The 60,948-nt window shown below is 42.6% G+C and overlaps 1 protein-coding gene across 4 annotated transcripts; it reads right to left on the bottom strand.

Annotated features, from left to right (window-relative positions):
* Positions 1-490: 490 nt before the first annotated feature.
* Positions 491-40,188, bottom strand: LOC103720602 (uncharacterized). Of its 4 annotated transcripts, none has more exons than XM_039126034.3 (9): positions 39,613-40,188; positions 39,314-39,514; positions 39,078-39,231; positions 37,367-37,437; positions 20,121-20,169; positions 19,909-19,979; positions 19,682-19,773; positions 1,556-1,658; positions 491-1,125 (listed from the first exon to the last, which is right to left on the bottom strand). In XM_039126034.3, exons 1-9 carry the CDS (start codon positions 39,722-39,724, stop codon positions 1,028-1,030), a joined length of 951 nt encoding a protein of 316 aa, XP_038981962.3. In that variant the 5' UTR covers positions 39,725-40,188; the 3' UTR covers positions 491-1,027. The 4 variants fall into 4 exon arrangements, with proteins under 4 accessions (XP_038981962.3, XP_038981963.3, XP_008808610.4 ...); XM_039126035.3 differs by having other exon boundaries at positions 19,682-19,764; XM_008810388.6 differs by having other exon boundaries at positions 19,909-19,967.
* Between the last annotated feature and the right edge of the window lie 20,760 nt (positions 40,189-60,948).

The raw sequence follows: 60,948 nt of genomic DNA, 5'->3' as shown, positions 1-60,948 counted from the left end.
ACTGACAGTACTGAAACAGTCAAAATATAGGCTGAACCGATAATTGAATAGCCTTAAGAACGTAAGCAGGATATACATGCTGTCTTTTGCAATTACATTACTATTTGTTTTGAACCCTTTCCAGAGCCACCTCACACCAAATCAACCACAGACAGCATGAGGTGATTAATAACAATTATTCTTGCAAAATGCAGTAGTCCATCTATTTACTTGCTCTGAAAAAGTAGGTGACAATATTCCTCAAGCAACCAAATTATAAGATTGCAATCATTATCAGTAGTATTTTCTAGGACCACAACTTTTTCTGCCACCTGTATGCAACCCCTTTGACCCAATCAGCTTGCCAAACTTTTCCAGACTTTCTAAGATTATCCAAACTAGTGTAACTCGATAATCTAAAAGTAAAGGTCCACCAAGTGTGAAAAATAATCTAGCTAAACCAAGTAATAACAATCTAACAATGCCAAATAGCAACACAATTAGAATACACTTTCTAAAAACCAAACAGGTTTAAACCAGTTTTAACTAAAGTGGATAAACTCACAACTTAAAGATAACCGAACTTAAGTATTCATATGGTTGCTCTGAGTTTCAAAAGACAGGTTTACACCAAAATCGTAACAACATGACAGGAAAACCAAACAGGTTCAAGCAGTTTTAATTAAAAATGAATAACTCACAACTTAAAGAAAAACAAACTTCAGTCTTCATATGGATGCTTTGAGTTTCCAGAGACAGGTTTACACTGAAATCTTAACAACATGACAGGCAGTTTGCAAATATGCTCCATCTGCAAACAGAACTCATATCCCTGTTTTTGAAACACATCAACTTGATCTTCGCTAGAAACAAGAGTTTAATGAATGTGCAGTACATATTGGTTTTCGACTTCATTTTCTAGCTATAGACAGACCCTTGATATACATGTAGAGATGGAAATTCTTGTCCAATGCTTGAAATAAGAACTTGACACACATAACATGATTCATTTGAATTTGTCAAAGAAGGACAACCTTTAATCGATGAGCTAAACATGGATGCGATAAAAAATGCAGCCGTCAACAGTCTCCACAACTAACTGATTCATCCGTAATAGCAGCAACAAGTAAGATCTTCCCTTGCGCCCTGCAGCAAGAAAAGAAGCCTCAGACCCCAGACACATGCAATTGAATATTTAGGGAAAAAGAGGGGGAATGTGAATGTCACATTGCTATGCAACTGAGTATTTGGAGAAACAGTGACTCCATCTGAAATGCCATATTGGCCTTACGTTTAGCGGAATAAATCTAGTAGATTTACATTTATGTCCATTAAGCCACATTAATGGAGCATGCACAATACAAAATCCAAATTCGGTGAAGCCCCCAGCAAATGCCAGTGGATGCTCTCATAGTAGATATGTATGTGGTACATGAGCATGTTTATTAAATTTGTGCACCACATATAACATAAAAGAGACACAAACAAGGATTAACAGCAGTCTCATGTAAAGTTGGTACAAATAATTGATTCAGCTATGTCTAGTCAGAGCTGAAGAGCAACTGGTATAACATACCAAGCCCCATTGTCTCAAGATCATCTTGGTTAAATGCATCATTACTCTTTGCTCTGTCCTTACAAAGGTATGAATTCATCTTGACAACAGCTTCCTGGAGTTCCTGCAAAACAACATATATTAATTTGCAGTGGTTCAGAAGAAAATCAAGTAGGAACTAAAGTTTGTTACCCTCATTGTGGCAAACCCTGAGTAAATGGATAAAGCATACGAGATGGAGCGCTTCAAGAAAAGGGGAAAAACACACATTTTCTGTAGCGAACTATTTGATAAAACATCATACCAACTGCATGATATGATTAGGGGTGCAAATGGGTGACCCCGACCCGACCTGGTTTTTTGTTCGAGTCCTATTTTGGACCCAGACCCGACCCGGTTGAAGATCGGGTCGGGTCGGTTCGGGTTCAAGTCGGGTTCGGGTCGGATCCGAGTCGGGTTCGGGTCGGATCCAAGTCGGGTCCACTTTCTTTGTGCTTTTGGAAAAGAATTTGGGCAAATCTAATTTGGTCATATCATAATTATGAGGTGCTGGGTGACCCATGACTTGAAAGACTCGCAATTGACCTCCAGTTGGAACAGATGACCCATGACTTACTAACTAAGTCGGTCTACAAGCCAAATTTCATATCACACTATTTTTTATCTAAATGACTGATTGGGCGGAACTTGGTGTCTCCCAGCTCCCCTCTCACGAGGACAAAAAAAATCCCAGACCTTCTTCCAAAATCCAATTCCATTGCAGAAAACTGGCACATGACCCATATTCAGTTCAGTGTTCCCTCACTTTCTCCCTTCAAAAGTTAAAAGAAACAAAAACCAAAAAATAGAAGGAAAAAAAAGCCCGGTACCGAGACATTAGAAGTATCAACAGTGTAATAGATCGAGAGAGAATCCTGACGGAACAAGGTTCCTTTGGATTCTGTGAACCTATGCTTGTTGCTATCCTTCCACGCTTGAACCCTACTCCTCTTAGGGCTTTTCCTCCTTTCTCTCTCTCTCTCTCTCTTCAGGTCCATTCGGGTCGGGTCAGGTCCGTTCGGTAAACCCAGACTCGACCCAAAAAATGATTCGGGTCCAATTTTAGGACCCAACCCGGACCCGCGGGTCCTAAAATTCGGATCGGATCGGATCTATGCAGGTCGGGTCGATCCGACCCATTTGCAGCCTTAGATATAATAGTTGATATTTTGCTTTGGAACTAGAGAAAGGTATATTTCTTGAGGTGATTAGGAAAGCCAACAATTTGGATGCTTTCAAGTCCTATTTTAGTATATTTGTATCAAAAGAATCTGTCTAGTAATAGGTTATAGTAAAAAGGTTTCTAATGCATTAGGGATTGTCTTTTTTTCTTTTGGTATGTATTAGGATTGTCTTTCAGTGTCATTTAGGTATTTTGCCTAACAAGTACATACATGTTGGAACAGCTAATAAACTGAAAGGCCTTTACCAAATTGTTCTGGCAGGTAATTTATTCAAGCTACCCACCCATGAATGGCATGTATCTGGCTTGATCAAGCTTGGATTGTTATGCAGCTAAAAGAGCTAAACAATTGTTTCACAAAAGTGAAAAATGATTTACTTCCTTGTGTGGCATGCTTAAAATTCATCCAGCACATTCTTAGTTTTTGATAAGGAAAGATTAGTCCAACATAGTTTTACATGATTGTAGATCTTATGACATTAGATAATCAACTTCATAACCAAGAAATGCTGAACCAGCCCGTACCGAACCGGTAGGTCTCTGACCGGTCCAGTTCGGCGGTGGAAAACAGTTCCGGCCCCATAGGGGCCCGAACCGACCGATATTACATGTGTGCTGGTGCGAACTGGTCCGACCGGTTGTCACAGTGTGCGCAGGCGGGTGCACTGCCTACAGCGCGTGCACAAAGCGCTGTGCGCACTATGTTATATAAACCGGTTTGATACCGATCCGGTAAGCGACCGGTATGCCTACCATTATCGGTTCAAAATACCTTGTTCATAACTATATTATTGATATGCAGTCAAATATTGCTTTTTTGGAATTAAAGGGGATTAATAATCTTTCTCAAAAGATGATGAAAATTAAAAGGATATATTGTATCCACTAGTTTATAAACTTATTAAAGTGGCATTTACTCTATCAGTGGGTATCGACAAAACAGATATTTTGTATCTGTTACGGGGGAATTTAGCCACCATGCCCCACGTGACCGGCACGCGCGCCCAGGAAGACTACGGCAGTCCCTTGATCCAGCAATCCGACCCCGAGTCGGATATCTTCGGCTCCGCAGCCCGACCCCGAGTCGGCTGCCCCTTGATCCAGCAATCCGACCCCGAGTCGGATATCTTCGGCTCCGCAGCCCGACCCCGAGTCGGCTGCCCCTTGATCCAGCAATCCGACCCCGAGTCGGATATCTTCGGCTCCGCAGCCCGACCCCGAGTCGGCTGCCCCCTGATCCAGTCATCCGACCCCGAGTCGGCAATCTCTCGACAACGACAGGCTGTTCCCCTGAGGCACGCCGCGGCCCCCTGCTCCACTACTCCCTGCAACGGTCGCATCCGGCGCTGCTCCACGATCTCCTGTAACAGCCGTACAAAGCGGAGCCCCACTACGCCCTGTCATGGCCGTACCCAGCGCTGCCCCACGACGCCCTGTAACGGCCATGCCAGTGGCAACTCCATCGTGCCACACGATGACCAACCCCCCAGAAAGACCCCCCAGCCTGGTATATATGCGGCTGGGGGGGAGAAGGGGGAGGGTAAGCAAAGGTTTTCCAGAGTATTCTCTTACCTGCTGCTGCTATCTCTCCTTCTCCTTCAATCTCCTCTGACTTGATCGTCGGAGGGCCCCCACTACCCCAGTGGTGGTGCGAGGCTTGCTTGCAGGTTTCCCGGTGGAAGGTGGAGCGCAATCAACCCAACTCCAAGGGAACCCCGTTCACACCGCTGTGCCAATCGTTCTCGGTTTGGACCACCAGCAACAGTTGGCGCTAGAGGAAGGGTCGGATCTTAGAGCGATCGTAATAGCACGGCGAGGTGGTCGTGGAGCTTCCAATGCTTCCGGTCGCGGGGCCTCTCGCGCCTCTGGCCGGAAAGCCGCTGCATCTCCAACACGCTCTCAGCAACACTCCACCGCCCCACCGCCCATTCAGACGGTCGAAGTCGCCCAGTTCGACCAGCTAGCCCAGCAGGTTCGCACCCTCGCGGAGGCGGTGCAGAATCTGCAGGGTGCGATGTCCCGGGCGCCGCAGCGGGCTCAGGAGCCGCTGCTGCCTGAGCGTTCGCCTGCCCTCCTCAACCCGCGCTCCTTCCTCTCCCATGGGGAGGAGCGCCGGCGCGAGGAGGATTCTCGAGCACGCTCCATTCTGCCGGGACCTTCCCATCGGAGTTGCGCGGGGTACGAGAGGCGGGCCCGGGCGCATTCCCAGACCCCCCAGTCCTCATGAAACCCGCGCTCCAGTCGGTCTCCCTCTCGCCGCTCCTTGTCTCCCACCCACCGGTCGCGCTCCCTGGATCGGCGGGTGGACGATCTCCACCGACAACTCCAGGTCCTGAAGGGCCATTCCAAAGATCCCTTCGCCGACTTGGAGATCTCCTCCCAGCCGGCGCTTGCCTCGAGGATCCTGCGGACCCCGAATCCGCCGGGTTTCAAAATGCCGGCAATCGAGCCCTATGACGGGGCGGCGGACCCTCGGGATCACGTCGAGAGTTTCAGGACCCTCATGCTCCTCCACGGAGCATCAGATCCCCTTCTCTGCAAAGCTTTCCCGGCAACCCTCCGTGGCCCGGCGAGGGCGTGGTTCGCCGGACTGGAGGCTGACTCGATCCGGTCCTTCGACCAGTTCACTCGCCTCTTCATCACTCACTTCGCCGTCAGTAGCCGGCGGCGACTGGTCTCCGACTCCCTCTTTGATGTCCGGCAAAACGAGGGAGAGAGCCTGCGGGATTATCTTACCCGCTTCAACAAGGCTACGCTGGAGGTCCGGAACCTGAGTCAGGAGGTGGCCCTTTCAGCCCTGAAGCGTGGCTTCCGGAAGGGCAGACTCACCTTCTCCCTGGATAAACGCCTGCCATGGAGCTTTCCGGAGCTGTTGTCCCGGGCGAACCAGTATGCGGACGCCGAGGAGGCGGCCGCCCACCGGAGCAAGGCCTCGGCGTCCGCCCACCGGAGCAAGGAGGCCGCCGAGATCCCTCCAAAGCTTGGGAAGAAAAGGCGAAAAGAGGCACGCCAGAGGAGGAGCCCGACGCCCCAGCGTCGGCGCAGAAGCCCGTCGCCGGCGAGGAACCACGGCGCCCCACGCCCTCGTTCTCCGCCTCGACGTTTCAACCGGTACACCCCTCTCCTGACTCCCCGGGCCCAGATCCTTATGGAGATCAAGGAGCGGGAGGATCTCCCGGCTCCGAGACAGATGCGGAAGATCCCTGGGAAGAGGCCCTCTCGGGCGTACTGTGAGTACCACCGAGACCACGGCTACGACACGGAGGACTGCTTCCAGCTTCGGGACGAGATCGAGGCTCTCATCCGTCGGGGGCGTCTCGGTCGATATGTGAGCGACCGACGTCCCCCCGCAGACCCGCGTCCGGCCGACCCGGCTCCTCCGGAGCCTCGGGAGCAGAACCGACCCGTTGCGGGCGTGATCCATACTATCACTGGGGGCTGCTCTCGGCCTGTGAGGAACGCAGGGGGCTCGGCGGAAGCATCAGGGATGGGCGTCGTAAAGAGGCAGAGGGTCGGCAATGTAATCACCTTTTCTGATGAGGATGTAAAGGGGGTTCAGACTCCCCACGATGACGCCATGGTGATCTCCCTCACTATGGCAAACTATGATGTAAGGCGTGTTCTTGTTGATAGTGGAAGCTCAGCCGATATTTTGTTTTACGAGGCCTTCCAAAAGATGAGCTTGTCCAGACAATTGTTGCACAAAACATCCACCCCCCTCATCGGATTCACTGGTGACGCTGTCCCGGCCGAAGGAGTCGTCGAGCTGCCTGTGACTGCGGGCGTTGCACCCGCAGAAGCCACGGTGCGACTCGGGTTCTTGGTCGTCCGTGTTCCCTCGGCCTACAACGCTATCCTCGGACGACCCGGACTGAACGCCCTTCGTGCGGTGGTCTCTACGTACCACTTGCTCATGCGGTTCCCCACGGCGGCTGGGATCGGAGAGGTCCGAGGTGACCAACCGACCGCACGGCAATGTTTCCTAGCGACTCTCAAAGGGAAGAAGCCCGTGGAAGCCCTAAGCGTCGAGTCCCTTGACGCCAGAGACGAGGTGGCCTTGCGGCAGGGGGAGCCAGCCGAGGGTGTGGTTGAAGTTCCCCTCGAGGAAGGCCGCCCGGACCGGACGGTCCGGGTCGGCGCCAATCTCGACTCGGGAGCTCGGGCCCGGTTGGTGGAATTCCTCCGAGCCAATGCCGATGTATTTGCCTGGTCGGCGGCCGATGTACCTGGGATCGACCCGGAGGTCATTTCTCACGCCCTCAACGTCGACCCGACCCACCGACCAATAAAGCAGAAGAAGAGACACTGTGCCCCGGATCAGATCCAGATGGTCGACCAGGAGGTAGACAAGCTCTTGGAGGCAGGATTCATAAGGGAGATAAGCTACCCCGAGTGGCTGGCAAATGTTGTACTTGTCCGGAAGGCGAGCGGGAAGTGGAGGATGTGCATCGACTATACCGACCTGAACAAGGCGTGCCCTAAGGATAGCTTTCCGCTTCCGCGAATAGACCAACTGGTCGACGCGACTTTCGGATATCAGCTGCTGTCTTTCATGGACGCCTTCTCCGGTTACAACCAGATAATGATGGCCCCACAGGACGAGGAGAAAACTGCCTTTATAACAGACCGGGGGCTGTACTGCTACAAGGTAATGCCCTTCGGTCTGAAGAATGCTGGCGCCCCTTACCAGCGCCTCGTCAACAAAATCTTCAAAGAGCAAATCGGCCGGAACATGGAGGTGTACGTGGACGATATGCTGGTGAAGAGCCGCCATGCAGACCAGCACATCGCGGATTTGGAGGAGACTTTCACCACCTTGCGGAAGTTTCGCATGAAGCTGAACCCAGCGAAGTGCGCCTTCGGCGCTTCGGCCGGGAGGTTCCTCGGTTTCATTGTCAACCAGCGGGGTATCGAAGCCAACCCGGACAAAATCAAGGCCATCCAAGGTATGTCCCCTCCGACCAAAGTAAAGGAGGTTCAGGAGCTCGCTGGAAGGGTCGCCGCGCTTGGACGATTTGTGGCAAAATCGGCCGAACGCTGCCAACCATTCTTCAAGGTGTTAAAACGCCCGAAAGACTTCCTCTGGACGGCCGAATGTCAAGCAGCATTCGACCAGCTCAAGGAATACCTGGCGTCTCCTCCCCTACTGTCCAAGCCGCAAGAAGGGGAGATGCTCTACCTCTATCTGGCGGTCTCCCCAACCGCGGTCAGTGCGGTGCTGGTTCGGGAAGAGGCAAAGCTCCAGAAGCCTGTGTACTACATCAGCCGGGTCCTACGGGATGCCGAGACGCGGTACACGAAGGCTGAAAAGATCGCCTTCGCGCTGCTGACCGCGACCAGGAGGCTTCGCCCCTATTTCCAGGCTCATTCGGTCACCCTCTTAACCGATCAACCACTACGGCAGATCCTCAGCAACCCCGAGAATGCGGGACGACTGGTGAAGTGGGCAGTAGAACTCGGTGAGTTCGACATCCGCTACCAGCCTCAACCCGCCATCAAGGCCCAGGTGCTCGCGGACTTCCTCGCTGAGTGCACGGTGCAGGAGGCGGAACCTAAACCGCCGGACACGCCCAGCCTCGACCTCCCGATTTGGACGCTTCACATCGATGGGTCGTCGAACCCCGAGGGTGGAGGGGCCGGGCTGGTCCTTACCAGTCCTGATGGAGTGATAGCCGAGTATGCCTTGAGGTTTGGATTTCCAGTGACCAACAACGAGGCGGAGTACGAGGCCCTAGTCACGGGACTCAAACTCACCAGGGAGCTCGGCATTCGGCGTTTGAAGGTCTTCACCGACTCCTAGCTGGTGGTCGGGCAGGTTCGTGGGGAGTTCGAGGCCCGGAGCCCGACCATGCAGAACTACGTCCGGAAGGTGCAAGCACTCATTCCCAACCTCGGCAGTGTCGACATCCAGCAGGTCCCCAGAAGCGAAAATGCCAGGGCCGACAGGTTGTCCCGCTTGGTGGGCACAGAGGCGCACAACTTGTCGAGGGCAATCTACCTGGAGACCCTGGATGCCCCGAGCATCGGCGAGGCTGGAGCGGTGATGGCGATTGATCCGGAGCCGTCTTGGATGGACCCGCTCGTCGCCTACCTCGCCGAAGGGATCCTCCCTGAAGACGAAGATCAAGCTCGGCGACTTGTCAAGAAGTCCGCCCACTACGTACTCTATGAAGGGAGGCTGTACCGGACCTCGTTCACCGCCCCCCTCTTAAGGTGCCTCCGCCCCTCGGAGGCGGCCTACGTCCTCGGCGAAGTCCATGAGGGCGTCTGCGAATCGCACTTGGGGGCTAGGTCCTTAGCGCACAAGATCATGAGGCAAGGCTATTATTGGCCTACCTTGTTGGAGGACTCGAAGGATCACGTACGGAAATGCGACGCCTGCCAGCGCCACGCCAACGTCCAGAGAGTCCCTTCTGTCCCCTTGGCACCAATCACCGCGCCCTGGCCCTTCGCACAGTGGGGAATGAATATCCTCGGACCATTCCCCGTCGCTTCAGCTCAGCGGAAATTTTTGATTGTTGCAATCGACTACTTCACCAAGTGGGTGGAGGCAGAGCCGCTGGCCACTATCACGGAGGCGCAAGTCCGGAAGTTCGTGAAGAAAAACATCATTGTCCGATTTGGGATACCTCGGGTCCTCATCTCGGATAATGGTCGACAGTTCGACAACAAGCATTTCCGTGACTTCTGCGAGGAGTTCGGGATCGAGCATCGGTTCACATCTGTGTCGCATCCCCAAACCAACGGTGAGGCCGAGGTCGCAAATCGGACAATCCTCCAAGGAATTAAGGCGCGAATCGGTCGGACGGGGCAAGCTTGGGTCGAAGAACTCGAGAATGTCCTTTGGGCATATCGGACCACGCATCGGACCCCTACCGGGGAGACGCCTTTCAGCCTAACCTATGGCACGGAAGCGGTTGTTCCCGTGGAGCTCGGACTCCCCTCGCCCCGGGTGGCCGCGCACCGACCCGAGGCCAATTCGGAGCAACTTCGAGGAAACCTGGACCTCTTGGAAGAAGCAAGAGAAATGGCGCAGGTTCGGATGGCGATGTATCAGCGGAGGGTGGCCCGATATTATAACTCCAAGGTCCGACCGAAACTTTTCAGAATCGGAGATCTGGTGCTAAGGCGAGCCAAAGCATCTCAACCCGCGGAAGGTGGGAAGCTGGCGCCAAATTGGGAAGGCCCGTATAGGGTTCGCTGGGTAAACCGACCTGGCTCCTACCAGTTGGAGGCCCTAGATGGTCGAGAAATTCCGAGGAGCTGGAATTCCGCTAACCTGCGGGTGTATTACCAGTAGAACGACAAAGCCAGGAAGACAGTTCGAAAAATGTACAATTCTTTTCATTTCAATAATTTCTGGTTACAACGGTGTGTTCGTGTGATTACAAAGAATTCCCAGAGGGGAATTGGGGAGTAAAGAAAACAAGGAAGAGGTGGAGACTCCGTGGAGCTGAAGATCTGGGATCCCGAACCCTCCATCCGAAGCAGCTGCAATCCCACCGGGCGTGGGTGCTTCTCCCCGGAGGCGCCATCGACGCCTCACGCAAAAGACGAAGAGCCGGCGCGGACGAAGAAGAAGTGGACGAAGGAGGAGTTCCCGCTGCCTCCAGAGGAACGCCACCTCCAAGGGATATTCCGGTCCTCCCCAGGAGAAGGGGAGGGAAGGAACACAAGGGAGAAGAGCGCGAGGAGGCGCGAACCCGGATGAAGCGTCTGGCGCAGAGCTCAATCGGGAGGCGGGGCTGAAAGGAGGGGGGATGTGATCCTGGATGAAACGCCTAGAGCGGAGTTCCGCCGGGGAGAACCTCCCTGTTGATCCCAGATGAAACGGCTAGTTGGCGGAAGTCGCGAGGGGCGCGCCTCCCGTTCCTCCGGCGGGGGTTTCCCAGCCACACGCCGGAGAGGAGGTCCACGAACCATGGCAACCTAAATAGCTCCGGCTTGGCAGGCTCCACCGCGCCTGCACTTATATTTATAGCCAAACTGAGGCCCCCCGGTCGTTCCGATGCGGGTGGCTCCAATAAAGGCGGGCGCACCGAATCCGGAGCCGTTCCGGCTCTCGAGGCGTATCCTCCCACGATCTCCTAAGAGTCGTTCTCCTTAATTGCATTCTTCATGCAGGACACTCCGGGCAGCGTGTATCCCGCGGCCCACGTATCTCCGCTCGCGCCCAGGCCGCATCCGCCTCGAAGAGCGCGCGTATCGCGGCCGCTTAACTGACACTCCTTGCAAGCAGCAACTGGCGATCCGATTTCCCAGGTAACGCTTCAATTAGCATTTAATGCCCTTCCAGTGTTCCCCAGGCGACGCTTGGAGAGGAAGAGAAACACGATCGTAGCTGGCCACGGAGAAATCCCGTCGAGCGGCAAGCGACAGGCGCGTGGCCAACGAGCGAAATTTCCCGAGGCTCGGCCCTCGGATGCCAGGCTAACCCGATGATCATCCCGGGAGCAGACTAGCCTGAAGCCCCGACCGGTCGCCTTGGCTTGCGCCAGCCTTGGCCGACCAACGAGCGGAATCTCCCGAGGCTCGGCCCTCGGATGCCAGGCTAACCCGATGATCATCCCGGGAGCAGACTAGCCTGAAGCCCCGACCGGTCGCCTCGGCTTGCGCCAGCCTTGGCCGACCAACGAGCGGAATTTCCCGAGGCTCGGCCCTCGGATGCCAGGCTAACCCGATGATCATCCCGGGAGCAGACTAGCCTAAAGCCCCGACCGGTCGCCTCGGCTTGCGCCAGCCTTGGCCGACCAACGAGCGGAATCTCCCGAGGCTCGGCCCTCGGATGCCAGGCTAACCCGATGATCATCCCGGGAGCAGACTAGCCTGAAGCCCCGACCGGTCGCCTCGGCTTGCGCCAGCCTTGGCCGACCAACGAGCGGAATTTTCCGAGGCTCGGCCCTCGGATGCCAGGCTAACCCGATGATCATCCCGGGAGCAGACTAGCCTGAAGCCCCGATCGGTCGCCTCGGCTTGCGCCAGCCTTGGCCGACCAACGAGCGGAATTTCCCGAGGCTCGGCCCTCGGATGCCAGGCTAACCCGATGATCATCCCGGGAGCAGACTAGCCTGAAGCCCCGACCGGTCGCCTCGGCTTGCGCCAGCCTTGGCCGACCAACGAGCGGAATTCTCCGAGGCTCGGCCCTCGGATGCCAGGCTAACCCGATGATCATCCCGGGAGCAGACTAGCCTGAAGCCCCGACCGGTCGCCTCGGCTTGCGCCAGCCTTGGCTGACCAACGAGCGGAATTTCCCGAGGCTCGGCCCTCGGATGCCAGGCTAACCCGATGATCATCCCGGGAGCAGACTAGCCTGAAGCCCCGACCGGTCGCCTCGGCTTGCGCCAGCCTTGGCCGACCAACGAGCGGAATCTCCCGAGGCTCGGCCCTCGGATGCCAGGCTAACCCGATGATCATCCCGGGAGCAGACTAGCCTGAAGCCCCGACCGGTCGCCTCGGCTTGCGCCAGCCTTGGCCGACTAACGAGCGGAATTCCCCGAGGCTCGGCCCTCGGATGCCAGGCTAACCCGATGATCATCCCGGGAGCAGACTAGCCTGAAGCCCCGACCGGTCGCCTCGGCTTGCGCCAGCCTTGGCCGACCAACGAGCGGAATCTCCCGAGGCTCGGCCCTCGGATGCCAGGCTAACCCGATGATCATCCCGGGAGCAGACTAGCCTGAAGCCCCGACCGGTCGCCTCGGCTTGCGCCAGCCTTGGCCGACCAACGAGCGGAATCTCCCGAGGCTCGGCCCTCGGATGCCCGGCCTAGCGCCGGAAGAATTTCCTGAGGCCTAACCCTCGGATGCCTGGCCTAGCGCCGGAAGAATTTTCTGAGGCCTAACCCTCGGATGCCTGGCCTAGCGCCGGAAGAATTTCCTGAGGCCTAACCCTCGGATGCCTGGCCTAGCGCCGGAAGAATTTCCTGAGGCCTAACCCTCGGATGCCTGGCCTAGTGCCGGAAGAATTTCCTGAGGCCTAACCCTCGGATGCCTGGCGTAGTGCCGGAAGAATCTCCCGAGGCTCGGCCCTCGGATGCCCGGCCTAGCGCCGGAAGAATTTCCTGAGGCCTAACCCTCGGATGCCTGGCCTAGCGCCGGAAGAATTTCCTGAGGCCTAACCCTCGGATGCCTGGCCTAGTGCCGGAAGAATTTCCTGAGGCCTAACCCTCGGATGCCTGGCCTAGCGCCGGAAGAATTTCCTGAGGCCTAACCCTCGGATGCCTGGCCTAGCGCCGGAAGAATTTCCTGAGGCCTAACCCTCGGATGCCTGGCCTAGCGCCGGAAGAACTTCAAGAGTTAGGAGTCGGCGAGACGCTACCAAGAGTTAAAAAGAGGAAGAACGGCTCCGAGAGCGTCAAAGGAGGAGCGAGCGAACAGTCCGACGGCAACGACAGCAGCGCAAGGGAGAAACTCGAAGATGCCTGCGAAGAGAAAAGCGGACGGGGGAGGGCCCCCGGTTAAATAGGCGGAAAGGCGGGTGACGCCTCGGTGACGCCAGAGGACGCCTGGCTGCCGAAGGATCGCTCGCGCCCCAAAGGCGAATCGACGCCATTAAGGAAGGATGTCCGCCGAAATCCGCAGACTGCCAGATCAGCGACAACCGCTATACGCCATAAAGGAGGCGGGGAGCTCGAAGCGCGCGCGCCTTTCCGAGGGATGGCGGCAATCTCGAAGCATCACTCCCTTCACCCGTTCTCCTCCTGGTTCCAGGCTCGGAAGTGGGGGGCTACTGTTACGGGGGAATTTAGCCACCATGCCCCACGTGACCGGCACGCGCGCCCAGGAAGACTACGGTAGTCCCTTGATCCAGCAATCCGACCCCGAGTCGGATATCTTCGGCTCCGCAGCCCGACCCCGAGTCGGCTGCCCCTTGATCCAGCAATCCGACCCCGAGTCGGATATCTTCGGCTCCGCAGCCCGACCCCGAGTCGGCTGCCCCTTGATCCAGCAATCCGACCCCGAGTCGGATATCTTCGGCTCCGCAGCCCGACCCCGAGTCGGCTGCCCCCTGATCCAGTCATCCGACCCCGAGTCGGCAATCTCTCGACAACGACAGGCTGTTCCCCTGAGGCACGCCGCGGCCCCCTGCTCCACTACTCCCTGCAACGGTCGCATCCGGCGCTGCTCCACGATCCCCTGTAACAGCCGTACAAAGCGGAGCCCCACTACGCCCTGTCATGGCTGTACCCAGCGCTGCCCCACGACGCCCTGTAACGGCCATGCCAGTGGCAACTCCATCGTGCCACACGATGACCAACCCCCCAGAAAGACCCCCCAGCCTGGTATATATGCGGCCGGGGGGGAGAAGGGGGAGGGTAAGCAAAGGTTTTCCAGAGTATTCTCTTACCTGCTGCTGCTATCTCTCCTTCTCCTTCAATCTCCTCTGACTTGATCGTCGGAGGGCCCCCACTACCCCAGTAGTGGTGCGAGGCTTGCTTGCAGGTTTTCCGGTGGAAGGTGGAGCGCAATCAACCCAACTCCAAGGGAACCCCGTTCACACCGCTGTGCCAATCGTTCTCGGTTTGGACCACCAGCAACAGTATCCATATGTATATGTATAGTTGAAGGAGCTTTTTCTAAAATGAATATGGAAAAGAATCAATTGCATGATTGGATGTGCAATCCATGGATGAATTTGGTTACATACAATGAGGACATTTTCAACAGCCTTAACAGTGAAGCAATCATGCAGCAATTCTAGAATATGCAAACCTTTAAAGGTCAATTGTAACTTATTTGTACTCAGGGTCTGTTGTGCCGGAACTAGAACCCGGACCGATTGCCCGGCGACACAGAAAGGTACACACCCATACTGTTCCATGTCGGCCTTGTACCAATACAGTAAAGGAGGCAGGGGAGAGGGCGAACGGGAGAGAAAAAAGAGAGAAGGGGGAGAGAGGGAGGGAGAGAGGAGGATGATGGAGGTCGGCGGAGGGCCGACGACCAGGACGGAGGAGGCAGAGGAGGGCTCCGCGGCCGGATCGCCGACCCTTTTTTAATTAGGCAATTTTTAAGTAAAGTCGGCAAGCAATTTGTCGACTTCACTTAAAAGTCGCAAAATAAGAAAAGAGACCAGATCCCTGTTTCGAATGAAATAGGAGACCCGGCCGCAGAGCCCCCCCTCCACGTGACTCACTAGACTCCGCCGGCTGACCTCCACCTTCCTCTCTCTTCCTTCCTCTCCCTCTCCCTCTCCCTCTCTCCCTCACTCGCGCTCTATTTTCCTCTCTTTCCTTCTCCCCCTCCGACGACGGATTTCATTTCTGTTGCCGAAACGATCTCGGACCGTCTCCGGGACGGCTCAGTACGACTCAAACTGCCCGGTTCAAGATGGTTCCGCCGACCTTGTTTGCACTTTTGATACATTTTAAAATTTTCATATGTTTTGTTTATGCTAAAGCAAAATTGTGATTAAGGTTGATGTTCATGGATCTAGTAATAACGGTGTGCCCCACATAAAATTCATGGTTTCACCCCTATATATCTATAAATATACATATGTTTATATGTGCATATTATGTATATGTATATACACAAGCATATATATATGCATGTTTGGCAAATGTGTGGATCTATAGAGCTGACCACAAATAGTTGGGAAAAGGCATGATAATTATGATTATGGTATATACACACATATATGTATATATATATAGAGAGAGAGGGGAGAGCTAATATGTGGGCATCCACACAACAACCCTAATAAGGTTGGCTCTAACCAAACAACCGAGGGCTTGGCATCGATGATCCGATCTCTAAATTGTGCGCTATCATAAAATCATATGATTTAGAGATCCCAAGACTATGTGTTACGTGCTATTTAAACTATCCACTTTTAACCAGTGGATACATAGGCTAGGGATTCCAAATCATAAGATCTTTTGATAGTTGCAATTTATAGATAGTAGGTCACATCCAATAGCTCAAATTACCGGTTCCAGGCCCCTAGCCAGCTAGTAAAGCCCGACCCTATTAGAGCTATTGTGTGGGTATCCATATATTAGATCAGTTATACATACATATATACATACATATGGGTTGCCTTTACATCGAGCTCTCAGAAGCAACCTATTGATATTCCATTCTTGGACAAGGGCAATGTAATCTGGGACCTGATGACACCCCATTCACCACATGGGGTGTCTTCCGCTTTGGATCTAATCATCCTGGAGGGCACAACTAAGAATGTCGGATCTCCTTGGTTTTTGTACGGGAGCCCTCCTCCATAGTCGATGGGGCACCAGGTCTACCCAAGAATATTCGCTCTTATGGGCATGAAGCTACGAACTAAGGTTTGGGGACTGGCTGCCAGATGTAGCAGCAGTTGTCATTAGGCCATCCATTGTTGGCTCCTTTTCAATTTGGATACTCTATTATTTATTTTGCTCCTCTCAAGGGGAGAGGATATCTACTCCTCTCAACTCCAAAATCAATAATGATGCATCCATATCGAAGATGTATGCTATTGATCATGATCTATACCACTAAAAATGACTAGAAACCAAAGACCAAGGCTTCTGTTGTCTCTAACCTATGCATCCTGTGGACACAAATGAATGGTTAAAATAATATAAGCATTAAATATCGATTTTCAACATATACATGTTTTTAATCTATGTAGATCAAAATCAATAAGGTGGATTCTCAATTTAAGTACCTTATGATAGTTTTAGCATACTAGCATGATGGAAACCATCCATTGTTCTATCTACATGATGCATAGGTTAGATACCAGCAAAATAGACATTTTTAATTTTTAGGCACTTTTAGCAGCACAGAATATGATCAACAGTGTGGATAATCGATTTGGATGCTCTATTATTGACTTTGGAGTCGAGCAAAGTAGATACCCTTTACTATGAAGAGGAGCAAAGTCTTGTCTCATAAATATGCACGTGCATGTATGTATTTATCGATATGAATGTATCTATGAGTATTTATGCATTTGTGTACGTACACACACATACATGGATGCATAGTTATATACATACATCCATGTGTATATACACAATAGACTTTACTCCTCTTGAGAGGAGAATATATCGACTCCTCTCAACTCCAAAATCAATAATAGAGCATCCAAATCAAATATGCACACAGTTGATCATGATCTATGTCACTAAAAATAACTAGAAACAAAAAAAAAATTATGTGTAGTGTTTAGCTTAGAAACAAACTAAGTCAGCTAGGTCTCCCCATTGGAGATAGTATAAATGCAAGTTGACTTGCAATAAAACATTTGTGGGACTAAATAAAAGATCAAAATAAGAATGCCCCATGCTTTAATTTGAGCTTTTCTAGTTAGATCAACTGTTCTGCCAAATGCCAAAAGAAGTTTAAAAATGCACTTAAGATCATTAAAAAATACAGAAAACTATTTTTAAAATGTTAAATAATTTATGTTTATCTAACATTCCTCATAAAAGCTCAAATATTAAATCTTAGATGAACTTTGTAAAATCAGCTATCTAGGCAACTTCTATGATGCAATAAGCAAAGTGTCACTTGGACTTGAACCACGGTGTTGACTATTTTTACCTGAAGGAGCCATAATGGACTAGGCGTCGAACTATGTCCTTTAACTTAGATTTCAATAGGCCACACATAGTACGGATCAATCGGGCCTTTAGCTAATAAATGCTATTAATGATCTTGCGATAATACCTTGATTTTCATGAATATTGATAGGGTTAGCCCTAGCAAAGTCACAGCCCTCATGTAGATGAGTCCTCTAAGGGTACTTGTGACCTAGTATCTTACAAACTTCCTGCTTTGGACACATTAAAAGTATAACTCAGCTTAGAATACTATTATCACTAATATGAGCACTTATCATCATAGAGATGGAAATGAGAAACTCTATGATTAGTGCTCTAACATGACCACTCAATCAACTTTGTTCCGACCACCACTGAACCTCTTTCATAGGATCTATAGTTATAGAGGTTAGTCAACACCACAATTTTCCAGAAAAAGCATCACTCATTGTATGATGAAATGATGACATCTAGTTTTTGTATCAGACGGCAAGCTCTCTTGCTATAGCAGCTATCAACATTCTTACAGCATTATAATGATGATGACAACACCATTTATTTAAATGGTCCACCATGCAACAACCCATGGTCTTGAGTCGGTTGCGTTGATATTAAGTGATTTCAGTATTGCTACTCAATGAATAAGTACAATCATATGATATTATGCTTATTAAATGCATATTGCTTTAGTAAGAGAAGGGTTTCAATTTAAAACTACCAAAACTGCATGAATTGTGATCCTAAAGAGCTCACAAATATATCAAAATGGTGTTAAATAACATGTTCTGATGCATTTATATTTCAAGTTTTTCTGAATCTTTTCTAATTTGTCAACAAAGTCTCATAAGCTCAAACAGAAGCAATCAAAACTGCCAAATTTGTTGAAACCAAAATCCCACCCAACCAAAACCAAAGTGGAAATAAGTTTTAAAACCTTGCAACGTTTTATCGTAGAGTATGAGAGGAACATTGTAATGCATATAAAAGCTTAAGCAAAAGCAAGGACAAACATCATTTGCCACGATTGTTCTACTCATGGGTGCAATGGTACAGTAGCATATCATGCCATGACAGCCCGGTTATGTACCAGGGCCCTGGTAAAGAAAATGGGCACTTTTTGTTTGTATTGTTCCACGTTGATGCATACCTAACTAGCATATATTAGCATGAACCAACACAAATTTGTGCACATAAGTTATATTTTGGGCACTTCTTACCATGCTTGTACCTCTCTAGTAGCATATTCCGTCTATATGGTGTTACAGTAAATACATTATTGCTTAAGCAAAGGAGTTCAAGATTTAAATTTATAAGGACTAAACTTAGGTACATGCGATGCACATCGGCCAAAGAGAGATGGAGTCGTGAAGAGATTACAAAGGTGCATGGTCCTTCAAGAACAGGAGTCATAAATGAATTAGCAAAATGTTGTTTAGTTTGCATGCATATTGTGCCATGGATGGCATAAGGCTACACACCAAATCCACCAACCCTCTAATCCAAAAGAAAAAAATCCATGATATGCTAAAAGAAATCCCACCTAAACTCATGTATGACAAAACTCATAGGGGTCATTGGGTCCAATCCAAACCCCCCTTGGCATCTATCACATGAGGACTACATCCCAAGATTAAGGGGTCATGCCCATTTTTCACTATCAACAAATTTTGACAATTGACCTCATTGTTTTTCTAGCTATTTCAGCAGCTTTTCTCAAGCAGTCAAATGGGAATTCATATCATAATCAATTGGGGGGAGCAGTAAATGAAAATGGAATAGCAATTCTTTTTAAACAAGGTTTTATTTATCTTTAGAAATTATGCAATATATGATGAGTAATTAAAGAAAATGGATACATGAGTAACAGACATTGGCTAGCATGAGAGCAAGATTAACAGCGCATGAATTCCTAGTTATGGAGTTAAGTTCAGATTTGGAGACAAACCATACAGTTTCCATCATATCAGTTAATATTTGTGGTTTATTGATGTGCCACCTTGATCAAAAAAAAATCCAATCTAATATCTAAGCCAAGGAATTTCTTCAGTTGTTATGCTTCATGTTAAAAGTAAAAAAAAAATATGCAAATTACCTAAATCATTAGGAATATTAGATGGATATTTTCTTTCCAAAAATGTATATATTTTCATGCCAAGACAATTTTTACTCAAGAAATAAGCGGTGCGTATTTCTTTTATTTTTTCAGATAATTATGAGTAGGAAAGTGATTGATGTGAAGCTATCACAAAAGCATGCCAAGTATCATACGGAATAAGGAAATGTAGTTATTATGATTAGCCAGACTTCTGATCCTCAAACAAATAAAAGATGGTGTCATATTTTATGAGAAATGATATGAAATTCATTGAAAATGTAAGATAAAAATCCAAACCTCCCATGATGCTAGACTTTTCACGTAGGGAGGAAGGCTATCATAATCATCCCTGGAGGTCTTTATCATTGTTTTACTATCACCTGCAAGTCCTACAGGGGCATCCGAGTAATGGCAAGCGACAACATGGATAAATGATCGCTTAAATGAAGTAGAGGACTGATGGAGGATAAACTGAACTACAACATAACAAATTGTTAAAGAAAAAAAAGCATTTATTGAAGCACCTGAAGGACTGAAAACTTCCTTTGGAGTTTCAAATGGTGTTGCCTCTGCATGCTGTTCTCTGTCATTAGGACTAAACAAAATTATCAACAATCAAGCAAACGGTTATCCTCAAAAACAAAAAACAAAAAAAACAAACAAACAAGCAAACAATGAAAAGAAAAGCCAGAGAAGATTATGTATCGTATAAATATAAAAGCTCTTTCAACTTAACCTTATCAAATGTTGCGAAGATATCATTGGGCTTGCAGTGTAGTCATTACCTAAAAAGGAAAAAAAACCCTTTATCTATCAAATTATGCAATTTATAGTGAGACTAAATGTGGAATAGTGGTCATGAAAGAAAACATCTGCAGGAATAAAAGAATGCAACATACAATACAAAAATGTATTTAAAGAAATTTTAAATTGTTAATTATGTCGCCATTTCAATCTTGTAGAAAACTGTTCTGACAGAAGTTCAAGAATATAATAACCATGATGCACAAGATAAATATTCAAAATTATATTTTCTGAGAACATCGGCTTTGGAAATTCATGTTTATTATTGCCAGGATATTTTGAACTAAAGTAGACACTATCAAGATGTTTTCTTTCTTATAATAAATAAATTTGTTTTTAACCATGGTTAGCTGAGTTTTTAGCCAGCCCCACGCCAAAATCTTTCAATACTTTGTGCTTGTCTGCATACCTGCCACCTTAATCTTCCATGATAATCTTGAAATGGAAGGCTGTTTTTATTCGAATGAAATGAATAATACAATCATGTAGTTCATTAGAAAATAGTGATTTACTGTTCATAAAATGGTGATTTCATTCAGTATATATATATATATTCCCATGTTGAGGTGTTCAAGGTCTAAGATATCATTTCTATCAATCCGATTCACCAGAGTGTACCTATCGGAAGGTTCATAACCATATTCAGCCAAAGAACACCGAGTGTAGATCAGTCAAGGCCTCAAGGGAAAGATATTACCTTCTTTAGAGTACTAAGCCTTCAATTTGTATCCTACCACTAATGGCATGACATCCAAGAACCCTCCCACCCAAGGTCTGCGGTACCGTTAGTACCGGTGTACCGGTGAAGACTGGTTCTGGTACGGTACCGGTCAAAATCAGTACCGAACCGGTCGAGATAGAAAAAAACACGCGTCCGACGCGCACTACCACAGAGTGGCATTAAATGTGCGGCATTTAAAGCCCACATGGGCTCGCTGCCCCGCACGGCGAGCCCGCGCGGGGAATCGAGGCAGCATGGGGAACTGCGTGCGGGCGCGGTTCCCTGCAAGTGGGCTCCCAGTTTTCCACTCGCACGCAGGATTTTTTTTTCCCTTTCTTTATTTTTTTCTTCCCTTCTTCCCGAACCCTCCTTCCCCTCTCTCCTCTCTTCTCCTCTCTTTTCCGGTTGTTCCCCCCGTTCTCCCATAAGCAAGGAAGGAAGAGAGGTCCCGCCCGCGAGCAAGGAAGAGAGGTCCTCTTTTTCCCCGTACCTGCCTTCTCTTCTTCCCCGCTTCTTCTTCTTTTCTTTCTTCCTCTTCTTCCCCCCTTCTTCTTCTCTTCTTTCTTCCCCTTCTTCCTCCTCTTCTTCCCCACTTCTACTGGTGTCGGTCACACCGGTTTCAGTTCGGTACTAGTCTTCACAGCTGAACCGTACCAGTAGTTGTCGGCGCGGTTCGGTACAGCCTGAACCGACCGGTTCCGGTCGGTTCGGCAAACCATGCTTCCACCACTACAAGCATAATCATAAAACCAATCAGTAAGCTCCCTATGTTTTCAACAACCATTGCCCCATACTCCAATTTACTATTAACTAATGTGTCTCAAACTTGTCATACAACTAATGACAGTGTTACTGTTGACGTTAGCACAAGAACTAGACAGATGGTGAAAATAACAACATTTTAGACCGACCAAATAAATCCTATGATCCCTTTTCAATGCACTAGATTCTCCATATTTGAAGCAGAAAATGTGCCAAACAGTGCTTACCAAGTCTACTTCTGTCCTCTTTTTACCTGTTACCTTCCTATAACATTAGCTATCCCCATCCATCTCAACCACCAAGGTATACTAGCCTAGCAAGATCTACCACACCTTTTCAAATGAGATGTAGAAAATTGTAACTACACAAAGCAAGCAGAAGTGAAAGCAGTTAGCTCAAAGGTGAAATGAATATACCCAAGCAACAGGGAAAAGGCAAAACTAGGTAAGAGTGGTCCACTATGATTGCATACAAAATGACAAAATAATGGGCTCCTCCAACCAAGAAGCACGTTTGGAATCTAGAATCCAGATTGGAAGATAAGAAGCACGAAATCGTATGTTTGTTTTGAACTCTCGAATATTCTCACCAAGAAGCAAATTTGGAATCTAAAATCATGGTTGTAAGACAAGAAGGACAAAACCATATGCTGTTTTCTACTCTCAAATATCCTTTACCTGCTTTTAGTGTACCTTCTTCTCATTCTTTTATCAGTATTCCTTTTCTTAAGAATATCCAGAAGCATTAAAAATTATTATGCATTAAAAGAAGATATAAATTTTTAAAAAAAAAATCCAAAGGGGCCAATAGTAGGATGCACCAATTTTAGTTGGTAAGATCAATAGTTTACACCACATTATGAAAATACTAGTTGGATCAAGAATTGAACGTCTATATAAATAATAGTTTGTGTTGACCCTAAAGAGTTCATTTTGAGGATACAAAACAATTGAATAAAAAATCACTAATCTATTGCCTTGAGTTTGTTTGATTGATTTCAAAAAGCCTTCAGTAATTCTCTAATAAAGATCATCTATCTGGAGCTCTACATCAAAAAGCTTAACTTCAAAAAGGCCTTGGAGCAATCCTTGAAAGCTCACATACAAGCCCAGAGAATTTCGTTCTAAGCTACCTAAAAAGTTGACCCTAAGTTTGCAATGAGTTGACCCCGGCACACTATTACTGTCTAAACGTTTTCACGAGCCGACTCCGGCAGATCGTGAGTCGACCCTAGATCAATCTTAGAAGATGGACAGAAAGCTGTGGAATTCATCGCTTTAGTGAGTCGACACATGAAGAGCATGAGCCGACTCCAGTCTAACAAGAGTCAACCCCACAGACAAGTGAGTCAACCCCTGAAAGGCCACATAGAAAAGACAGAGAGCTGAAAATCTCGTCACATTGGCAAGTCGACCCACGGAAAAATGAGCCGGCTCTAGTCAAACAAAAGTAAACCCCAAAAACAAGAGAGTCAACCCCAAAACGGTCACAATGGAAAGACAGAGAACAGCAAAATTAAGTTCATTGAAGACTCAACCCCTATCATCAGACGAGTCGACCTCTGAACTGAGAGAGCCGACTCCATATTATTCACAGAAGAAACAGAGCGCAGCAAAAGGAACAGCAAGCTCAAGTCGACCCCCAAAGATTACGAGTCGACTCTTGGTGATCACGAGTCGATCCCTGAAAATGTTGAGTCAACTCCTCTGCTGCACCTGACAATAGTAACAACTAGTTTTTCTATAGGTCAGAACGGCTATTTTCATCTCACAACGGCTCTTTTAATCTGTCTAATGAGTAGGAGTGTGTTCTAACTACTTTTAAATGGTATAACTACATGGGAACATCAAGAGAAAAAAAAAGAGAAGAACGAAAAAGAAACAGAATACACAAAAAGAGAGCTTAAGTAGTGCAAGGAGAAATTCACAAGAGTAAAAAAACGAGAGAAAAAAAAGAGAGCTTCAAAGAAAAAATCATTCAAGAGCATTTACTATGAGCTGAACGATCACATCATCTACAATTAAGAGTTGGTGACGCGCATTCAGAATCAATCAAAGCCAACAAACAGAGTCAAGCTCTATTTATATCTTTCTATTTATTATTTAGGAGTTGTACTTTATTGTGCCTACACTTAATTCTTTCTATACTTTGTTGTAACAAGTTGCAGGAATTGAAACTTGGGGAAAGGTCCATCTAAACATTAAATTGAATTGTGTTGAGCCTAGGATAGGCTCATTGTAGGTTCTGGTTGATTGCTTGTGAAAATCAACTGGGTTGATTGTGAGCCTGAGTAAAATAATCGGTGTAGGTTTTGGTTGATTGCCTGCAAAATCAACTAGATTGATTGTGAGCCCGTGTAAAACAATTGGATTGTAATCTCTAAAAGATTATAGTAAAAATGCCCAATATATCTTGGGGAGTGAATGTAGGTGCAAGGTTGGCACCGAACCACTATAAATTCTATGTGTTTATATTGCTTAATCTACTTATATTAATTTTCTGCATATTTACTTAGTAATTTATTGCTGAAATTATTATTCTCCATTTAAAGTATTTATTCCGCTGCATTATTAGTTTATATTTTTGAAAAGCCCAATTCACCCCCCTGGGCTGCATAGCTGGGCAACGAGTAGTATCAGAGCCTGGTACCTAAGCCTTTTATTGACCTAACCGTCAAAGAGTCAAAGATCTATGACAGCCCCACTTGGAACTTCTCTTGCTGAGGGACAGTCTACAAAGAGACCTCCATTTTTTAATGGCACAAACTACACTAATTGGAAAGCATGTATGCGCATTTTTGTTCATGCGCTAGACTATGACATGTGGACTGTCATAGTTAATGCACCTCGCACCCATAAAAATTATTGATGGTGTGTCTCTTCCCAAACTTGAAGGGAAATAGGATGAATTGGATAAAAAGATGGCATAGCTACCATGAATATTCTTTACTGTTTATTAGTTGCTAATGAATTTATAAATATCAACTTGCTTTTCTACGAAAGAGATTTGGGATAAGCTGGAAGTAACTCGGGAAGGCACTAACCAAGTCGAAGAATCTAAAATTAATTTGCTTGTACAAAAATATGAGCTATTTAAAATTAAGTCAAGTGAGTCAATCTATGATATGTTTACTCACTTTACTAATATCATTAATAGTCTTAAAGGCCTTGAAAAATCTTATAATAATAGTGATTTAGTAAGAAAAATTCTCAGATCACTGCCAAGAGCTTGAGAGGCCAAAGTAAGCCATTCAAGAAGCAAAAGACCTCAACGCCCTTCCTCTAAAAAAATTGTTGGGTTCTCTGATGACTTATTAGCTATCAATGAAGCAGAACCTTGAAGAAGAGGAGTCAAAGAAAAGGAGAACCATCGCTCTCAAATCAACAACACAAGAAGAAGATGAGATCACAGAATCTGACAATACAGAAGGGGATGAGGAAATGGTTCTGATAGTGAGAAAATTCAGAAAATTTATGAGAAGAAAAAGGCAAGGAATAAGAAGAAGGCCTTTAACTTAGGGGATCCAAGCAAATAAAAAGAGAAAGAGCAGTCACTAGTATGTTATTAATCAAGAAACCAGGCCACTTTAGAGTGGACTACCCATTACTTAAGAAAGCTCTCAAGAAGCCAAGAAAGAAAGCAATAGTCGCTACATGAAGTGATAGTGACGAATCGAGTTCAGAGGAGGAGTCTCAAGAAACAGCCAATCTATGCCTCATGGCTCATGAGGATGAGGTGTGTCTAGCAGCCCGTAGATCAAATAGAAGATGGTACTTAGATAGTAGGTGCTCTAAACACATGATAGGAGATGAATTACAATTCATGTCCCTTAAAGAAAAGGAGGGATGGTTACCTTTGCCGACAACGGCAAAGAAAAAATTATTGGAATTGGTAATATTGGTATTACTCCCTCTACTTTTATTAAAAATGTATTATTGGTAGATGGTCTAAAACGTAATTTACTTAGTATTAGTCAATTGTGTGACAAAGGCTTTAAAGTGACTTTTGAATCCTCTATATGCATTGTTTCTAGTCCCAATGATGATGGCGTTAAGTTTACAGGGCATAGGCATAGAAATGTATACTGGGTCAATCTTGACCATTTATCCATAAACAATATGCAATGCTTGGTTGCCATAAATACCAAAATCAATGAGACTAGTTGGTTGTGGCATTATAGATTAGCTCATACAAGCACGGACCATATTTCAAAATTAGCTAGAAAAGATCTAGTTATAGGCATGCCAACTAGAAAAACAAACTAGAGTTTATTTTAAATCGAAAAACATGGTTTCAACTTGTAGGCCTTTGGAACTATTGCATATGGATTTATTTAGGCCAACTAGAACTTCAAGTCTAGGTGGCAAATATTATGGTTTTGTCATCATTGATGATTTCTCAAGATTTACATGGGTTTTATTTCTTGCACATAAAGATGAAGCTTTTCTTGCATTTTTGAAACTTCACAAAAATATTTCAAATGAAAAAGGTTTGCAAGTTCTTAAGATAAGAAGTGATCATGAAACTAAATTTGAAAATCATGATTTTGAAAAGGTTTGTCATGAAAATGGAATAGAACATAAATTTTCTGCACCTAGGACACCTCAACAAAATGAAATGGTGGAAAGAAAAAATAGAATCCTTAAAGAAATGGCTAGAATTATATTGGGTAAGAGTCATCTTCCAAAATACTTTTGGGCTGAGGCAGTCAACACAGCTTGTTACATTTCAAACAGGATTTCTATCAGACTATTGTTAAAGAAAACACCTTATGAGGTTTGAAAAAATAGAAAACCTAAAATTTGATATTTTCATATTTTCGGGTGTAAATGTTTCATACTTAATAATGAAAAAGACAAGCTAGGAAAATTTGATGTCAAATCTAATGAAGCTATCTTTCTTGGATACTTTTCTTCTAGAAAGGCAAATAGAGTATTTAATAAGAGAATTCTAGAAGTAGAAGAGTCTATAATGTTATATTTGGTGAGACTAATGATCTTCCACCAAGGAAGAAAAAAGCTTTTGATGATGACGCAGATTCTTTAGGCAAGAAAATACAAGACCTTACCTTGTAGGACATGTCTATACAAGATGCAATGGACCACGAAGAAAAAAGGAATGGTGATCAAGAAGAGAATTGATAAGTGCTAAATAATACCTAAATTAATCTCTTTCTCATAGCACTTATCATTATTTTGATACACATATTTTGTAAATTTAACCATAAAAAATGTGTTACCTTCACCATTGCATTTTAATAAATTATCAAAGGTAATTCAAGTTAGATTAATATTTTGTCATATTGGTCGAGTCCAATGTGTGCAGGTCGAGTCGAACTAATTGGGATGATCCCTGAACACACGCACCTCCTGCATATAAGGATCAAGCTTCCATCCTAGCGGTCCAACTTCTAGATCATCTCTTCCCTTTCAAGTCCACAGCCCTTGTTCCACATGCATGGATCTTATCTTAGCTCCCCTGCATCCAGACCAGCGCTCCATCCTGTTTCTCCGCATCCTCTTCCCGTACCTTCCCGAGCTTATCCTCCCAAGATCCAGCCAAATCTAGCCTTCATCGTCCATGGAGTGCTTCCCAGCGAATCCAACCTTCCTCTCGTTCCGGACCCCTTCCTTATCCGAATCCCCTGCATCTCGTCAGCTCCATCCTTCTGCGTTATTCTTCCAAGCTTCACGGCATCCCCTGCATCCAATAGATTCATCTTCATCTCCAACTAAAAATCCTTCATCCTAAACCACCAATCTTCATCCCAACTGCATCGTCCCCTGTTCCCAGCCGAATGAACCTCTTCCCAGCTAAACCAAATTCAAAACTTCAAACCGAACAACTCCCTCATCCCAAATGATCTCATCCTTCATCCGCATGAAGCCAGCCATCCACAACCCCTCCTCACATCTCGTTCCCAAATCCAACCTTCCTCCCGTTCGCGTGGAGCCATCTCTTCACCCGGATAAATCCCAGATTTCTCCCAGCCATGGAAACAGAACAGAGTTCATCCTCTCCCCATTCCGTGGATCGCGTCCTAGCATCCTTATCTCCTTCCGCGTCCGTGCATCTCAGCGTGATCCTTATCCAACTGCCAACCAAACCACAAGTAGCCCCAAATCCAGCGTTATCATCCTCTCTCGCGTCCGTTTCCTCCCGAACAACCTCATTCCGGATTTTCCCAGCCGTCTGTGAGTTCCTTCCAGCTTCACGCGTACATCCCGCATCATCCACATCATCCTGCGTCCAGCTCTCACCCACGGATCCAAGATTTTCTTCCAGATTTCCTCCCATTCGGATTAACTCCATCATCCACGGATGAATCCCCTGCATCAACGTCTCCTCCGCGTTGAAGCAGTGTCAGCCTCTTCCAGATCGTGTCCACCGTCCGCATGTGATCCTTCCCTTCTTCCGCTCGCTCCCGACCAGCATCTGCAACGCATCCGAAGATCAAGCAAGAATCTCTCAGCTTCATCTCGCTTCGATCCATCCTTATCTCGACATGAAATAGGGAAGAAGAGAGAAGGAAATGTGCAGCCTATAAAAGGCCCAGGCATGAGACAGAGAAGGCATTCTTTGGACCCGGCTGATCCCATCCATCCTTCGAAGGAGTTCCCACGGGAGGCAGAGAAGGGAGTAGAGAATCAGAGACGGGAGGAAGAAAAGAAGAAATGGAAGCTCTCGGCGCGGCCACTGTTCAACTCTTCATGGAAGGCTAAGCTCTTCTTTAGGGCTGGATGCAGCCCTAACAAAGGAACACGGGTTTTGTATATTTAATTTTCTGTTCTTGGAGTTGTATGAACTTATTGTTTTTAATGAATATCCCTCGCATCTCATATTTAATTTCTGTGATTTTAAATATGACGTTCATACAACTGTTCTTCATGATCACTAAGTTAATATAAGATCATCCATGCTTAGGGAAGATGCGGTGTCCTGCCATAATAGTTTAGGGTAGACATTTCATGCCAACCGAAGATGGATGTTCCTAAATTACTTTTGTGAAATTTTATTCGAATGCTTGTTAGGCTTGTAGCCAATTTGCATGTTAATCCAAGAATAAATCAAAATACAATTAATCTTTGTTCCTATGTTAGTGGTGAAGTCCTTGCCCTAGGCTCTCTCAACTGATATCATTTTAATTGCATTTCTTATTAAATTGCTTAGTTCAATGGTCCTCACAAACTCTCTTTTTCAAATATTATTTTTTTAAAGAAAACAACTGTACCCCAATCCCTGTGGATTGATACCCACAATTACTATCCTACAAGATACGTGCTATTGCATGGTCTTTAAAACTGACCATCAAGAATCAGCCACAACAACAATCTCAAGATAGATATGACTTACCTAGAGAATAGAGGTATGTTCTAATCATCCTAAAGAACTTATTATTGGTGATCCATCACATGGGGTGAGAACTAGATCTTCTATTAGAGATGCATCTAATCATTTAGCTTTTGTTTCTCAGATTGAACCTAAATCTATAGAAGAAGCTGAACAAGATCATAACTAGTTAATTGTCATGCAAGAAGAACTAAATCAATTTGATAAAAATAAAGTTTGGAAACTTGTGAGTAGACCCAAGGATTATCTAGTAATAGGAACTAAATGGGTATACGGAAACAAACTAAATAAATATGGAAATGCAATAAGAAATAAAGCTAGATTAGTTATTAAAGGATATAATCAAGAAGGCATTGATTTTGATGAAACTTTTGCACTTATAGCAAGATTAGAAACTATTAGAATATTATTTGCATTTGCTTGCTACATGAATTTTAAACTATTTCAAATGGATGTTAAAAGTGTCTTTCTAAATGGACTCATTACTGAGAAAGTTTATGTGGAACAACCTCCTGAATTTGAAAATCATAAAATTTCAAATCATGTCTTCAAATTAAATAAGGCACTGTATGGTTTAAAGCAAGCTCCTAAAGCTTGGTATCAAGATTCGTCGTATCGGTACCGGACCCCATACCGGTGCCATACTAGCATAGTGTCGGTACGGTATGCTCAGTACCGTTCGATATGGTACGATACGACATACCATGCTTGGTATGAAAGATTAAGCAAATTTCTATTAGACAATAATTTTTTAAGAAAAAATGTGGATAAAACTCTTTTTAAAAAAAGAAAAAAATAATGATACCTTAATTGTACAAATATATGTTGATAATACTATTTTTGGTGCTACTAACGATGTTTTGTGTCAAGAATTTGCTAAGCTCATGCAGGTAGAATTCGAGATAAGCATCATGCGTGAATTCACATCTTTCCTCGAACTCCAAATCCAACAAACAAGAGATGAGATCTTCATTAGCCTAAGTAAGTATACAAGAGAACCCTTGAAGAAATTTGGCATGAAGAAAGCAAAGCACATTGGTATCCCTATAAGCCCCTTTTGTAAATTAGACAAAGATGAGCATGGTAAAAGCATTGATTTAAAGCTTTATAGAGGCATGATAGGTTCTTTGTTATATCTTACGACTAGTAGACCTAATATTATGTTTAGTGTTTGCTTGGGTGAAAGATATCAATCTGATCCCTAAAGAATCACACTTAATTGTTGTTAAAAAAATATCAAGATATATAAATGGAACACAAAATCCAGGTTTATAGTACTCAAAACAATCCACAATCAACCTAGTAGGACATTCAGATGTAGATTTCACTGGTTGTAAAATTGATAGAAAAAGCACCAATAGAACTTGCCAATTTTTAGGAGTTATCTTATGGTTTAGCAAGGAACAAAATTCGGTAGCTTTATCTATAGCTGAGATTGAATACATAGCAACTAGAAATTATTATGCTCAAATCTTGTGGATTAAGCAACAACTTGAAGATTATGACATAAAACTTGACAAATGCCCATAAAATGTGATAATGCAAGTGCTATTAACTTAACAAAAAATTCTATTCAACACTCAAGAACTACGCACATCAAGATAAGACATCATTTTATAAGAGATCATGTACAAAACAATGAAGTAATGATTGATTTTGTTTGTTCTAAAAAACAATTAGCTGATAGTTTCACAAAATCTTTAAATGAAGACAAATTTTGTTTGATTAGAAGTGAACTTTGAATTTGCAATCCTTTCTATTTATTTCCTCCTAATTATCATTTTAAATTAATTCAATTTCAGTTGCATTCTATTGGAAATCATGATTCCTTTCCTTTGTGAGCCGACTCTGAATCTGAGTCGATTCTAAATCATAAGGAGTCGACCCATTGGAGTAAGGGGGAGCTTCAAGTCGACTCGAGAGTTACCTCAAAACTCTCCAAACTGTTGGGGAGCCGACTCATATCTAATGACGAGTCGACTCTAAAATGGTGGTCGACACCTGGAAGACCCGATCTTTTATAAATCTAGCCGACCTTTCCCTTTCCCCTGTTCATCGCTTCTAAACTTGCTTTATCCTCGATGATCTACTATTCGAATCTTCTCCTTCCAATTTCACCACTCTCTCTTCCTCACCTACGTTTATCGCCCCTAATCTCTCTCAATGGCCCCAAGAAAAATGCTCCCTCAAAGAAAAAAGCGATCCGAAACAGTACAAGAAGAAAGGAATGATAAAGAAATGTCTCCAATAGAGCAACAATCAAGGGATCACTCTTCTCTTCTCCACGTGCAAACATCCTCTACAAGAATTCCGAACACGGTACCTCTCTCCACTCGAAAAATTGCTTCCAGAAGAAACATTGATTTCCATATCTTGGAGAACGAGGGTTTTACAATAGGAGAGCTTATCAAAAGCCAAGGTTGGGAGTACTTCTGCAGACTCAGAGGACCCAACTATCCAAACCTTGTTTGAGAGTTCTATCAGAATCTCAAGTTCGGACTGGGAAGTATGTCTTCAGTTGTAAGAAATGTGGTTATCGAACTAGATGACTATGTACTCGGGCGTGTTCTTCAGATGCCCAATCAAGGTGCTATTATAGATAGAGTTATGGATCGGCTAACTGCCCTACTGTGCATTTTGAGGAACGAAGATGTAAATAAATATGTCAGAATTGAAGGAAGCCTACTCAATGTGGAAATAAGATTGCTACATCACATGATCATCATGATCTTTTATCCAAAGTTTGAGAGATTTGAGATCGTAATAAAGCGGGTGTTGTGCATTATGTTTCACATCATCAAGGAAATCCCTATAAATCTTCCAGCTTTGATAATCCAAAGGATGCATGAAGCAATTTTAAGAACTAAGGCTCCGCTACCTTACAGTTTAATGCTCATAGAAGTTTTCAGTATAAACCTAATGGGCGAAACAACTAGTAAGATAACATTTTTTGATACCTACAATGATCATTCTCTACATTGCATGGGCTACAAAAAAAAAGGTCGTTGGGTAAGAACCAAAGGAGGAGCTAGACTTGAAGAAGAAGACATAGGGGAGAATCTACCAATGAACCCTCCTCGGTTAGAGAAGAAGCTCAGAAGCAGCCTGCTAGAACAAGACTTTGATACTGCATGAGCAAACAAATATCAACATGTTTATATGCGGCTGCATAAACATTAGCTAAAGATCATCTCTGAACAATTTGTTGCATTCCTTCTAGCAGCTAGAATTCCTGAAGTACAAAATAACTCAAAGGATTCTCGTGTTGCATCTTTATCGGAACTAATTCGGTTGATGATAGAGCAAAATACAAAATTATCCCTGATTCAGAACTCTGTCACCAATCTGAATGAAAGAGTGGCTTCATTAGAAGAAAAGATTTATCTTGGCAGGATGGGTCAAGCTTCGAATGAAGACAATCTACAAATTTCTGAACTTGCAATGGAGGCTGAAGACTCAGAGGAAGGATTGAGTATGGTATCTAGCAATTGGGAGAGAAGAGATTCATGGCACCTCAATCGTTGTTTCCTCAAGGACAATGTCTCTTCTTCAGACCATCGGGAGATTGATTGGGCAGCCTTAAAAATCCTCCACACTATTCCTAGTGCCTCCACCTTTGCTAGACCCCTGCTCAACCTAATCAGCCATCTTACCCTTCCTCGTCATCTAGACCTTCTCATATCTTCACCAGTGTTGGACCTTCTAGCAAAATTAGGAGTCGCCGAGCTGGTATCTTCAAGCATGCCAACTCATTTTAATGCCTCTTATTCTTCTGATGAATACTAGACATTATTTCATAGTTATCTTTAATCAATGTGTAGCCCTTCTTGTTAAGTACTTTCTTATTATGTTTTTCTCTATAACTTGTCCCAACCATGTCTTGTATTTAAACCATGGTATGTTATACTGTCCCAAAATGGGCAATATCGAGCATACTGTACCATACCGATTCGGTTTCGGTACCTGGTATGGGTGGCGTCCGGACACTCGGTACGAAAACTTCGTATTGTACCGTACCGTACCAACACTATACTAGTGTGGCACCGGTACGGGGTCCGATACCGAGACTGCGAACCTTGATTTAAATTCTTTTTCTTAATAAAAATTTGTAGTTTAAGTTCAAGTGACGTGTTTATCTATGGCAATTTTCTTTAATGAGTGAATATCTACAGTTTAAGTTTAAGTGATATGTGTTTATCTAGTTATTTTTATGATATGCTTTAAAATTGCAATTCTATTTAATGAATGAATATTTCAGTTTGGATGTTTAAGTGTTTCTCCTTATTTATCTTATGAAATGTTTCTCTCTTAAGTACCCTCCTTATTGATAATGACAAAAACGAGGAGAGATGGTAAAATTTTAAAGTAAAAGTTTAAACAAAAAGAAGAGAGAAAAGGGACAGAAAAGTTCAAGCAAAAGGAGAATAGATGAGATACAGGAGTGAAGAAATAACATCAATGGAAAACAAGAACAAAGTTATAAGTGTAAAGACATAGCATATGAACTGTTATGAAAGTAAAAAATGCAAGCAAGTTAATATAAAATGGTAATATGAAATCCACTTTTAAAAGGTTTATATCTTTTAAAAAAAGGGGAGAATTACTTATAAAGACAACCTTGTGATAAAAGTAAATTCAATCAATAAAGTATAAAAAGTGAATGATATCAAGCAAATATAAACTCAGTTTAAAAAGATATCATCGTTCTCTGAATTTTGCAAATATAAACTCAAATGCTACCCTTGCTTATACTACTATCTGAATTTTGCAAATTTACACTCAGTTCTAAAAGATGTTATCACTAATTTATATTACTCTCTTTTGGAACTCAAAAGTTTTGTCATCATCAAAAAAGGAAAAAAAGTCGACCTTAAAGGGTTGATTTTGATGATACAAAATAATTAAGTAAAAAATGACTAATCTACTGTTTTGAGTTTGATTGATTGATTTCAGAAAGTCGTCAATAACTCTCTAATGAAGATCATCTATCTGAAGCTCTACATCAAAAAGCTTAACTCCAAAAAGGTCTTAAAGCAATCCTTGGAAGCTCACATGCAAGCATGGAGAATTTTATTCTGAGCTACCTCAAGAGTCGACCTTAAGTTTGCAATGGTCAACCCGGGCAAACTATTACTGTCAATATGCTTTCACGAGCCGACTCCAGCAGATCGCGAGTCAACCACAAATCAGTCTTAGAAGACGGAAAGAAAGCTGTGGAATTCATCGCTTTGGCGAATTGACACATGAAGAGCAAGAGTCGACTCCAATCTAACAGGAGTCGACCCCACAGACAAGAGAGTCAACTCCAGAAAAGCCACAAAGAAAGATAGAGAGATAAAAATCTCATCATATTGGCGAGTCGACTTATGGGAAACATGAGCCGACTCTAATCAAACAAAAAATCGATCCTAAAAACAAGTGAGTCGACCCCAGAACAGCCATAGGGAAAAGTAGAGAGCAATAAAATTAAGTCCGTTAAAGAGCCAACCCCTGAAAACAACGAGTCGACTCTTGTTACTAGATAAGTCAACCTCTAAACTGAGAGAGCCAACTCTACAGTATTCACAGACGAAACAGAGCACATCAAAAGCAACAACAAGCTCGAGTCAACCCCTAAAGAGTACGAGTCGACTTTTGGTGATCACGAATCGATTTCTGAAAATATCGAGTCGACTCCTCTGCGCCTGACAACAATAACAACTAGTTTTTCTGTAAGTCAGAACGATTATTTTCATCTGACAACGGCTCTTTTAATTTGTCTAACGAGTAGGAGTGTGTTCCAACCACTTCCAAATGGTATAAATACATAGGAACATCAAGAGAAAAAAAAGAACCATAGCAGAAAGAGAATAAACAAAAAGAGAGCTCAAGCAGTGCAAAGAGAAATCCACAAGAGCAAGAAAAGAATGCAAAAAAAGAGAGCTTCAAAGAAAAAATCATTCAAAAGCATGTATTGAGAGCTGAACGATTACATCATCTACAATTGAGAGTTGGTGAAGCACATTCTAGATGAATCAAAGCCAACCAACAGAGTCAAGCTCCATTTATTTCTTTATGTTTATTATTTAGAAGTTGTACTTTATTGTGCCTGCACTTAATTCTTTCTATACTCTATTGTAACAAGTTTTAGGGACTGAAACTTGAAAAAAGGTCCATTCAAACCTTGAATTAGATTGTGTTGAGCCTGGGATAGACTCATTATAGGTTTTGGTTGATGGCCTGTGAAAATCAACTGGGTTGATTATGAGCCCAAGTAAAACAATCGGTGTAGATTTTGGTTGATTTCCTACGAAAATCAACTAGGTTGATTGTGAGTCTATGTAAAATAATCGGGCTATAATTCCTAAAAGATTATAGTAAAAATTTTCAAGAAGGATATCTTAGGAAATGGACGTAGGTGCAAGGTTGGCACGAACCACTACAAATTTTGTGTGTTTGTGTTGCTTGATCTACTTACATTAATTTTCTGCATATTTGCTTACTAATTTGTTGCTGAAATTATTATTCTCCATTCAAGCATTTATTTCACTGCATTATTACTTTAAATTTTTGAAAAGCCCAATTCACCCCCCCCCCCCCCCCTCTTGGGCCTCCCTATATATTGTGTTTATGCATTGATCTAATAATTGATTTTTAAGAAATGTATTTAGAGGCATAGGATACAATGCATCTGACCCCTTTGACATGGTAAACCATATTATGTTTGATCAATTAATTGGTTGCACCACAACTTCCTTTTGTTACAAAAAATACATTGAAATTAGACAAGGCAAAGCCAAAAGAAAATGGACCTAAAGTGCAGCTGAATAAATTTAAAAAATAAAATTATGTTTCTAGAAGATTTATTACACCCTGATTTTTTGTCTTGTCATATGGAAAGAAACTAGAAATGGAAGTTCTAGAGTGATCTTGAATACTGGCAACAAGATTTGATATTTAAATTAATTTACTAGTAATCTTAATCAACCAAGTGCAGCATCACTAGTTACAAATCACAAGACCAAAAAAAAGGGAGTAATCATAAACTTTCATTGGTTTTGTGGCACAATCTCTTTATATTTCTGTACTTATCCATGTGTCTGTATCTATCTGTAAATTTATCTACACCATTGCATTTCATACACACATCGGCACATATATCATGTATGCAGATGTACAGACATATATCTATATTAAGAAGAGTCGGCCTCTGGGTTTGTCAATTTTACTTCCTACAATGCTCATGTTATGATAAGCACGCCCTAATGATATGCTTCTGCAGCTCCCAATCCTTATCCATTTCCCTCTTACACACACCTAACTCTCAGGTTCATGTCCACTATATGCACAACCACAAACAAGACTTACTGTCTATAGGTCTTTATGCCCTCAGATCTAATTAAAACCAACAATGGTAACACAAATCAAAGCTGCAGATAACCAACTCTTAGACAAGTCCCCCAGTCCTTCTTATTTTATGTTAAGCGAGCATGAATCTCCTACAAACTCTCCCCCCACCTGGACCATGCCAAGTCCAACCTGAACCCACTAGGTCGCCAATGTTTCATACTAGTAACAACCCCCCTCCCCGCTCTTTGTGTATATCTCCTCAGAAGAGATTCTTACAAGAGCTCATTCCATCAAGGGTTTTTCCCTAAAAGAAAGATGGCAATGCAATTCTAATTGCATGAATTTATAGATGTGGTCTTGGCAGCAGCTCCTTATGAGTTTTGTACCCAAGAGGACAGCTTGGTGTTGCATATATAAATCAAATATAATATGAGTGTGTCTGTGAAGCATAAGCATACAAGTCAATGAACCACATTGTTCGTCGAGTTCTACATAGTTTAAAATGCATATGGACCAAAATTTAAGTGATTCAACTAGTTCACAATCTTAAACATAAGCATGCATTTTGTTCTATTATTTGGTAATTAATTTGTCATTTGATACATAATTAATTTAAGTGTCTTGTAGCATTGTTGAAATGTAAGGCATAACTAAATTGGTTATGCCTTCTGAATGTTAGAACTATTCCTTGTCTCTATGTATGTATATATGGATGTGAATACATATGTATGTATAGAGGGAGCAAAACATACATAATACACATGCATGAGAGAACATGCATTCATGATTGTATGCAACAGTCCAAATCATATATAAAGAGTGAAGTTTATCTTGACTATATATATATAAATGCATGCACGCACGCACATGCACATGCACACAACTTTCATGGATCATCTCGATCTATTGTACTTATCACCTTCTTTAGAAATTCTTAGATGTTTGTTGTGCATGCCAAAGTTGCTTCATGCTAATAAAAAGATCTAGTCATAGTAGAGGAAAGAAAAAAAGCAAACCTTCAGAGGCTAAAGTGGCAAGACAAGCATCTGAAAGGCCAAGATTCTGTAATGAGATGGAGTCCTCAAATCTTAGAGAGTGTTAAGAAAAATAAAGGTGCCAAATTATTCCGAAAATTCTGGAATATTTTACTTGTACATGATGCAGCAATATACCAACAAGGTTCTGATAGCACGGGAGCTTTTGTTTATTCATTAACTACATGATAATTAAATCCATTTTTTAGTAGACGCAACTATTCAGCAATTGCAATATATGGACACGAAACATCTAAGACTGCTGCTTGCGACCAGTTTTCAAGAAGTAAAATGCTAAGAGTTGCACAACAAATCATGCAAGATTTAATTGTATGTGTCCATTTATGCATCTCATGACATATAACTCATCAAGCTCATGAGAACAGGAAAAATAGAGCTAGCAGACATGCGGTGCACTCAAAGTGACAGTTACAGAATTTTCTTGATTGACCGTGAGATTGGACAGAAAATGCCGAGCATACTTAGATCTTGTGAGACATGGATATCATTAAGGGGATAAGCAGGCAGAGATTCATACTCATGCAGAACGTACATCTTCTACCAGCTAAATGACATGGTCTGGAGCAGGAGCATCAGGTGCAGGCATGTGTCTAAATGCTGGATGCTTCAAATCTTTAAAAATTCTTCTTGTAGATCCACAGAGAAATGTCCTATTCATATCATTTCTAAGAGCAGTTGGGATATACTGAAGGGTCTGACTGACATGATCTGCTGGTTGTTGTTCTACAACTGAAAAAGGAGAGAGATCCTCAGAAAGGAGCAAATGGGCATGACATTAGGGCCTATTTTCAACCTAATAGCCTGAAATAGAAATGGTAGGGACTAGGACAATATCAGACCTAAGATCGAGTGGTCTTAAAGTCTAAGGAGGTTTGACTAGCTAGGAAAAACATATATAATTTCACAATACATGTTATTGTCTAATGGGAATACCCTTACTTGTTTGTTGCAATTTTTTTGTGAATCATCCTAAAAGACATAACGCATTAACTTGGAAAATGGAGAAAATATTAAATTATTACAACTTTTAACTGAATGGCCATTGATCGGGATAAAAAATGGTAATCTCAACTGTCAAGAGACGATTTGATGAGAAAGTACAAGACACTGTATTTCCCCAATAAATAAAGATTTTTATGGTTTCAGCAGCGAAGTAGAGGACCAAAGATTTTGAGTAAACGCAACACGTATTTCCCCCAATACTAAGATGATACTTCAACTGTTTTCATGTATCCAAACAAAGGCTTGTCTTCAGCATCAGTGATCAACACCGGCTTGCCAATTCCTAATGACCATAAGACTACATAAAATTCCGAGTGCCACTTACAGGCACTAATCTAGTCCCCATTCGTAGCTCCAGATGGTCATCAGTGAATGGTGCAGCACACAGGGGTCATGTCGGGGACAAGCAGTCCCCTTGTACCATCCTGCCAATCACTGTGCAGTGGGAGTGGACCCGTGAATGGAGTGGTGCAGTGAAGCATTTTTCTGAAATTCCATGTCAATAAAAATTATATCAGCAACATAAATTCAAACACGCTTAACGCAAGAAGCAAAACAGACTTCTTTCTGCAAACAACCCTAAAATTAAACTCTGGATTCGGTCTACAAACTAATAGGCAACAATCAAGGCAGACTAGTTAATGGATTAGATAAAAAAAGGAAAGGATACAAAGAATCTTCCTCGAGCCTCTTCCTGTTTGATCGTGCTACAGAAACCGAGCCACAAGCAACAGGAAACTTATCCACCCCATTGTTAACTGGGCTCATAAACTTTGAATCTATGCCGGAGTCCGCATCCCAACCTTCGTCATCCGACTCCATTTCTATATATAATTTTAAAAAATCAGAACGCGACATCAATAGCGAGAAATTTGATGAGAAGGAGGAAATAGTTATGATGAATACCGGGAACGTAACCGAAGAGACGCATGCGGTCCTGAAGATCGGAGATGTACTTTTGGTTGGTCTTGTAGACCTCGTTGCAGTGGCCGAGGAGCTCCTCGAAGGAGACAGTGCCGAAGGCCATGGACTCGAGCAGGTTGAGATCGGTGCTGGTGGAGGAGATACGGCGATCGACGCATTGTAAGAAGGCGGAGGCCGCCGAATCTGTCCAGGGAGTAGGAGGAGGAGGAGGTCCGAGTCGATTAGGGATGGGAATGGGGATTAGAGAGAGAGAGAGAGAGGCGTTTTGTGTTACTGTTTACCGAGAGGGATGGGGCGCCTTTGGATGGAATCGGAGAGGGCTTGAGAGGAGGACTGGACGTGGTGGCAGAAGGAAGCGAGAGATTGGCAGAAAGCGGTGATGGCAACCTCCATTTCTCTCGCTTCCAGAGAACGATGAGTTCTGCTGTGTTTCGAGAAATGTTTGCTGTGGCTTTGGAAGGAAGCGAGCGGGAAAATTACCACATGCTTTAAAATTTTGAAAGGCTCAACTACTGGTGCTCGCCCCGGAAGAGCAGCGGATGCTGCCGTTTCCTAACTTTACATAAATATATACTTTCATATGACCATCAAAAATATATTCACAATCAACTTTTTTAATATTCTTATATGATCCTGAAAAAAATCATTTTTTAAAAAATTTGATCCGTTGATAGACTTTTTGTTCTTCAAAATTTACTAATTTTCACATTTAAAAGGCTTGTTTTTCCGTTCGTTCCAAAATAACAAGGAGGTTGTTGAGAAGTTGCGGGAGATCATGGTTTTGAGAGAAGAAAGCCAATATGGTGTTCAAATATGTTCAATTCAGTAGAAGGTAGTCAACAATCTCATCAGGGCTAAAGCATAATTGGCATGATGAGTTGCTCCAAACTCTATTTTTTGCCAGGTTATCAACCGTTAGAATCTTGTTGTTGTAGCTGAGCCATCCAAAGGGATTGGCAACCCCCAAAGGGACTTTTCAAGAGAAGATCTGACTCCTCCATGAATAAGGAAGTCGTAACAACCCAGGACCTCACCCAAAATGGCTAGCCGGAAGGTATTATTTGGATTCCTTAATCCTGTATAAGTACCCAAGATCTACCAAGCAAATAAACGATGTGGGACTACACACACGCCCGCATGGGTCCTCACATACTCCCCCTATTTAAGCCCTAACGTCCTCATCAGGCTAAGAGTTTAAATCTATTCAAATCTAATCACAAATACCACGATCGGCCCGTAGTTAGCCCCAATGGATCCGTACTGCAGTATCCCCTAGTCCACATAGGTTATGGGTCGGGTTTGCTCTGATACCATTTGTAACAACCCAGGACCTCATCCAAAATAGCTAGCCAGAAGGTATTATTTGGGTTCCTTAATCCTGTATAAGTACCGAAGATCTACCCAGCGAATAACCGATGTGGGACTAAATACACGTCGGCACGGGTCCTCACAGAAGTGTTAGGCCCAATGGATTGATTTTGATGAGTACAAAACTTTTGAGTGTGATGCTAATGATTTTGTATTTTTGGAGTGGTTAATTTGTTGGGTAGGGAGTTCAATGAGTTTGAGAGGTTAGAGAAGCATAAAGATATTTTTTGAAAAATTTTGGAAGTTTATGTAGTAGATGAGTCGACCCTTCAAGATTACGAGTCGACCCCAGCATAAACGAGTTGACCCATGAATGGCCATAAAAAGAAAAAACAGTCAAAAATAGCTCTTTCATGAGACAACCCTGAATATTATGAGTCGACCCTTGGGATCATGAGTTGACCTCTAAAGAATTCGAGTCGACCCCCTGCGCCTTGACAATAGTAGCGGCTTGTCCTTTTGCAAAACTAGAAAGACCATATTCACTCCCAATGGTATTTTAGCCTTTCTAACCGCTAGAAATCTCTTCCAACTGGTTTTTGAAGATATAAATACATAGGAACAACCAAGGAAGACAAAAAGAAAATGAGGGATCAAAGAGAGTGAGTGGATGAGGCAAAAAAAAAGAAATATAAGTCAACACTACTTCTAAAGCTTCAACTAGAGCATCGATTTAAGGAGTGACCATCCAAAGCCTCCTCTTCAAAGAAAGCTTTCAAAGATCTATAGAGAGAAAGCTGAAAGAGTAGATGCCCTACAAGCCAATCGCAATATGTATTGCGAAGGGTTTTTCTTTTGATTTGTCCAAATCATGTACATGACATTTAAATATGAATAAAGGCGTTATGTTTTATCATATGCTGTTGATTATATTTATGATAAACTCCTTAGATTAGGGCAATGGTTTTAAGACTATGATGAGATCATACTAGTGAGACTTAAAATCCTAAAATCCTAATCTTAAATATTCCCAGTCATTGGTACATTGAGTCGGTGATCAATGATTACCGGAAAGACTGGTATGTCTTATGTATGCTCGATGCAGAGGATGATTGATCTCACAATCATTTGTGTGGAGACACTAATACAAAGATATGGGTGCTCATTAGAAGAATGAGTTCACTGAATTGACCTACAAAGAGAAATCTTATGAAGTCTTACTTACATGTCAAAAGATGATTCTCTTAGTGGGAGTTGTGCAACTGATCCTTTGACCTGAGATCACCATGGTATCTTGTGCACATGAACCTATGTTTTGGTTTACACTCATTCATGACAATAAGTTCTGTACGAGGTCTTCTGGATATGGTGGATTGTGTACGAAGATTATGAGTAGGTCAACAAGGAATTAATCACTTCTAGTAAGAGAAGATAGCATCCCATTTATTCTAATCATATGATAATTCAAGAAGCCTTTGATCAAAGCAGAATGAAAATTAGAAAGAGTTTCTAATATTTCATTATTTGAATTATCATTAAAAGATTGAGAAAAATATGAATATGAAATTGAGTTTGACATATATTCATACTCATATACATATTTGGGATGCAGTTTGATTAAAGGATTGAATTGCATGGTAACTTGCCACTGAAGGGTATTTTTGGTATTTCCACCAAATTCCATATTTTCTAGGTAGACATGACACGTTGCTAGACGTCAATCTTGTTTTATAGGTTTGATCGAATTAAAGAGTTTAATTCGATCACCAATTAGAAAGAATTCTAATTGTTAAGTTCGGGTTCGCGCAGTTTGGACTTAAATCAATTAGAAGAGTTCTAATCAAGTTGGGTCAACTCGCACTCACACCTATTGCTGGCTAAGTATGGAACCCAATGGGTCACACCCAAGAAAACTTATCAAGGGTCTAATTAGATTAGATCATGTTTGCAAGATAAACATCCTAGCAGGTGTTGCAAACCTTAGCTCCTGATTCGAACTGGATTCGAATCTGATTCGAACTGGATTCGAATCTGATTCGAACTGGATTCGAATCTGATTCGAACTGGATTCGAATCTGATTCTTAATTGATCTAATTTGATTAGATCATATTCTAATATGGGTTAGCCAAGAGTTGGCACCTAATTGGCTTGATTTGAGTCTAATTGGATTAGATTTGATAAAACATTTAATTTTGACCGTTGGATCAACATTTGGATGAAGAGAAGGATCAAATGGATGGCGCCATAGATTAGAGCCATTGGATCTTCATCATGGGATGATGGGAGATCATGATCTCGTGATGGACTTGTGATATTGACTTAGTCAACATCAGATGGCGTGAGAAAGAAGGGAATACGGTGAATGTAGAATGGCGCCTCATGAAGAAGCGCCACTTGGATTGGATAAAGATGACACGTCATCTTATCCTAACTACTTTCCCTTCAACCGCATCATTCTCTCTCTCCTTCTTTCTTATGGCGCCACCAATAAGGGCCTTTGGATCTTCATCTAGCCTTGATCAATGGTTGAGAATGCTCCCTATTTTTCATGCGTGAGAAGAAATGAAGAGAGGCATGAGTACGGTGGATTTCATGAAGAGATGCTTAGGGAATGGATAAGGATGAAGCGCCATATCATAAGCACTTCATCTTATCCTAACTACTTCTGATATGCCCTCTCATCAAATGACACACCCCTTGATCTCACGCCCCTCTTCATGCATGAATGGATGGCTACAATGCATCCGTACGCCATTTATAAATAGGGAATGCATGCTCCCGGTGTTTTTTAAATCATCGGAAATCAATCCAACTCTCTCTCTCTCATATTCCTTCTTTTTTACATTAGTTTCTTTCTTTCTAACATTGCTTCTAGTGTGTCCTAAGCCAAGACAAGGTGGTCTTCCATAGGACAAAAGGATTAGAAGTGATTTTAGAAGGCTAAAGAAAAATAGAAAGGAAGGAAAGCAAGCCATTAGAGTTCTTTAGAAGAATTTTGCATTAAGGATCAAAAGTCTTTGGAGCTAAAGTCTTGATCAAGTTTTCGTGTGGATCACCATTGGAGGGCGGACACTTGGACGCCTCGTGGAGATTGTACACTTTGGATTAGCGTTTGAGGTATTCTACTAATTCTGCATTTATTTTATATTATTTGATTGTAATCATTAAGGTGATCTAGGCTTAAAAGGGTTTCATGCATAGGGACTTTATTAAGAAAATTTTTAAAATCCCTAGCTTCCGCTGTCCATTATGACATGCTAGAACCTTACAGTGGTATCAGAGCTATCCTTAATTGGTTCAATCAAATAATAATGCATGATGTATGATTATTAATTTACTATGAGATAGTAATGTCATATGCTTCATGAAATGCTGAAATATATGATTCAAATATGATATGATATGTAATAAAATGTCATGATATGAAATTTTCCATATGAGGATATGTTGAAGCATGTTAATTAGTTGCTTATGATTTATACATGCTATGAGATAGCTATGATGCATAATAGCTTATTTTAGATATGTTAAATATATGTTACAATTAAAGAATGTGCTAGAGACTAGTAAGCCCTCAATAAAAATTATATTAAGTCATAGTGTTGAAAAACTTTGAGCTAACCCATTCTAGAACAATTAATCTAATTGGTGTCTAAGGAAAGCACTAAAGGTGGTTACTTAATTAGGACCTTACTCTTTGAGTAAGGGGAGCCTCCCACCTGCTTACCTGGCCAATTGTTTGATTGTCTATTATGGATAAGCTTAATATTGATATAACACTATTGATAGCCTTCCTTCATGCCTCGATATTATTATGTCAAGATCCATGCTAGTTTGTTGTGCTAACACAAAACTTGCAATGGGGACTGATGTTATACTGTCTTGGTGCATTAAGATGCTTATGGCATATTTTAATATATTGCCTTGTTGTGCAACCATAAGGACAATATTATTCGAATATGACTATATGGAAATGAAGGGTTTGACTTAACTAAAATATTATTGTTTGTTGTGCTAACACAAGGCAATAAGTATTTTAAGAGGACAAGATAAAGTTGAGAATTGCATGAGATGCAATTGGAAAGAGTTTCCTACCTTTGAACTCATAAGAGTTTGTTGTGTAAACACAAGGCTTTTTATGATGAATTAGGATCTCAACCCTACTAAGAAAAATTATATTTTCACGTTTATCATAGGAGAGGGCTATGATATTCGATAAAAATAGTAGGAGACAAATTAGATTAAAGTCCTTATCTAGTTGCAAACATGTCATCATGATTGGTCTGCTTATATTAGTTATGTTCTTGCATATGTAGAATTATTAAATGGCTTCTTCACTTTCACTAAGAGGCATCTTAGATGCCAATAAGTTGACCGGACCAAACTATGTGGACTGGTTGAGGAATTTAAAGATAGTACTCACTCAGGAGAAAATTTCCTATATACTTGAAACCTCTGATCTTGGAGATCTAGGAGATGATGCTACAGAAGAGGAGGTTGCCACACATAAGATGTGGAAAAATGACAGTTTGACTGTCAAATGTATCATACTTGCCTCTATGAGCAATGAATTACAGAGGCAACATGAAGGCATGGACACTCAATCCATACTTCTCAATTTAAAAGAGCTGTATGGAGAACAAAGCAGGACTGCTAGGTATGAGATATCTAAGCAGTTGTTCCGTGCTAGAATGAATGAACTCCAGTGCAAAACCATGTTCTTATGGTTATAGACTTAATCACTAGATTAAGTCAATTAGGTTTTGCTATGGATAGTGAGCTTAGTCAGGATTTGATCCTGCAATCACTGCCTGATTCATTCTCTCAGTTTGTTGTGAACTTTCACATGAACAAGCTGAACACCTCCCTGCCCGAGCTGTTAAATATGCTCAAAACAGCTGAAGGCCATATTAAGAAGGATAAAGGTCCACTCCTTCTTATAAATAGCACTTCTAAAAGGAAATCGGGAAATAAGGGTTCTAAGAAACGATTGAACCCCAAGAGTAGCATCAAAAAGAAAAAAGGAAAGAAAAACTCCGGATCAAGTACCTGTTTTTATTGCGGCAAAGCTGGCCACTGGAAAAGAAATTGCAAGAGTTTTCTTGCAAGTATGAAGACCGATGCAAGAGTTGCATCAAAAGGTATGTTTATGTTACATGCCAACTTGTCATTAAGTTCTTCAAATTCAAATTCATGGGTATTGGATACCAGCTGTGGTTTTCACATTTGCAAATCTTTGCATGGACTACAGAAAATTAAAATTTTGAAGAAAGGTGACTTCGAGCTGTATGGCGCTGGAGGAGAATCCATCCAGGCTGAAGCTGTTGGAACCTACAACTTGGAGTTACCTTCGGGAGAGCTCCTAAAATTAGAAGATTGTTATTATATGCCCAAAATTATTAGAAATGTAATTTTCATTCCTCTGTTGTTAAAGAAAGGATTTGAAATTAATGGAAAGGGCAATGGTTGCTCTATTTATTTTTCTAATAAGCATCTTTGCAATGGCATTATGAAAAATGGTCTTTTTGTTTTATTACTTAATGACAATGTCTTTCATATTAATAAAAGCAATAAAAGAAAGAGAGAGGAAGTAAATAACACCCTTCTTTGGCATTGCCGACTTGGTCACATAAGTGAATCAAGAATCAACAAGTTATACAAAGAAGAGTTCTTTGATCCTTATGATTATGAATCATTAGGAACTTGTGAATCTTGTCTTATGGGTAAAATGACTAAGTCTCTATTCACTGGACATGGAGAAAGGGCAAGTGAGTTATTAGGACTTATACACACAGATGTATGTGGTCCTATGACAACTCCAGCTAGAGGTGGATACTCTTACTTCATCACATTCACTGATGATTTATCAAGGTTCGGATATGTGTATCTTATGAAACATAAATCCGAAGCTTTTGATAAGTTTAAAGAGTATCAAAGTATGGTTGAAAAACAAACCGAAAAGTGTATTAAAATCCTTCGATCTGATCGAGTAGGTGAATACCTTTCTAGTGAGTTTTTAAATCATCTTAAAGAAAAGGGCATTCTCTCTGAATGGACACCTCCGTATACGCCACAATTAAATGGTGTAGCTGAACGGAGGAATCGTACTCTATTAGATATGGTAAGGTCCATGATGTGCTTTACTGATCTTCCTATTTTCTTCTGGGGTTTTGCCTTAGAGACTGCTGCACTAATATTAAACAGGGTACCTTCTAAGTCTGTACCTAGCACTCCATATGAGATATGGAGAGGAAAGAAGCCTAATCTTAAGTATCTTAAGATATGGGGTTGTCAAGCTTATGTCAAAAGAAATTTTGGACACAAGCTAAGTGCTAGATTAGATAAATGTATTTTTGTAGGTTATCCTAAAGATAGTATAGGATACATCTTCTATCATCCTACCGAACAAAAAGTTTTTGTAGGTAGGCATGCCATTTTCTTAGAAAAAGAGTTTATCTTAGAAAAGGGCAAGGATAGGAAAATTGAACTTGAAGAAGTTCAAAACCTACAAATAGAAACACAATAAATTCTTCAACCAGATGTACCCATTGATGAGGTACAACCACAACACACATCTCCTCTCCGAAGGTCAGATAGAGTGCGAAGAGCACCTGAGAGGTATGAGTTCATCATTGAGAATGATGAAGCCCACATTGTTCAGAATAATGATCCTCTGACCTATTCGGAAGCTATCATAAGTAATGACTCTGACAAATGGCTAGAAGCCATGAAATCCGAAATAGATTCTATGTATACCAACCAAGTATGGACTTTGGTTGATGCACTAGAGGGTGTAAACCCTATAGGTTGCAAATGGGTCTATAAGAAAAAGATTGGAGCAGATGGCCAAGTAGAAACCTACAAGGCTAGATTAGTGGCAAAAGGTTTCAGGCAAAAGCTAGGAATTGACTATGATGAAACTTTTTCGCCAGTAGCTATGCTCAAATCTATTCGAATTTTGCTTGCAATAGCTGCATACTATGATTATAAAATCTGGCAGATGGATGTCAAAATCGCCTTCCTTAATGGTTATCTTGAGGAAGAGGTTTACATGACACAGCCAGAAGGATTTGTCTCAAGTAAGAGAGTAAATCAAGTATGCAAGCTTAAGAGATCCATTTATGGATTAAAGCAAGCATCGAGGAGTTGGAACATCCGTTTTGATACAACAGTCAAAGAGTTTGGTTTTATCAAAAATGTGGATGAACCATGTGTGTACAAGAAGACTAGTGGGAGTGCCATTGTCTTCTTAATATTGTATGTAGATGACATACTGATCATTGGAAATGATATTCCAATGTTACAATCGGTCAAGACTTGGCTGTCAAAAAGCTTTTCCATGAAAGATTTGGGAGAAGCATCCTATATACTTGGTATAAAGATCTATAGGGATAGATCTAAAAGGATGCTAGGCTTGTCCCAGTCTAGGTACATAGATAATGTGCTGAAAAGATTCAGCATGGAAGAAAGTAAAAGAGGTTATTTGCCTATGAGTCATGGCATACGTCTCTCTAAGAAGATGTCTCCTAAGACATCTGAAGAGAGGAATAGAATGAATTCTATTCCCTATGCTTCGGCAGTAGGATCGATTATGTATGCTATGCTATGTACTAGGCCTGATGTTGCTTATGCCTTAGGCATAACAATCCAGGCTGATCCAGGAGAGGATCATTGGATAGCTGTGAAAAATATTCTTAAGTACTTGAGAAGGACTAAAGATATTTTTCTAGTTTATGGAGGATCTGAGTTGAAATTAGAAGGATTTTCTGATTCTAGTTTTCAATCAGACCCAGATGATAGCAAGTCCACTTCAGGGTATGTCTTTACCCTAAATGGTGGTGCAGTGAGCTGGAAGAGTTCCAAACAGCAAACTGTAGCTAACTCAACTACTGAGGCAGAATACATTGCTGTAAGTGAAGCCGCTAAGGAAGCTGTCTGGATGAAGAAGTTCATCTCTGAGTTAGGAGTAGTTTTCGAGATTGCTGGACCAGTCCCAGTTTATTGTGATAACACTGGAGCTGTTGCTCAAGCGAAGGAACCAAGGTCTCATCACAAATCCAAGCACATTCTAAGACGCTTCCATCTTGTTCGAGAGATTGTCGAGAGACAAGACATAGTCATTGAACAAGTAGACACCAAGAACAACCTAGCAGACCCGTTCACTAAAGCTCTACCACAACAGCAGTTCGATCGCCACCTCGATTGTATGGAGATAAAATATAAGAGCGATTGGCTTTAGTGCAAGTGGGAGATTGAAAGAGTAGATGCCCTACAAGCCAATCGCAACATGTATTGCGAAGGGTTTTTCTTTTGATTTGTCCAAATCATGTACATGACATTTAAATATGAATAAAGGCGTTATGTTTTATCATATGCTGTTGATTATATTTATGATAAACTCCTTAGATTAGGGCAATGGTTTTAAGACTATGATGAGATCATACTAGTGAGACTTAAAATCCTAAAATCCTAATCTTAAATATTCCCAGTCATTGGTACATTGAGTCGGTGATCAATGATTACCGGAAAGACTGGCATGTCTTATGTATGCTCGATGCAGAGGATGATTGATCTCACAATCATTTGTGTGGAGACACTAATACAAAGATATGGGTGCTCATTAGAAGAATGAGTTCACTGAATTGACCTACAAAGAGAAATCTTATGAAGTCTTACTTACATGTCAAAAGATGATTCTCTTAGTGGGAGTTGTGCAACTGATCCTTTGACCTGAGATCACCATGGTATCTTGTGCACATGAACCTATGTTTTGGTTTACACTCATTCATGACAATAAGTTATGTACGAGGTCTTCTGGATATGGTGGATTGTGTACGAAGATTATGAGTAGGTCAACAAGAAATTAATCACTTCTAGTAAGAGAAGATAGCATCCTATTTATTCTAATCATATGATAATTCAAGAAGCCTTTGATCAAAGCAGAATGAAAATTAGAAAGAGTTTCTAATGTTTCATTATTTGAATTATCATTAAAAGATTGAGAAAAATATGAATATGAAATTGAGTTTGACATATATTCATACTCATATACATATTTGGGATGCAGTTTGATTAAAGGATTGAATTGCATGGTAACTTGCCACTGAAGGGTATTTTTGGTATTTTCACCAAATTCCATATTTTTCGGGTAGACATGACACGTTGCTAGACGTCAATCTTGTCTTATAGGTTTGATCGAATTAAAGAGTTTAATTCGATCACCAATTAGAAAGGATTCTAATTGTTAAGTTCGGGTTCGCGCAGTTTGGACTTAAATCGATTAGAAGAGTTCTAATCAAGTTGGGTCAACTCGCACTCACACCTATTGCTGGCTAAGTATGGAACCCAATGGGTCACACCCAAGAAAACTTATCAAGGGTCTAATTAGATTAGATCATGTTTGCAAGATAAACATCCTAGCAGGTGTTGCAAACCTTAGCTCCTGATTCGAACTGGATTCGAATCTGATTCGAATTGGATTCGAATCTGATTCTTAATTGATCTAATTTGATTAGATCATATTCTAATATGGGTTAGCCAAGAGTTGGCACCTAATTAGCTTGATTTGTGTCTAATTGGATTAGATTTGATAAAACATTTAATTTTGACCGTTGGATCAACATTTGGATGAAGAGAAGGATCAAATGGATGGCGCCATGGATTAGAGCCATTGGATCTTCATCATGGGATGATGGGAGATCATGATCTCGTGATGGACTTGTGATATTGACTTAGTCAACATCAGATGGCGTGAGAAAGAAGGGAATACGGTGAATGTAGAATGGCGCCTCATGAAGAAGCGCCACTTGGATTGGATAAAGATGACACGTCATCTTATCCTAACTATTTTCCCTTCAACCGCATCATTCTCTCTCTCCTTCTTTCTTATGGCGCCACCAATAAGGGCCTTTGGATCTTCATCTAGCCTTGATCAATGGTTGAGAATGCTCCCTATTTTTCATGCGTGAGAAGAAATGAAGAGAGGCATGAGTACGGTGGATTTCATGAAGAGATGCTCAGGGAATGGATAAGGATGAAGCGCCATATCATAAGCACTGCATCTTATCCTAACTACTTCTGATATGCCCTCTCATCAAATGACACACCCCTTGATCTCACGCCCCTCTTCATGCATGAATGGATGGCTACAATGCATCCGTACGCCATCTATAAATAGGGAATTCTCCCGGTGTTTTTTAAATCATCGGAAATCAATCCAACTCTCTCTCTCTCATATCCCTTCTTTCTTACATTAGTTTCTTTCTTTCTAACATTGCTTCTAGTGTGTCCTAAGCCAAGACAAGGTGGTCTTCCTTAGGACAAAAGGATTAGAAGTGATTTTAGAAGGCTAAAGAAAAATAGAAAGGAAGGAAAGCAAGCCATTAGAGTTCTTTAGAAGAATTCTGCATTAAGGATCAAAAGTCTTTGGAGCTAAAGTCTTGATCAAATTTTCGTGTGGATCACCATTGGAGGGCGGACACTTGGACGCCTCGTGAAGATTGTACACTTTGGATTAGCGTTTGAGGTATTCTACTAATTCTGCATTTATTTTATATTATTTGATTGTAATCATTAAGGTGATCTAGGCTTAAAAGGGTTTCATGCATAGAAACTTTATTAAGAAAATTTTTAAAATCCCTAGCTTCCGCTACCCATTATGACATGCTAGAACCCTACAAAAGCTTCAACTGCCAATCATTGAATTCTATCACAAGATCAAGGGCGAGCAAGACAAGGAAAAGCGAACAAGTTGAATTTTGTTCACCAAGATTCCAACTTTCAGAGCATTCAAACTTGAGCTTCAAGGTTTTTCTCAAATTTTTCTAATAAAGAGTTCTAGTTAACCACACTTGAGAGTGTGCAATACAATCGAATCCATGAGTAATTAATAGGCAATTGGGTGACTGGTGTAATACCCAGAAAAAAAAAGAGGGGTGGACGGGCCTGCACGAAAAGACCGGGCCCATCCACCATTTACGATCGTGCCCTAGGCACGATCGTGGGAGAAGAAACACACACAAAAAAAAGGGCAGCGGCGGCGTTGGAGGGAGTCGCCGGAGGAGACCGAGCGCCGGAGGAGACAGAGCGTCGGAGCCGGCCGACCGTGGAGGAAGCTTTAAAGCTCTTTCTCCCTTCAACGGAAATCTCCACAAATCGGGTGAAGAAGACCTCTCCCTCACGGAATTTCCTCTGCCAATTCCTCGCCGGAAAGGTCGCCGGAGCACCCCGTCGGGCTGAGGTAAGCATAGCTCCTTTCCTTGCGCTTCATTTACTTGGATTAGGGCTATGTGGGTGGGGATTTGGCCGGTGAGATCGTCAGAGAAGGATCCGAAACAGGGGTACCCTGTTTCGGCTTCTCTTTTTCGGATCTTGCCACCACCGCCGGCCGCCGGGTTGGCCGAGATCTGTGGCATCTGGGTTGAATCGGGGCTGTGTGAAGGTTGGGAGGGCTTTCTGGTTTTGGTTGGTGATGAGGGAGGGTGGATCCGAGGTCTTCTTCCTCGGGATCCCATCCTCTCCTTCTTTTCCCCTCGCCGGTTGGCCACCGGCGGTGACGACGGCGGTTGGGTGCCGTCGGGTGGGGGCCGAGCCACCATCACGGTGGTTGTGAGGAGCCGTGCGGGTCTTCCATGGATGATGAAGGAGGGGGAAGGGAGGAATGGCGGCCAACATTGCCGGAGTGGTGGCCGATGATAGTTCGGCCAGTGGTGTTGTCGGGTTGGGGAAGGAGGGGGCACAGCCACCATGGCTGTTGCCCTTGGATCAAAAGGATTTGAGGGAGGAAGATGTATTCCCAACCATAAAGAGAGAGAGGATTCATCCCTTCTTTTGGTCTCTTCACCGGGACCGGCCACCGTCGCCAGCATGGCGGCGGCCATGGCTGGCGACGACATAGGCCGGTGGTACAAGGATGGGAGTCGGGCCACCCCGACTGCCCTAGATTTGGAAGGATTGAGATGTTTGGGGACCTGGTGATGGACTCCATAGTAGATATGAATTATGGTTTAGAATATTTAAATATTAAATAATTTAGTTTGTGATTGGTAACTGATATTGTAGGGGAGGAGTCAGCGGAGCCAGGAGGTTTTGATCAGGAGATTCAACACCCCAGCTCGTAGGTTGTGATTCGGATCCTTATTTGAGTCAGTCCACAAATTTCAGTAAGAATCCCTACATCTAAGCACTTTTATTTATGCATATATTGGATTTATCGTTGGATATATTTTATCAGTATGTTGCTATTTGTTTTTGAGCCTGTACGACACTATGAGGTGTGCATTTTGTTTATTATGAAAGTATTGGAATAATTAAATTGGGAAGGAATAACATATTTTGAGAAATTATGAAAATATGTAACGTGATTGAAATGTGATTAAACATGTAAAACTAGACATGTAAAATGGGTTGGACTAACCTTGTCATGAGATAGCCTCTACGAGCTTATGCGTAGGACAGCTACCACGAGCTTATGCGTGGGATAGCTTCTACGAGCTTATGCGTAGGATAGCCTCCACGGGCTTACGCGTGGGATAGCCTCTACGAGCTTATGCGTAGGATAGCCTCCACGGGCTTACGCGTGGGATAGCTGCCACGAGCTTATGCGTGGAATTTGTGTAGTCTTGGACTGGGTCATGAACTTGGTTAGTCCAAAGCCAGAAGTGAAAAACTTTGAAACTTGGGAATCAGAGTAATATGTGAATGGATCACATAATGTGAAAAATGATTTATGTATATGTACTGATATATACACTTGTTGTTTATTGAGCTTTTTGAATGATGAAATAGCATTTATTTGATGCTTGATTTATTTTATTATTATTACTGTGTGTGGCTGTTGGGATTCTTACTGGGCTGGAAAAGCTCATACTACACTTACATTTTTTTTCAGAGGCACGAAATTTGTAGAATCTGTCGGGTGGGACAAGAAGTGAGCTCGATCTGGAGTCAGACTGCTAGATAGATAGAAGTAGCTTCTCTTTTGCTTATGGACATTTGACATTATGTAATCATTCAGTACATTTTAGTTGGTTTGGTTTAAATACATTAATTATGGATTTATTGGAATTTTTGTTTATCTTAGGCCTTGCTTGATCTTTAGGGCACTGCTCTAGGGCTCATGCGGCTGGTCACGTGCCGGACCCGGATGATGGGTTCGGGGCGTGACAGAGTGGTATCAGAGCTTAAGGTTAAGGTATCCTAGGGTTTATGTTCAGGTGAGTATCAGTGGAGAATTATGATAGAAAAACTATTAGAGATTTGGTTTATAATCACTTGAGATTGTAACAAGAATGATATTATAATCTAAGATTTAAGACCACTAGGGACTGTGGCCTTAGTGGCATTAAAGTTTGAGGTTTAAGATTATTGGAAAATGTGACCAGTTGGAATCTGACCATATGTTTAAGATCACTAGGGATCGTGACAGAAATATATCACAGCTTAAGGTTATGATCACTTAGGACATGACAATTAAATTCCGTGCTTAAGCTGTAAGATCACTGGGCATTGTGATAAAATGTATGCATCGGTTTGGTTTTCGATGCATGTGGAAGGAAAGTATAAATTGTCTTTGATCATGATAAGAGAGGTTTGACCTAAGATAAGTGTAGGAAGGTCAACAATGGCATATCGGTTACACGATGTTTAGATATTATTTAAATAACCTGAAAATTCAAACTTGATATGGGTTTTGATTTGATTGTACTTTTGATTTTGCTACTAATTATTAGAGTGAGATTTGTACGTAGATCTTCCATAGTATTGGAGTGAGCTAAGAAGATTTCATAATATTGAAAATAATATTTTTCGAGGTTAAATCTGTATGTGGATTATATTTGGAATTGACATGTTTGAATATTGTAAATTTGCGTATTTCTATTAGTGGATTAAATTCTTAAGGCTATATAGTATGCAAATTGGTGGAGTATTCTAATTATTTGAATTTGTATATTTGGATTGGGCTACTGAATTTTTCTTATAATTGTTGGAGACTATTGGATGTGTTAACTTGAACTCAAGTCTAGGTTTATGATCTAACCAGAAATCTTTGTCATTGTAAAATACAATATTGAGTAGAGATTTCGATTTTGAGATGCTTATGTGAGTTATTATGTGTAGCATCGATCACAGACATCAAGGATTTTGGTGAAGAAGGATTTAGAGGTGGATAGAGTTAATTCCTACTCATTGTGATATTGGCTCAACGGTTGTAACCCATTGAGTTAGAAGTAAATTCTGTTGGAAGGAAAATCAATGTAGATTTTCTAATTAAATTGCTAAGGGAATACAAGAATTACCCCTTTTAAACTAAACCTAGATATTTTGGATTTTTAAGAAGGTTGTGGAGATCACGTAGTGACCTTAAACTTGACTAAAGGATTGGGGGTTAGTTATGGTAAGTATATTCTATATAAATCGAGGACAAAAAGATCTAGAGATTTTGCTCTAGTTCTACTTAAAAATTTAAAATTTGAATTTTCTTAGTCTTGATGCAAAGTGATACTTTGGTTAGAAATCATTTTGTGACTTTAGAGAATTTGATGAGTTAGATCAGAGTGCGCAGCGGAAGTGTAGTGGTTTGAGTTATTTTGAAACCGATTAAAAAAAAATAATACCTTGATTTGAAAGGTATTATTATGGAAGACTTGAGTTAGTTTTCTAGTAGAGGGGAATGTCGTTGATTCTTTGCCTACTGGAAGTAGTTATGGCTCTCCTATTTTTGATAATTCTAAAAAGAATTTTGGGGCATCTCAAATTTAGCGTTAACGGATTGATAGCTCTGTGATTAAGCTTGGGCCTGGAATGATTTAACATAGTTCTTCGACTCCTAGCTCTGACATTGTTAATATACCTATTTGAACAGGTTTGTGGTTTTCCTAGGATAAAGGTTGATCATTTAATCACAGGCAAAGTTAAGAAAAGAAAAATGATTATAGAATATTAAGAGCATTTGATACTAAAGATTTCTTCTACTTCTGTCAAGCCAATTATGATCTCTATGTAGAATCAAAAGAAATTAATTTCTTTGGGATATAATTATGGCATTTTAATCCAAGGTTGGGAGTTTGGAATTTTTTTGAAGGAGATCAAACGAACTTCTACGTGTGGTAAATAGAAAGGATCAAGTTTTGAGATGCTGTGATTGTGTATGTCCAAATTTTGTGAGTAGGTACTCCGAGAGGGAGACTACTTGAGATCTCGGGGATGATATAACGGATGCATATTTTTAAAGTTTGAGGCTTCAAGTAAGTTAATTTCGAGGATGAATTTTTTTTTTTAAGGGGGAGAGTATGTAATACCCAGAAAAAAAAGGAGGGGTGGACGGGCCGGCCCGAAAAGACCGGGCCCATCCACCATATACGATCGTGCCCTAGGCACTATCGTGGGAGAAGAAACACACACAAAAAAAAGGGGCAGCGGCGGCGTTGGAGGGAGTCCCCGGAGGAGACCGAGCGTCGGAGGAGACCGAGCGTTGGAGCCGAGAACCGGCCGACCGTGGAGGAAGCTTTAAAGCTCTTCCTCCCTTCAACAGAAATCTCCACAAATCGGGTGAAGAAGACCTCTCCCTCACGGAATTTCCTCCACCAATTCCTCGTCGGAAAGGTCGCCGGAGCACCCCGTTGAGCTGAGGTAAGCGTAGCTCCTTTCCTTGCGCTTCATTTACTAGGATTAGGGCTATGTGGGTGGGGATTTGGCCGGTGAGATCGTCGGAGAAGGATCCGAAACAGGGGTACCCTGTTTCGGCTTCTCTTTTTCGGATCTTGCCGCCGCCGCCGGCCGCCGGATTGGCCGAGATCCGTGGCATCTGGGTTGAATCAGGGCTGTGTGAAGGTTGGGAGGGCTTTCTGGTTTTGGTTGATGATGAGGGAGGGTGGATCCGAGGTCTTCTTCCTCGGGATCCCATCCTCTCCTCCTTTTCCCCTCATCGGTTGGCCACCGGCGGTGACGACGGCGGTTGGGTGCCGTCGGGTGGGGGCCGAGCCACCATCACGGTGGCTGTGAGGAGCCGTGCGGGTCTTCCATGGATGATGGAGGGGGAAGGGAGGAATGAGGCCCTGCCTTTTCTTGGAGAAGAAGAGGAAAAGACCTCTTCTTCTCTTCTCTCTTGGCCGGCCAACATTGCCGGAGTGGTGGCCGATGATGGTTCGGCCAGTGGTGTTGTCAGGTTGGGGAAGGAGGGGGCACAGCCACCATGGCTGTTGCCCTTGGATCAAAAGGATTTGAGGGAGGGAGATGTATTCCCAACCATGAAGAGAGAGAGGATTCATCCCTTCTTTTGGTCTCTTCACCGGGACCGGCCACCGTCGCCGGCATGGCGGCGGCCATGGCTGGCGACGACATAGGCCGGTGGTACAAGGGTGGGAGTCGGGCCACCCCGACTGCCCTAGATTTGAAGGGATTGAGATGTTTGGGGACCTGGTGATGGACCCCATAGTAGATATGAATTATGGTTTAGAATATTTAAATACTAAATAATTTAGTTTGTGATTGGTAACTGATGTTGTAGGGGAGGAGTCAGCGGAGCCAGAAGGTTTTGATCAGGGGACTCAACACCCCAGCTCGTAGGTTGTGATTCGGATCCTTATTTGAGTCAGTCCACAAATTTCAGTAAGAATCCCTACATCTAAGCACTTTTATTTATGCATATATTGGATTTATCGTTGGATATATTTTATCAGTATGTTGCTATTTGTTTTTGAGCCTGTACGACACTATGAGGTGTGCATTTTGTTTATTATGAAAGTATTGAAATAATTAAATTGGGAAGGAATAACATATTTTGAGAAATTATGAAAATATGTAACGTGATTGAAATGTGATTAAACATGTAAAACTAGACATGTAAAATGGGTTGGACTAACCTTGTCATGAGATAGCCTCTACGAGCTTATGCGTGGGACAGCTGCCACGAGCTTATGCGTGGGATAGCTTCTACGAGCTTATGCGTAGGATAGCCTCCACGGGCTTACGCGTGGGATAGCCTCTACGAGCTTATGCGTAGGATAGCCTCCACGGGCTTATGCGTGGGATAGCTGCCATGAGCTTATGCGTGGGATTTGTGCAGTCTTGGGCTGGATCATGAACTTGGTTAGTCCAAAGCCATAAGTGAAAAATTTTGAAACTTGGGAATCAGAGTAATATGTGAATGGATTACATAATGTGAAAAATGATTTATGTATATGTACTGATATATACACTTATTGTTTGTTGAGCTTTTTGAATGATGAAATAGCATTTATTTGATGCTTGATTTATTTTATTATTATTACTGTGTGTGGCTGTTGGAATTCTTACTGGGCTGGAAAAGCTCATACTACACTTACATTTTTTTTAGAGGCACGGGATTTGTAGAATCTGTCGGGTGGGACAAGAAGTGAGCTCGATCTGGAGTCAGACTGCTAGATAGATAGAAGCAGCTTCTCTTTTGCTTATGGATATTTGAAATTATGTAATCATTCAGTACATTTTAGTTGGTTTGGTTTAAATACATTAATTATTGATTTATTGGAATTTTTGTTTGTCTTCGGCCTTGCATGATCTTTAGGGCACTGCTCTAGGGCTCATGCGGCTGGTCACGTGCCGGACCCGGGTGATGGGTTCGGGGCGTGACAACTGGACACCCCAGCATCCTCATATATCCTTTGGTCGTTGCCCCCCCCATCAGTTCTCCTTGTAGCAGTTCATCGGATTCTTAGATATATTCGAGGTACCTTTTTTCGAGCCGTCGTTTTTTCCGTCATCGTCCTCTTTAGAGTTGCATGCAACTACTAATGCTGATTGGTCAGAGATCCTTCAGATAGGTGCTTAACTACAAACTTTTGTCTTTTTTTAGAGAGACTCTCAGCTTCTAGGGCCATTGCAAGACTGATCAAATAGGTTTTGTGAAAATTAATTTTAAGGCCCGAGAGGAGTTCGAATGAGTATAAAATGAATTTCAGCATGTTGATTTGGTCCCTTGAGGCCTTGCATATGATAAGAGTGTCATTTGCATAGTGTAAACATTGAACTTGCTCGGTGATATCCAATGGCCTGATGCTTGAGATGATATTTTCGGTTGAAGCCTTGTTGAGGATTTTGTTGAGCATGTCGGCGACCAGGATGAACAATGAGGATATGGGATTACCTTATTTTAAACCTCTTTTGTTCTGAAACCATCTGCCTAACTCTCTATTAATGATGAGCGACGAACTGGCCGATTGCAGTAGCGAAAGCATCCAACGTTTTCATCTAGGACCAAAGTCTCTATTTGTCTAGTAGTTGAATGAGGAAGTTCCAAGATACACTATCAAAAGCCCTTTTGAAATCAATTTTGCATAGGATCATTTTGGACATCGTTTTTTTATAGTATAAGATGACTTTTGCTGCAGTAATGTAGCTCTCATGAATCATTATGTTCTTGATGAAGGCTAATTGTGAGTCAGAGATGACAAACTCAATAACTTAGTTCAATCTCAAAGATATGACTTTGGAGAGAAGTTTTACTAGGCCATTTTCGAGACTGATGGGATTACCATACCTATAGTAGAAAGAAATTGGAAAGTCGTCGGGTCAGGGTGCCTTATCCTACTGTTGAATAGTGATCCTTTTGCTAGAATTCAGAAGAAGTTACAAGTAAAGAAGTTTTACCGTTCATATACCTTGGGGAGAGCAATAGTTGGAGAATTTCTACTGATTCATGTACCCAACATTATTTGTCTTTTAATGTTTTAGAGATTAAGATGCATTGAATGTAAGAAGCGTAAAGGGCATGTATTGTGTATTTAAACTCATATGTTGAATGAGAATGACAAGGAGAAAAGTAAAAAAAAAAAAAACTTTACAGTCCAGACATCTCTCCTTTTGAAAAATTTTTCTTTACAAATTTTAGCCTCCCAAAACCAACATGTGGTATCAGAGCCCTATTGATCTTAAGGGGTCTCTACTTACAACAACAAATTTCAAAAGAGTTTCAATTTTTTACAGCAGCTGGAGTATGGCTTCAGCAACTGGTCTTCCTACACAACCTGTATTTTTAGGAGAATGACGTGTGATCTATGGGAGTCCATCAAAAATGGATTTGATGAAAAGTCTTTGGGAGAGAATGCAACAGTGGGTGAAATGAAAGCTCACAAGGATAAATCAAAGAAAAATTACGAAGCTCTTTTGTTTCTCTATTCAGCAGTGTCAGAAAATATATTCCCCAAAATTGTTGGAGCCAAAACAGCCAAGCAAGCCTAGGATATATTACAGGAGGAGTTTCAAGGTTCAAAGAAAGTCAGATCTCTGAAGCTACAAAATTTGAGAAGAGATTTTGAAAAATTGAAGATGAAGGATGGCGAAATGATAAAAGATTATTCTACAAGAGTTTCAGAAATTGTGAATCAGATGAAGATCTATGGAGAATCAATTCCAGAAGATCGTCAGGTGTAGAAGATTTTGAATACTTTACAGGGCAGGTTCAACGTTGTTGTCCCTGCAATTGAAGAATCAAAAGACTTGTCCAAACTTATGGCGATAGAGCTATGGAGATCGTTGCAGGTGCATGAGTAGCGGATGGATAAGAGAGCCAAAGGTGATTCGAAAGGAGCCTTTCAGGCACGACAGAAGGACAAAGGATCTTCATCAGCGTACAAGAGAGGCAAAAAGAAATTTAGCAACAGAAGACATGATGATGAGAGAAGCAATGGAACCAAGGGCAATTCTACTACAGAACAGAAGGGGAAGTTTTCACCTTGTGGAACATGCCAAAAGACAATTAACTTGGTGAAGGATCGTTGGGAAAAAAAATGCAATGTAGATCTTGCAAGAGATTTGGCCATATTGAGAAATTCTATAGGGCCAAACAGAGGCAGTAGCAAACTGAACAAAATCAACAAGTTAATTTTACAGATAACCAGCTGCAAGGATACCATTTGTTCATGATTCATCATTCATCTACCATAGACCACAGAAACTTGTGGATATCGATAGTGGTTGTACCAGACACATGACCAACAACCCCAAACTATTTTGTGATCTTGACAAGTCAGTCAAAGTTTCAGTATGGATGGAGAATGAAGTAGTTGTTCCACCAGAAGGCAAAGGCACAATTTCAGTAGAGACAAAGAAAGGTACGAAATACATCAAAGATGTTCCGTTAAAATATGCTGACTATGGGACAAATGATAAGTAGGGGATATTCTTTGCATTTTCAAGAGAATTGTTGCATGATTTATAATCCTTATGGAGTGGAAATTGTTAAAATTGGCATGCAAAATAATAGTTTTCCTTTGTATTGGCATATCACTTCTGTCGATGCATTCGAGAGCACAATAGATGAAACTAATTT

Source organism: Phoenix dactylifera, chromosome 1 (genome assembly GCF_051530095.1).
Source record: "Phoenix dactylifera cultivar Ajwa chromosome 1, Ajwa_hap1_PhDact_Kaust_v1.1, whole genome shotgun sequence".
NCBI lineage: Eukaryota > Viridiplantae > Streptophyta > Magnoliopsida > Arecales > Arecaceae > Phoenix > Phoenix dactylifera.
Note: the sequence above shows the minus strand (reverse complement) of the source record. Positions and strands in the feature narration are given on the sequence as shown.

Coding starts and splice junctions, on each gene's coding strand:
- LOC103720602 (XM_039126034.3), bottom strand. CDS start 39,724: ATGGAGGTTGCCATCACCGCTTTCTGCCAATCTCTCGCTTCCTTCTGC. Junction 39,515..39,612: donor AAGGCGCCCCATCCCTCTCG/GTAAACAGTAAC, acceptor CTCCCTGGACAG/ATTCGGCGGCCTCCGCCTTC. Junction 1,659..19,681: donor AAAGTCTAGCATCATGGGAG/GTTTGGATTTTT, acceptor GTTGTTTTGCAG/GAACTCCAGGAAGCTGTTGT.